The sequence below is a fragment of the Balaenoptera physalus genome (genome assembly GCF_965194825.1).
Source record: "Balaenoptera physalus genome assembly, chromosome: 1".
NCBI classification, from domain to species: Eukaryota; Metazoa; Chordata; class Mammalia; order Artiodactyla; family Balaenopteridae; genus Balaenoptera; species Balaenoptera physalus.
The window spans coordinates 9,099,692-9,171,780 of record NC_138882.1 but is presented as its reverse complement, the minus strand read 5'-3'; the positions used below and the strand labels follow the sequence as shown (position 1 = coordinate 9,171,780).

Sequence of the window (72,089 nt, the reverse complement as noted above, 5' to 3'; positions counted from 1 at the left end):
TGGATGTCTCATTTTTAGAACTTTCGGGTTCAGTCATCTTCTCAAGTTCCTCCTGTCTCCCAATTATTAACTAGTATTTGGCTCTAAAAGTACACATCCTTATCTCATTCTTTTTACTTCTTTCCTAACTAAAAAATTTTAATACTTACGTGGTATAAATGATTACTCCATTCTTTTAAAATCTATTATTTGGTTCATTTGCAGATTGATGGAGTATGCCTTCATGTAATTTTCATGGAGTCCGTGCATAGCATATTTTCATGGAGTCTTTACATATCAGTGAATATCATTCCAGTAACTTCACAGAAAAACGATAACTTCCTTGAGTATATTTTTTGCCATACTCTTCTCTGTCTGTTAAGCATCACTCAGCTGGTGTTTTAAAATATTTTTTAGATGCAGTATTAGGTACTTAAAGCCTAGTTTCCATTTCCTTATAAATAGCCCATTTTTTTTCTCTCCTTGGATCTTTGTAGAAATTTATTCTTTAAACAAACATGTAACAAAAAATATCATATGTTTTTCTTTCAACTCATGGTTTTATCTTAAATATTTATTATTATTATTATTCACTTTTTAAATTTCTTTCTGATAAAATGCCTATTGTCCCATCATTTTAATCTCATTGTTCATTTTACTCTTCATAACTAATTGTATTTTCTGTGGTGAGATTCTAATTCTTTAAATCTTCCAATAGGCAGATTGAATTTACTAATTTAAAATTTTAGTTTCTTTGCAATCACAGCTTATTTCAGTCAGCTTTCTTTTCATCTCAGTTTATATATAGTCTGTTATTTTCCATTTCATATTTTATTTTGTTTCTTACAGGCCAACTTTTTATTTTATATATTTCTGATAACAGGTGCAAATGATTTAAATTTTTCCTATAGTTTTTTGTATTAAATCTTAAAAAAATATTATTTTCCTATATATATATATAGGATTGCAGAAATTTTTCTTCCTGCTCCCTCTTTTGTTTTCCCTTTAGTCACTCATAAATTCCTCACTGTCTATTTGAGTGTTAACACAATATTTCTTCAGATTTTAAGCTGAACGTCAGGTTTATATGTAAACCCCTATTTTAGTTAGAATTAAGACTCATGTATTGAAACAGAGACCCCAAAATACAGTTGCTTAAGTAAGATAAAGATATAAGATAAAACTTAGTTCTCACGTAAGAGTCTGGAGGTTATTCAGACAGACAGGGGCTCAACCTGACAAGACCATCAGGAACCCAGGTTCCTTCCATCTTTTCTTCTCAAAGAATGTTTTCCTTATTTGTCAAGTCAAAGCTGGGCCAGCACTATATCATGTTGCAGTCTGAGAGAAGGGGAAAGAGAGAAAGTAAAGGCCAGGTAATTTTCTTTTAAGCTAGTTACTCAGAAGTTATAAGCATCGTTTCCACTCACACATCCTCATTGAGAACTTTATTACCTCACCACCACTAGCTGAAAAAGAAGTTGGTTAATGTAATCTTTAGCTAGGTAACTATATGTTCAGTTAAAACCCTATTACTATGGAAAAAGGAGAAATGTAATTGGATGGAAAATGGCCCCAACCTTTAATGATTCTGTTTACAATCCTTGTTTTTATATTTTTTTCTATAAGAAGAAAGTTTTTCTAGATAATACATATCAGCCGTCAACCCACTTTTCTTGGAAGCACTAGAGTAAATGTTTCCCTAAGCTCTACCGATCTCTTTCTCGACTTACTGTTGACTTCACATCTCTGAATATAATGCCTTGCTTTCTGTCCGCTTATACCAGGCCCTGTCTTATTGTAGCCCCTGAATGTTCATAAAAAGGAAGGGCTGATAGAATGAAATTGTCTTCAGCCCATTCAAAGAATCATTGAAAAATGTGCAGCAGGGACAATGGAAGCTGGAAAATGGGAGCAAAGGGGCATCTGCTTTTGTGTATTGAATGACAGCAAAATGACACTATACAAAATGGCTAGAGATATTGGTTGGAAGGAAAAAAATTTAGCCTCCTTTCTGCTAGAGATGAAAACACATTATTGGAATCACTGGGGAAAATGAGAACAGGATAAAAACTTCATAGCTTAGTGCTCAGACACTGGAGAATTGGGCTTCCCTGGTGGTGCAGTGGTTAAGAATCTGCCAATGCAGGGGACGTGGGTTCGAGCCCTGGTCCAGGAAGATCCCACATGCTGTGGAGCAACTAAACCCGTGCGCCACAACTACTGAGCCCACGCGCCTAGAGCCCATGCTCCACAACAAGAGAAGCCACCTCAGTGAGAAGCCCGGGCACCACAATGAAGAGTAGACCCTGCTCGCCGCAACTAGAGAAAGCCACGTGCAGCAACGAAGACCCAACGCAGCCAAAATAAATAAATAATAAATAAATAAATAAATAGAAACAAGTATTTTCTCACACCACACACATTCAGTCATTCAGTTATTTTCTCAGTGTTTAGAGGACATTTATTGCAATGAGGCCTTTCAGAGTTACACATTTTGTGTATGAAACTGTTTCAGCTATAGTTAGTAATTTTTTTTTCCCAGGAGGGGGTTTATAGAGTGGAGACTGTGTTTTCCTTATCAATATACATGAAAGAGGGCTACATATTTTGAAACAAACAAACAAAAAAAATCACAAAATTTTTTTGTGTTTTGTGTTTAGAGAAATAGCCTTCAGTTTTATGATATGATTACATTACTGTGCTAAATGCTTCGGGACATACAAAGATGTATAAATTGCAGCAATAAAGTAAAGGGACTAATTTTCGTTTTCTTCACAGTCATGCCAGTATTTGAATGGTGACAAAGAGATGTGTCACCATTATGTAGGCATATTATGCAGACAAAATTCAATCTGTGAAGTAATTTCCTATGGAGAATTTAGTACAGGTAATTCCAATAGTACTGTCATTTAAAAAATAACATTTTAGAATTTCTGAGGATCAGGTTTTTCATTAGAAGAGTATAACTATTTTCCAAAGATAACTTATCCTTCTTTTTTTGTTATTGGCAGTGGATTTAATATTGGTAAATTGCCAAAACCATTCTTTTCAAGTTTACTAAATATAATATGCACACACCTTTGCTAGTACTATTTATAGTTATACGTGAAGTGACAGCAATGTGAAGAAACTGACTTTACTTCATTAAATGCATAAGGGACAACCTCAGTGATTGGTGCTCCAGGCTAGGAAACAAAACATGTTAAATGTGTCAGTCCTTCTTAATCAGTTAATTAATTAATATAAAGTTAATAAAATTTAAGACAGTGCTCGTTTTAAGCTTAAAAATTATACAACAAAATTTATCTGGGTGAATAAATTGCCAAGGAATTTTTGAAGAAGAAAACAATGATTGGGAACTAATTTCATTAATATGAAATTTTATACGTATATAAATAAAACCATTTTGATACAGTTGTAGATATAAACAAATCTCATAGACCAAGATGAAGAGTACGGAAGTACAGCCAATCTTGTATGTCATTGCATGACAATTAGAATTGTAGAAAAGGATTTTAGATTCCTATTTCATTCTACATAAGAATAAATTGCTAAGAGCTCTACTTCTGAGCTTTTATTTAGTTAAATTTTTCTTTTAAAATGTTGGAATGTTTGTATAAGATGTAAAAGGCTTTCTTTATTCCAAATTATGGCATGTTATTCCATTTTTTTTTGGTATTTTTATAGTTTTAAAAAATGTTTATTTCTTCCTTGTGAATAGTATAATAAAATTTTTAAAATGAAATCATAAAATTGAAAGAAAGCATAATATGGGAAAATAGATGCAACATACATTTAAAGAAAATGAATTAATATTCATAGTGCTAAAATACATTTTATAAAAAAAGAGAGTCTAAAATATGTGTACCTGTAGTTTATAATAATATATTACTTTTATTTATTCAGTTTAAATGATTTCCTCATTAGATTCAAATTTCGGATTTCATTCTTTTTTTAACAAATAAATAAGAAGAAAATTAAATCAAATTCCTCTTGCCAGAAGAGAGAATCATATTCCTGTATTGAGTCTCTTTCTCTTACTGAAATGTGCAGCAGTAAATAGACTGTACATTTTTAAATGTACAATTTGATGCGTTTGAACATGTGCATACACCCATGAAACGATTACCACCCTCAAAATGGTGAATATATACATCACCTCAAAGTTTCCTTAAACTATTTTGTAATCCCTCCCTCTCATCCCATACTCTATCTACCACTAGTTAACCACAACCTTCTTTCTGTCACACTAGATTAATTACTTTCTCTAGAATTTTAAATAAGTGGGACTATATGTTATGACCTTTTTTTGGGTGTCTATCTTGTTTCACTCAAAGTATGTATTTTAAGATTCATCCATGTTGTTGTGTGTATGAACAGTTTATTCCTTTCTGTGGCTAATTAGTATTCCATTATACTGATATACTGAAATTTGTTTTTCCAATTATTGCTTGGTGGACACTGTGTTGTTTCCAGTTTGGAGGTATTACAGTTCTCTTAGGTAATTACCTGAGTGGAATGGAGAGATTGTACGGTAGGTGTGTGGTTTAACTTTTGAGCGAATTGCCAAACTCTTTTCCAAAACGGTTATACAATCTTACATTCCTTCCATCAGTGTATGAGAGTTCCAGTTCCTCCATAAGCTCACCAATACTTGAAATAGTCAATGTTCTTAATCTTAAACATCCTAATAGATGTAGAGTGGTAGCTCGTTGTGGTTTTAATGTGCATTTCTCTGATGTCTATTGATGTTGAAGATCTTTTCTATGTTGTTATGTGTCTTCCGTATATCTTCTTTCATGAAGTGTCTGTTCAAATCTTTTGTCCAGTTTCTTCTCCATTGGCTTGCTTGTTTTCTTATTTTTGAGTTTCAAGAGTTCTTTATATATTCTAGCCCTTTACCAAATATGTAACTTTCAAATATTTTATCACTGCCTTTGCTTTGCTTTTCATATTCTTAACAATAAATGTTGAAAAACAAACGTTTTCAATTTTGATGAAGTCTAATGTATAAATTTACTCCTTCATGGATTGTGTTTTGGTGTCATATCTAAGACATTTTTCCTAATCTAAGTAAACAAGTATTTCTTCCATTTTTTTTTTCTTCTAGAAGTATTAGAATTTTAGTTATATTTAGGTATAACACTTGTTTTCAAGTAATTTTTGTATTTGGTATGAAGCATGGCTCAGAATCCCTTTTTTTCCCCTTTGACTAGGGAAATCCAGTTGTTCTAGCACCATTTGTTGAAAAAACTATCCTTTATTCTCTGAATTATATTTGCAACGTTGTCAAAAATCAGTTATCCATTTGTGTTAGTCTCTTGATCTATTTGACTATCTGTATGAAAACACAACATTGTCTTTGCTCTTCTAAAAAAATTTTTTTATGCTTATTCTTGGCTATTTGGCTATTCTAGGTCTTTTGCATTTCTTTATGAATTTTAGTATCAGTTTGTCAGTTTCTACAAAAAAAGTCTCCTGAAATTTGGATTGGGATTACATTGAATCAAGAACTCAATAAAGGAAACATTGACATCTTATCAGTATTGAGCCTTCCAACCCGTGGAAAAAAGATGTATCTCTATCTTTAGGTAGGCCTTCTTTAATCCCTCTCAACAATGTTTTCTGGTTGTCAGTTGTGTGTGTCTCACACACCTTTTTTCAGATTCACTCCAATGGATTTCATGTTTTTGATGCCATGCAAATTATACTGTTCAAATATAAATTTCAATTGCTTGCTGTTAGTATATAAAATTGAAGTTGATTTTTAATATGTTGATCTTGTATCCTGTAATCCTGATAACTAAACAAACATTAGTTTTATTAACTTTTTGAATATTTCATTAGAGTTCTGCCTGTATGATCATTTCATCTGCAAGTAATGACAGCTTTACTTCTTTCCTGTGTGGATGGCTCTTATTTATTTTCCTTGCCTTTTGGCGCTGGCTATAGCACCTCCAGTTTCATGGTGAGCAGAAGTGGTGAGAGGAGTCTTGTTTCTGATCATAGGGGCAAAACATTCAGTCTTTCACCATTAAGTGTAATGTAAACTGAAGGTTTATGGAAGATGTCATTTATTTGCATTGAATGCATTCCCTGCTATTTCCTAGTTTGCTGAGACTTTTTATTGAGAATGAATATTTGATTATCAAATACCTTTTCTGAATCTGATGTATTTGTCAATTGATTTTTTTTATGTTAAACCAAACTTTCATTCTTGAAATAAACACTACTTGATCATGATATTAGCTTTTTTTCATATATTTTTATACTTTCTTTGCTACATTCTGTTAAGCATTGGGCTGTAGCTTTGGACTATTTTCTTATAGTGCCTTTGGGTGGGTTTGGCATCATGGTTATGATGTCCTCATAGAATGAGTTGGGGAATATTTACTCCTCTTCAGTTTTCTACAAGAGTCTTTATAGAATTTGTATTATTAATTCTTTATAAGTTTGAATGGATTCACCAGTAAATCTATATGGGTCTTGAGTTTTATTTGTGGAAAGTTTTTAACCACAGACATGTGTGCATTCACGTTACCTTTTTCTTCCTGAAAGTTCTTTGGTGTTTGTGTTTCTCAAGGAATTTGTCTGTTTAATGTAACTTGTTGAAGATTTTGGCAAAACTTGTTGATACTTTTCCCTTATAGTCTTTATAGTATCTGTGGAATTGCAATCTGTAGTGGTGTCACTTCTGTCATTCCTGGTATTGATAGTTGTTTCTTTTTTCCTGATCAGTCTGACTGGGTGAGTTTCAATTTTATTGCTTTTTCTCAAAGAACTAGCTTTTTTGATTCATTGATCTGGTTCATTGATTTTTCTTTTTTCTCTGTTGTCTGTTTCTATGTCCTTGTTTTCTGCTTTAATCTCATTTTATTTCTTTTGCTTACTTTGGAAATAAGTTCTATTTTTTCCCAAGCTTTTTAAGCTGAAAGCTAAGATTATTGATTTGAGATTTGTGTGCTTTACTTTTCATAAAATTTTTATTGGGGTATAACTGATTTGCAATGTTAGGTTAGTTTCAGGTGTAAAGCAAAGTGAATCTGTTATACAAACACACATATCCACTAGTTTTTAGATTCCTTTCCCATATAGGCCATTACAGAGTATTGAGTAGAGTTCCCTATGCTATACAGTAGGTGCTTATTAGTTATCTATGTTATATGTAGTAGTGTGTCAATCCCAATCTTCCAATTTATCCCTCCCTCTCTTTTAACCCCTGATAACCATAAGTTTATTTTCTGCATCTGTAACTCTGTTTTGGTTTGTAGATAAGTTCATTTGTAGCCCTTTTTTAGATTCCACATATAAGCGATATCATATGATATTTGTCTTTCTCTGTCTGACTTACTTCACTCAGTATGAGAATCTCTAGGTCCATCCATGTTGCTGCAAATGGCATTCTGTTTCCTTTTCTAATATAGGCATTTGAAGCTTTAAAATGTTCTCTAAATACTCCTGTATAGGCAACTAACAAATTTTGCTGTGTTCTGTTTTCATTTTCATTCAGTTGAAAATACTTTATAATTTCCCTTGTGATTTTTTTGATATAAGCAATATTTTGTAGTATGTGATTTAGTTTTCAAATATCTGGGGATCTTCCAGATGGCATTATATTATTTACTTCTAATTAAATTTCACTGTAGTGAGAGAACATTCTTTTTATGACTTGAATCTGTGCAAATTTTTGGAAACTTTTTTAGGGCCCCAAATATGGACTACCTTTGCAAATGTTCCCTGACACCTGAAAAGAATGTCTACTCTGCTGATGTTTGGTGTTATGTTCTCCATATGTCATTTAGATCCATGTGATTCAAGTCTTCCACATCCGTGTTTATAGTCTGTCTACTTGTTCTGTTGATTATTGAAATTTCTAACTGTAATGGTGGATTTATTTAATTCTCCTTGCAGCTCTATCACATTTTTCTTCATGTATTTTGAATTCTGTTATTAGTGGGAAAAATTAGGATTATTATTTCTTCTTGGTGACATAATTTATCATTCTGAAATGCTCCTTTTTAGCTCCTGTTAAACAGCTTTGTTCTGAAATCTACAATGTCTTTTATTAATACAGCAACTACAGCTTTTATTTTACTGTTGTTAGCATGGTATGCTTTTTTTCTGTCCTTTCACTTTTAACATATTTATTTTCATTTAATATGTGTTTCATATAGGTGGCATGTAGATGACAATCTCCACCTTTTCATTGGAATGTTTGTTCTATTTACATTTAATGTGATTGTTGGCATATCCAGGGAAAACTTCTTAGGGTTCATTCTCAGTTTAACAGAATGCATTTCATCACTGGATTATAAATCAAGATATGTGGGAGAAAATTGGTGTTACAGAAGCTCGGAAAAGGTTTCCAGCACATTCTTTAATGCTTCACTGGTCAAATAGTTAAGCTAGACTGTGTGACCAATTATATCAGTTATACTAGGTATAAGCCATCAATCCATTCATCTCTAAAAAATGTAGAAAAACAGCCCTGAATAACCTCCAGGGAGTTTCAAAATTTAAACAGTATATTAAGTCACCAGATAGTCCATCTCTTCCCTATGTTGGCCAAGGGATGGTATCAGACATACAAGTATGCCCAAGGACAAAAATATTGCTTCCAGGGAGTTTTCATTTCTAAGGAAAACATTTGGTCTTTCACCATAAAGTATGATGTTAATTATAGTTAATTATAGCTTGTTTGTAGATGTCCTTTTCCATCCCTTGGATTCTGATTTGCAACTTTTTTTTTTACATCTTCTGTATGTATCTCTCATTTACATGTTTATGGTTTCTGCTACCTACTTGAACATATGGAATATAGTTAAAATAGGTATTTTAATATCCATGTTCACCAGTCTTGTCATCTGTGTTGTTTTGAGGTCAGTTTTAGTTGATTGTTTTTCGTGTTTATTTTGGCTCATAGCTTTCTGTTTCTTTGAATTCCTGTTCATGTTTTATTGTATGCCAGACAATACGAATTTTACCACGGTGGGTGCTAAAATATTTTTAAGTTGTTTTGAGCTTTTCCTGGGATGCAGTTACTTGTAAATATTTTATTCTTTTGAAGGTTGTTTTAAGCTTTGTTAGACCAGATCAGATCAACCTTTTGTCTAGGGCTAATTTTGCCCCACTACTGAGGCAGGGCCCATCTGAGTTCTCTAACCAGTGCCCTGTTTCTTACAATGATTCTTCGCTATGGTTGGTGGGAACAATACGTATTCCTAGTACTCAGTGAGATCTGGTGATTGCTCTGCTTTTTCCTTTAGGGTTTCTTCCCTTGTGAGTCAGTTTTCTCACACATGTGTGCTAATCAGGACTCAGCTGAGGACTGGAGGGGGACCCACTGAAGATCATCAGAGTTGTCTCTTGGTGTAGTTTTGTCTTCTCCAACACTCTGCCCTGAAGGCTGTGACACTTTCCCCAGAACTGAGGGAGATTGATGGGCAACATCTGAGCTTCCCCTGTCTATGACTCTGGAAACTCACTTTAGGCATTGTCTGGGGCAATTGTAGTCACCTCATTTGCTCACTTCTCCCAAGAATCAGTGTAATGTGCTGCTGTTTAAGGTTTGAAGTCTATTTTTCATCCATTTTGTTTGGTGTTATTGTATTTTAAGGTGGGAGGGTAAAACCTGTGCCTTTTACTCCATCTTGGTCAGAAGTAGAAATCCATACTCCAGTCTTCTTATACTTACTGCTGGCATGTTCCATATATGTATATGTGTGTGTGTGTATATATATATATATATATATATATATATATATATATATATATATACATATATACATATATATGTGTATATATATATATAATATATACATTTCCCCATAATTTACTTTCATCCTATCTTTTTTATTTATATTTAATATCGTGTCTTCTGTAAATAGCATATGATTGGGTTACTTATCTATTTTGACAGTCTTTGCTTTCAACTGGAGTATTTATACCATTGATAATTTAATTATTGCTATGTTTCAATTGTCAACTATAATTTTACTCTTTTCTCTATTCTACTTGTTGCCTGCATTTCCCTGTCCCTCCTTCCCTTCTTATTTTGACTTATTTAAATATTCGAGGAGTTCCATATTTACTTATTTATGGCTTTTAGCTATACCACTTTACCCTTTTTGTTTTTTAGTGGTTTCTCAATCATTGTTTTTATATTGTTTACAAATCTAATAATCTTTATATAACAGTACAGCAGTCCCTTTATTTAGCAATCACTTTTTCTTGATCTTTGATTATTTTGATTAAAATTGAACTGATTTAATTTTTAGTCTTAGTTACTAACTCAGCTAGTAGGACTAGTTTTATCATCTAGGATGGAGGGTGGGGTCAAAGATCTGGGTTGGTATATGATTGTGTTTCGGGCACAGATTTTATGTGAGGACACGGAATGTGAAGATCATATGATTTCAGGAAGATTTTACATAGCTAGTGATATATATGATGATTCTTATTTTCTTAATAACTGCTGTGAACCCTAATCCATTTTCTTCACTCGAAATAAGTTTTGCAGTGTTTCCTGGTTACTATTTAAATTTGCAAGGCCTGATTGGATTCAGCTGATCTCTTTATGCTTTACTGAAATTTAATAGCATCATATTTTTGACATATTATTTTTTAATGACATTCCATTTCAATTTTACATTTCTTCTCTGTATTCTCATAGCTGCACAACCTTCAGCAATTATTTAATTTCTCTCAATCTCATTTTCTTCGTATGTAAGATGGTAATGGAACAGGTTCAGAAAAATGTTATGAGCATTAAATGAGGCAATACATGTCCAGTGCTTAGCTCAGTGGCAGATGGATCATAATTTTAGCTAAAATTGTTATTAGTAAAAAAAATGCTGTTATTGACCTTCATATTAATGCAAGGACTTTGAGTTTTCTTTCCTAATGAAAGAACTCCATTTGTGATGGTGTGTTCACACACTCTCAGTCAAGTCTTACTGGGATACACAATATATTTACAGTGGCTTTCCTTGCTAAATTGTACTATGTCTCAGATAGATTGCCCTAACATGATCTGAAAACACCCTAGTGCACATGGGTGTTTTAGTTCACTTCATTCACTGAACCTTCATCACATGTCTACATTTTTTCCCCCTCCTTACTGCTAGGTGTTGCTTCTCCACAGATAGAGTGAAAATGACCGAATGTTCTTGTTTGGTTTGACTTTTTGAGATAATTTATCCAGCATTGACATAGCATCATTAACTAAAGTAGTAAAAGGGTGTAATGTGAAGTACAGTGTTTATTTGGTAGCACTAAAGGAACAAAGAGTTTGAATTGGATTGAAGTGAAATGACAAGGACTGTTTATGTGTTGACTTTGTGGGATGCCCAAAATTATGAACAAATAATAGCTACCCTAAAATCAAATATTACTTCTGATAATTCTTCGTAATTTGAGGCGCATGCAATATTTGATTAAGTTTTTATTGAAAATAATAGTTAATTCCTCTTGCAAACACAGTCTTCTCATTCATTAGAAACTTTAGTAATTTTCAGTGACACTTCAAAATTGATCCATGGACTAATGTACGAGATTCCAAATATTTAACATGTTAAAGCTCACAGAATCACACACTTGGTGACTGGACAGGGCACGTGACACCAAAGCCAGACTTCATTTGTCATAAGAGTTAAGAGAGATAACCATTCTGAACTAGCTAGTAATGAAAATGCCACTACAAAAAAATGTGCATTAAAAAGCTTTCCGGCATAGACTGTTATTAATTCTGTGGGGATCATCAGGTTGGAATAACTGTAAAAGTTTTAACAACTATTCTTATTAGCACACTTTCTTAAAATAAATTATTATTTAATGAACAAACTAGAGCAGTTTGGAATATCAGTAGAACTTTATATTTAACTCATTCAGTTCTTGGCATTTTAGGCTTCATTGGAGCAGAGCAGTGAAAGGATTTTCTGCACTTACGATGTGTACTTTTCTGTTCCCATGTTGCATGAGCTTCAGCTTTAGATTTCCACATTTTTTGTTTGTTTTAAAGCTATTCTTTAATACTCATTTAATGTGTTGGACCTAATCATGCAGTCATGGTAATCTATACTTCAGTAAAGACAATGGAATTGGACTCACAGCTGAAATTTAATTTTGTTCCAATCATTATACAAACAAAGCAATAAAACTTCAAAGTCATTATAAAACCTGGCAAATACACCTATATAAAAATGCACATGTGTCATACTAAGATATTCTTTCTCTTTTAGAATTAAAACTAAACTTCAATAAAAAACTTAAGTGAACCTTTATCATTTATTATAAAAATAGAGATGAAAGGTAATAATACAAGAGCCCTTTTCCAGTTCTTTGACCACTGCTATTTGTATACCTTTTATTCTTAATATTTTTGAATACTTATCAATTTATAATGCTATTTAAACCTGAAGGGGCACTTTTATTATAAGTCCAATTAATTTTGGCTAAGCATATAGTATTTTTTCCCAAGGATGCCTAATCAATTTTCATTTAAAGATAGAATCAACTAATAATTAATTCTCTAGAATCTATCATTGTCGGGCAGATAATTTATGACTAGGGTTGCATTTCCACTGGAACAGAGTCATGCATTCACAAAGATTCATCAGTGCCAGTGATTGAAGGCAACAGTGGCTTAATTGTTTCGGAAAAATAATTTTCTACAAACTGATTTCTGCATATTACCATTCTGCAGTAGAAACAGCATCCCAATAATTTTATGTTAATCTTATGAAAACAGAAACCATTCTGACTCATGGTTTCTTCAGAAACTAGCTTTACGTGCTACACTGATAAACATTTTCAGGACAGGCCATGCAAATTCTCAGTCCAGATCCCATGTGTGAACTTTCATGAAGGTGTATATAATTTCCATATATTCACATTCACTGGTTCACGTTGTAAATCCCCTGCCAGTTCAGCTCCTTCCTCGTCTCAAACACGTATTCCATTAGAGCATTCTCAGGAGGGCTTATCAGCAGAGATGGGAAGAACAAGCCCCATCTGGAGATCCTGTATTTATTTTCCATGTTTCAGTGTAGCATATTTCTTTTTTGTGGGCTGTTGGTATTTCATGACATTCAAATGTGCATATGAGAGTGGCTTTATCTAAAAAAACAGGAAATGTGGGATATTAGGAAAAAATAAAATTATATGGTGACACAAAAATATCCTTCTTATACTGGGTATCCTTCTTACACTTATATTGACCTCACTTATATTACATTGTTGACGGCTACTTTCAAAGGTATACATCAACATTTTCTGCCTCTTTCATCATTTACCTTATCTAGTACAGAACTTCCTGCCTAATAACCTCTTAGCATGTTTCAGGCCCACTGTTTAGACTTGCTCATACTGCTTTTTCAAATGTGCAACTAAGTTATATCATTTGGACTCCTTTAAGCAGCAAATAATCTTGACTCAAACTGGCTTAAATGATAAGGAAAGTTATTGTTTCTCATCAGAAATAGTTCGAGTGTCATCTGTGTGTTCCCATCCTCTGTTGACTTGGTAACACCAATTCCAGGTCCAGATTTCCTATCTGGATACAGCAACATCCCTAGGAAAATGGGGCTGGGACTGTTTTCCTCTAACTATACCTTAGGAACAGTGGATACTTTCCCAGAAGTCTTACCCTACAGACTTTCTAACATGTCTAACAGACCAGAAATGCTCATAAGCCCATTATTAAACCAGTCACCAGCCAGGGAAATGAGAGTCCCATAATTGAGACTCATAATTAGAGAAATCAGTTTGTCAATTCCTGTCGCCACGTACAAGAATACTAAAACATCTTAAAACATTGAGGCAGCAATCACAATTTAATTCATATATTAATTAGGGAGAAACTTATTTTTAATAATGTTAGGTTTTTAGGTTTTTACCTAATGGAAGATGACCTGTTTCTCCATTTACTGTTGTCCTGTTTTGTCATTTAACATAATTAAGTAGTGATTCTGCAAGAGGGTCTTTTGGCATTCTTTTTTATTTACTTTGACATTTTATAATTTTGCTGATTTTTGTTAATTCCATATCTCTTTGGTTAGTGGAAGCAAAAAATGATTTATAGTTGAATTCTTATTGTTCTGATATTTTTAGTAGAGCCTTTTAGGTTTCTAATGATATAATCTCATCATTTATCAAAAATGATAATGTCACCTCCCACCTTTTGTATAGGATTTTGTAATTCAGTTTCAGTGCCTTCTCTCATTGCATTAGTTAGAAACTTCTCATCACTATTCAGTGTCAGAAGCAATAAGGATCAGCCCTGTCTTCTTTCTGGTTTTATTGAAACTGATTTTAGTAATCTTTATTAAAAGTAGACCTTTACTCTTGGTTCCTACCTCAGTACTTATTGGACTTGGAAACTTTCTACTCTACCATGCTTAAAGATAGCTCTGGTATGGCTGCAAAATTTATCAAGTTCTTTCTAATGGTTCTTCATAAACTTGATCCTTAAATATTTTAGTAAAAGGAATTTTGTTGACAGGTATTCTAATGATTGAATCATCTTTTTATTCATGGGATAAGTCCTAACTTGTCATGCTGCATTATTCTTTTAAAATGCTGCTGGGCTTTTTTGTTAATCATGTATTTATAATTTATCATTTGTTTTTATAAATACAATTGAGATTTTTTCCTTTATTAGTTTGTGATAAGAGGTTTGCATACTAGCATTGCAAAATAAGTTGGCAGGCAGTCTGCTGTATACGATGATCTGATATATTTTCATATCCAAGGAATTATCTACCACTTGAAAATTAAATTTCAATCACCTTGCATTCATTAAATAAATAATTTTTAATAAAAAGAGTGACCTCTTACTGAAACTTTCAAATATTTTTTTTTTAGTAAACACCTCAGCATTTCTAAATAATATAATTTTACTGCTCCTTTTTTGCTTAATGAGGTTAAATATCATCTACTGTCATTTCTATGGAAGATGAGGATTTAGCACACTTTCGCCATCACCCTCTATTTCCATTTCTTCTATAACCCCAGTATATCCTCTATCGTGTGTCTCCTTTCCTGGTTTATCCTTTTTTCAGAAATTGATAGTACTATGTAATGAAGGACCTCATGAGTTTTTACAAAAAGATGGATTTTATTCTATATGAAATAGGGAGCAGTTAGAGTTTTTTAGTAGAGGAATGGCGTAATCTGATTTCATTTTGAAAAGATCATTCTTTTTATTGTGTGGAGATATTTTAGGAAGCCAGAAATGGAAGAAAGGAGATCACATGGGGAGCTATTGCAGTGGACTAGGTGATAGAGGGAAGTGGTTTGAATAGGGGAGTAACACTGGACACGAAGAGAGTAGACAGATTTATAGTTTGATGTAGAAGTAGAGTCAATGAGACTTGTCACGGATTTGATGTAGGGGCTGAAGAAGAGTCCTCAATGATGACTCCCAGGTTTTTGCTCACAGCAAATGAACGTACTGCCATTTTCTCCGATGGGATAGACTTGGGAGGAATAGATGGAAGTGGGTTGTGGGTAATTCCGAATTCTGCTTTGGATCTGTTTATTTTGAAATGCCTGTTGTGAACTATATTTAAGATATTCTTATTTTATCCCATCTTTGTGAACATCCCTTCTAAGTTTTCCTTACTGAATCTTTTTCCTTTTCCTTGTGAGGTTTCATAGTATTTTGCCTGTTTCTCATTCTACATCAGGCACAGTAAGTTCTATCTGTTTCTTTGAATTCATCCCTTATCCACCTTCCTTTCCATCTGATGCTTCAGCTGTATGTAAATATCTGTACCATGTGTAAATATCTATAGGTTCTCAAACAACATCCTCTTGTACAGTTTTTGCACCAAAAACCTCTCTCCTTGAAACGTTGTTATTGATCTTGACTACTGAAGAACATCTTTGAAGCCCCCAGATTAAATATTTTAAATTAGAATATAATTTTCTCTAGAGTTTTTTTTTTGTTCTCCTTATAAAACTTTCTCCATTACTACACTTATTTTAATGTATTATTATACCATTATCCATGTGACCATCTACTAAAGATGATGAGCTTCTTGGGAACAGTGGTTGTGTCTTATGCACTCATTGGATGGCACCTGTGATAAGCCAGGCACACTTGTGGAGGAGCACAGTGATGTTAATGGCCCATGACTCCAAGGACCTAACAATTTGGTGTAAAGAAAATAACCAAAAGCTGTCAAATAGAGAAATAAAATACAATGGAAAACATAATAAGGAAAATCAACATCTTTATGAAGTCAGGTAAATTCTCTCTGAGTATTAGAGGAAGTCATCCAGATGTGATGCAAGTTGACCCACAAACTGGATGCAGGCAGGCAGAGGCACCGCATCCTTCCCCCATTCTTAGAATGTATATTCTGCCCAGGGTTCCCACAGCTGCGACCTTTTCAAGGACACAGACTCCAGAGAGCAATGTGTCCTTGAGACCATCTGGACAGTAGATGTGACTGAACCCTTCAGACCTCCTAATAAACTCTTAAGGTTCTGGAGGGTGGGTGCAGAGATTACTCATCATGCAGCTGCCCAAGACAAGCCTGGTAGGTTCCCTTGCTTATTAAAACTGCTGTCTACAAATCTGGAGTGGTCTGCCTCTTTCTTTGGTCTCTCCTTCTTCTTCTGTATGGGGACCAATTTCAGATTTCACACAGGAAGCTCCTGAGTTTGCAAACCAACACTGAGGGAAGCCTAATGAAGAAATGTCTTGAAGATTGAGTATAAGTTGATTAAACCAAGAATGTGATCTAAGGGTAGGCAGTGTCCTAGCCAAGGCGACAGCAGGTGCCAGGTTCCCAGGTGAGAGAGAAAGCATAGGTATTTAAGCAATTAAAAATCATTAATTGAATTTGAATTCAAAGAGAATATGTAGCGAGAAGTATATTTGGAACCAAGCTATAGATTATACTATGGATATTTTAAAATCTATTTTGACTATGTTAAATCTGAAGTTGCCAGCTTTTTGTTTGTAAATATACATATGTATCATGACCAAATTTTTCTCAAAAATGGTTTGATTTTTCTCAATTGCTTTCCCTTGTTTATGACCTTTTTTTACATTTTTTGAAAATGTGGTAAAAAATTGAAAGATTATCTAGTTTCTGTGCTATTTTAGACAAAAATTTAATGTCTTAAAGACATGAGGGGACATTTAATATTTTAAAGAAGTATATGAATGGGAAAAATAACACTTTTTTGTTAGATAAAAAGGAATAAGATACTAACAGTTTTATCTATTCACTTATATATTTCAAGCACCTGGCACTTAGAAGATATTCAATAACTATTTGTTGAATGAATGAATTAATCCAGGGTAAATACCTTTATATGTAACCATTAACTTCTTTGGATTAGTTTCTTTCTCCTAAATTTTCAACTGGACATATAACAATTGCGGATACCATTTAGAAAAAGGCAACATAAGCATTCAAATTTTTTATAATATTAAAAAAATTGTTTTTACTTGTGAATCTTTCTATCTTTGGACTGCTTACATTCTTTACATATTTGCACTGAAAATGACCATAATAAAATGGAGTCTGTTTTGTGTATTTTAACTTTATAGCATAGATATTTAGTAATTTTATATGTAAAATACATTTTATAAACATTTTATGATTGTTCTATTTACTATAATTGAATTAATTTTAAATAAAATATTAATAATTTCTCCAGTATTATTCACCTGTTTTTACCAAATTTTTGTTCAAATATAATTCCACAAAGATATTGTTATGCAATGAACTTTGAATTCTGTGAATTATAAACTTAATTCTTTTAGTAATGTAATGATTTTATATCTAAATTATACATATACTCATATTTTTCTTCAAAATTGAACCAATTTATAAAATAAACTATAAATTTAGAAAATAAGCTTCTTTTTAGCCTTAAGAAGATTTGTATCATTATTGAAAACAATGTTTTGCTAGCCTAGAATGTGAAAGTCATCACTTAACTTTTCTTCATATTATCGAAGATAAACATTTTCCCAATTATTTACTCACTCTTTTTATTTTCTCTTGTTTTCACTATTTATATGTTTCAAAGTTTATTATTGTGACCTGTCATTTTTCTTGTAAACTTGAATGAATTCTTTTTATAAAACACATGTGGACTCTGTATCACATGTGAAAAAATTTATTTCTAGAATATTTTTATTGTGATTTAAATTATAATCCACAGAGTTTAAAATTCTGTGTTTTATGTCAATATTTTATTTGTTGTTATTGCTTAAATAAAGATAAAATTGTTATTTTATTCTTTATTTGAACATTGAATTCTTTGAACAAAGTATTTGAACAAATTCTTTGGCTGTTTATAGTAAAGCCCGACAGAAATGGTTAACAGCAGGCTTACCTTCTGTTCTCTTTCCTTCCTAAAATGATGTCCCTGGTAAAGAAAAAAAGATGTCTTGGTCAAATGCCCTTGTAAACACAGACAGAATTCTTGTCAGATATGTTAATAGTATTTACTATTGGGAGAATCCTTATCTGTGAAATGCATTTAGCAAAATATACCTGGTTAATCTAGTATTTCTTATGATCAAGAAACCAGAAATGTATTAACTTGTGGAGCAATGCTCCCTAGAAAACGTCATGTAAGCTTTGTAACTCTAAGTGTAAAATGGAGGTATTTCAAGTCTGAAACAACTCCCTCTTGTGTAATTGATAGGACTGTATTTATTACGTAGAGATTTCAGTGTTGACTTGAGATGGGGGGCTAATCAGCAGTCCCAGACCACTCTGTTTTGCCTGAGCCTTGAAATTACTGGTATTATTAAAATTGCTTAGTAAGTGTGGATATCACCTAATCACTGATACATCTGAGTGTGATTTGATAATCCAATCTTTGTGTTATCTCATGAGGTGAACTGAAATTATTGATGTTAATTTTACTAAATATTCTTCCATTTTCTCATGTTTTCAAAAAGCTTTCACACATATATGTATATGTGTGTGAAGCACGTGTGTGAGTATAGTCTGTGGACAATATTACTTTCTTCCCCCATCAGTGTTTTTTATTTTTAAATTTATTTTATTGAAGTATAGTTGATTTACAATGTTGTTAATTTCTCCTGTACAGCAAAGTGATTCAGTTATACATATCTATATATTTATAGATATAGATATAGATATATATATAGATATATATATATATACTTTTTCATATTCTTTTCCATTTTGGTTTATCACAGGATATTGAATATAGTTCCCTGTGCTATACAGTAGGACCTTGTTGTTTATCCATCCTGTATATAGTAGTTTGCATCTGCTAATCCCAAACTCTCACTCCATTCCTCCCCCACCACCCCACCCCGTTGGAAACCACAAGTCTGTTCTCTATGTCTGTGAGTCTGTTTCTGTTTCATAGATAGGTTCATTTGTGCTATATTTTAGATTCCACATATAAGTGATATCATATGGTGTTTATCTTTCTCCTTCTGACTTTACTTAGTATGATAATCTCTAGGTCCATCCATGTTGCTGAAAATGGCATTATTTTGTTCTTTTTTATGGCTGAGTAGTATTCCATTGTATATATGTACCACATCTTCTTTATCCATTCATCTGTTGATGGACATTTAAGTTATTTCCATGTCTTGGCTATTGTGAATACTGCTGCTATGAACATAGGGGTGCATGTATCTTTTTGAATTAGTTTTGTCTGGATATATGCCCAGGAGTGGGATTGCTGGATCATATGGTAATTCTATTTTTAAATGAAACAACCAACAAGGGATTAATCTCCAAAATATACAAACAGCTCATGCAGCTTAATATCAAAAAAACAAACAACCCAATCAAAAAATGGGCAGAAAATCTAAATAGACATTTCTTCAAAGAAGACATACAGATGGCCAACAGGCACGTGAAAAGATGTTCAACATCACTAATTATTAGTTTTTTAAGGAACCTCCATACCGTTCTCCATAGTGGCTGCACCAATTTACATTTCCACCAACAGTGCAAGAGGGTTCCCTTTTCTCCACACCCTCTCCAGCATTTGTTATTTGTAGACTTCTTAATGATGGCCATTTTGACCAGTGTGAAATGGTACCTCATTGTAGTTTTGATTTGCATTTCACTAATAATTAGTGATGTTGAGCATCTTTTCATGTGCCTTTTGGCCATCTGTATGTCTTCTTTGGAGAAATATCTATTTAGGTTTTCTGCCCATTTTTCAATTGGATCATTTGCTTTTTTGTTGTTCAGTTGTATAAGCTGTTTGTATATTTTGGAAATCAAGCCCTTGGTGGTGGCATCATTTGGAAATATTTTCTCCCCATGCACAGGTTGTCTTTTCATTTTGTTTATGGTTTCCTTCACTGTTCAAAGGATTATAAGTTTGATTAGGTCCCATTTGATTATTCTTGCTTTTATTTCTATTGCCTTGGGAGACTGACCTAGGAAAACATTGGTACAATTTATGTCAGAGGATGTTTTGCCTATGATCTCTTCTGGGAGTTTTATGGTGTCATGTCTTATATTTAAGTCTTTAAGCCGTTTTGAGTTTATTTTTGTGTATTCTGTGAAGGAGAGTTATAACTTCATTGAGTTACATGGGGCTGTCTGGGTTTCCCAGCACCACTTGCTGAAGAGACTGTCTTTTCTCCGTTGTATATTCTTGCCTCCTTTGTCGAAGATTAATGACCGTAGGTGTGTGGGTTTACTTCTGGATTCTCAATTTTATTCCATTTATCTGTATGTCTATTCTTATGTCTGTACCACAATGCTTCTATTGCTGTAGCTTTGTACTAAGTGTTGAAATCAAGATGTGTGAGCCCTCCAACTTTGTTTTTCTTTTTCAAGATTATTTTCTCTATGTGGAGTCCCTTGCAATTTCATATGAATTCTAGAATCAGGTTTTATATTTCTGCAAGAAAGGCTGTCAAGATTTGGTAAGGATTGCATTGTATTTGCAGATTTCTTTGGGTATTATTTCCTTCTTAAAAATAATAAATGTTCCAATCCATGTACATGGGATATATTTCTTATCTAGATCTTCTTTAATTCCATTCAGCAGGACTTTAGTTTTTGCTATACAGGTCCTGTACCTCTTTGGTTAAATTTATTCCTAAATCATTTTTTTTTGTTGCCATTAAAAATCAAATTATTTTCTTAGTTTCCTTTCCAGAGTATTCATTGTTAGTGTAATGAAATACAATTGATTGCTGATTTTTGTGTGTTGATATTGTCCTCTGCAACAATGTTGAATTTGTTCATTAACTTTAATAGTTGTGTGTGTGTAAACTTTAGAATTTTCTATGTATAGAATCATGCTATCTGTGATTAGAGATGGTTTTACTTATTCCTTTCCCATTTGAATGCCTTTTATTTATTTTACTTACCTAATTGCCTGTCTACAACTTCCAGTAAAATGTTGAATAGCAGGGCCAAAAGTGGGCATTCTTGTCTTGTTTCTGATCTTAGGGTGAAAAAGTCAGTCTTTCACCACTGAGTATGATGGTAGTTGGGGATTTTCTTATAAATATCCTTCATCATGTTGAAGAAATTCTCTTCTACTCCTATTTTGCTGAATTTTTTTATCATGAAATGTTCAAATATGTCAAATGCTTTCTCTCCATAAATTGAGATAATCATGTGTTTTTCCCCTAGTTCTCTTAATGTGGTGTATTACGTTGATTTTTCTTATGTTAAAATATACTTACATTCCTGAGATAAATATCACTTGGTCATGATGTATACTCCTTTTTATATACTGTTGAATTCAGGTTGCTAGTATTTTGTTGACAATTTTTTGCATTTATATTCATAAGTCTTATTGGCTTGTAACTTTTTTTCCCCTTTAATGTCTTTTTCTGGCTTTGGTATCAGGGTAATGCTGATCTCGTGGAATGAATTAGGACATGTTCTCTCCTCTTCTATTTTTTGGAAAAGCTTGAGAAAGATTGGTGCTAATTCTGCTTTTAATGTTTGGTAGAATTCAGCAGCAAAGCCATCTGGTACTGTACCTTTCTTTTTTGGGAGGGTTTTTAATTAATGATTCAATCTCCTTATGTGTTACAGATCTGTTCAGATTTTATATTTCTTTTTGACTCAATTTTGGAAGTTTATGTCTTTCTAGGAATTTGTCCATTTAATCAAGATTAGCTATTTTGTTGGTATACAATTGTTTATAGTGTTATCCTATAATCACCTTTATTTCTATAAGTTTAATAGTAATGGATCTACTGTCACTTTTGATTTTAGTAATTTTCATTTTCTCTCATTCTTCTTAGTTAATCTAGCTGTAGGTTTGCCAATTTTTTAAAAACTTTTCTAAGAATCAACTTTTTGTTTTATAGGTTCCCTCTATTATTTTCTATTCTTAATTTTGTTTATGCATTAATCTTTATTATATTCTTCCTTCTGCTAGCTTTGAGCTCAGTTTTCTCTTCTTTTCCTAGTTTCTTAAGGTGAAAGGCTGTATTATTGACTTGAGAACTTCCTTCCTTTTCAATGGGCATTTACAGCTATACATTTCCCTTTGAGCACTGCTTTTGCCTCATCCCATAAGTTTTGTTATGCTGTGCTTTTAATTTATCTCAAAAGCATTTTCTCATTTTCCTTGTGATTTTTTTCTTTGAACCATTTGTTGTTGAAGAATTTGTTGTTTAATTTCCACATATATGCAATTTTTCCAGTTTCCCATTTGTTATTGATTTCTGTTATTAACTTCATTCCATTGTATTTGGAGAAGATAGATTGTATGATTTTTAGTTTGTTAAATTTTACTTAGATTTGTTTTGTGGCCTAATATTTGTGATCTGTCTTGGGGAAATGTTTCATATGCATTGAAGAGGGTGTCTATTTTGATGTTTTTGGGTGGAATGTTCTATATTTTTCTGTTATGTCTAGTTGGTTTACAATGTTGTTCAGTTCCTCTTTTTCCTTACTGAACTTCTGTATAGTTATTCTATCCATTATTGAAAGTGGGACATTGAATACTCCATTATTGTAGAACTATTTCTCTTCATTTTTGTCCATTTTTGTTTCATGTATTTTGGGCCTCTGTTTTGAGGCTCTGATTATATTTGTTATATCTTCTTGATGGAGTGATGCTTTCTTGAATATATGATGTCTTTCTTTGTCTCTTGTAACAATTTTTGACTTAAAGTCTATTGCATCTGATGTTATTATAACTACCCAAGCTCTCTTTTGGTTACTATTTGGATACATAGTATCTGATTTTACATCCTTTCACTTTCATCCTATTTGTATCTTTGGATCTAAATTGAGTATCTTGTAGACAGCATATAGTTGGGTCATTTTTATTAAATTCTAATCTGCCAACTCTGCCCTTTGATTGGAGAGCTTAAAAATTTACAAATGAAGTAATTACCGGTAAGGAAGTACTTACTTCTGCCATTTTGCCTTTTTTTCTATATGTCTTATACAATTTTTATTCTTTCTTTTCCTTCAATACTGCCTTCTTTTGTGTTTAACTTTTTTGTAGGGCATGATTTTAATTTCCTTCTCATTTCTTTTTCTGTATATTTTAAAAGATTTTTTTCTTAATGATTACCATGGGGATAAATCTATTAAAAAAAAGTTTGAATTAATACCTACTTAAGTTTGATGGTATACAAAATCTTTGCTCCTATACTACTTCATCTCTCCCTCTTTGTGTTATTGTCACAAATTATATCTTTCATATGCTGTGTACTCATTAACATAGATTTATAATTATTATGCATTCATTTGTCTTTTAAATATTATAGAGAACAAAAATGATTACAAACCAAATATACAATAATACAACTTTTTTACATTTACCTATGTAGTTTCCTTGACTGGTGTCCTTTATTTCTTCATATGGCTTGGGTTTACTGATCTGTTTGGCACTTCTTTGAGGCCAGGTCAAGTACCAGTATTTCCCTCTGCTTTCATTTTCTTCTGGGAATGTCTTTATTTCTCCTTCATTTCTGAAGGTTAGTTTTGCTGGATATGAAATTTTGGGTTGACATTTTTTCCCAGCACTTTAAATATGTTATTCCACTGCCTTCTGACTTCCACAGTTTCTGATGAGAAATTGGCTGTTAATCTTATTGTGGCTCCCTTGTAAATGGCAAGTCATTTTTTCTCTTGCTGCTTTCAAGTTCCTCTCTTTGTCTTTCAAAAGTTTGATTGTATCTTGCTGTGAATATTTTAACATTGACTTTATTTGGAGTTCGATAACCTTCTTGAATGTGTAGATTCATATCATTCATCAATTTTGGAAGGTTTTCAGGCATTATCATTTCAAATATTATTTCTCCTTCAATGCTTAGTCAGACTATTTGAATTTCTGCCTTACCCTTCACTTACTGTTTAAAGATAGCCAGAGGTGGAAGCTTATCCTCTTCTCAGTTCTTTTCTGAGAATTCATCTAGCTTTGGGCACGTGCAACAGACTTCTGGAATCCCCATACAGGAGTTCTTTAACAGCTTTATTTCAAAGGTATCTCCTCCTACCCCAACCTCTTACTTCCTAGGCTTTTTGGTCTGTCTGCTGCTTGCCCCATCTGTTTTATCTTACCCCAGATGGTAGCAGGTAGTGTATATCTTTAAATGCTTTCAATAATTGCCACAGAGTGGTCATTCCAGCCCTGACAGAATTCCAAAGGAGGGGAAACAAAAACAAATCCTTGAGAAGATTCCATAGGGGGCTACAAGACAGGACTTGATGTATAATAATAATTCTTTGAGAACAAGATCTGTACTCTTGTTCTTGCACCTCAATGATACCAGGAAGTTTCACAAGAAACATGGTCTTACATCCCTATGGTCACCTCTGATCTAGGTAATGAGGGGTGGGTGGTAGGCAGGTAAGCAAAATTCCACAACATTCTCTTACAAAAGTTGAGGAGCTTATTTATTCATTAAGCACTCCCTTGATTTTTTGTAAGATATTTATTAGATTCCAGTATTCTGAAAAAGTTGATTCTGACAGTTTTTGCCAGATCAATCACTGTTTCAATGGAGGAATGGAACTTAAGTGCTCCCTACACTTCCATTTTCCTTGGTAGCACCCTAATAAGTGTATTATTGTTTTTGGGAATGTTACTCATTTATTTGCAATTATCTAATAGACAATTTAAAAAAGCTTAGAATGCATAGAATTTGACTAGTTCCCTCAGATTTTCAATATATTTTCATACATTGTGACTGACTAAGATGACTAGAGAAAGCTGAAATAAAGCTAGCAGTACAAGAAGCCTAACATGTTTGCTCTAAAAAAATCTATCAAATACTCAGGAGTGATGGCATGAGGTCCCTCTGAAAATGAGGCTGGATGTGGGTATGCAAACAGTAATATCAGTTGAAGCTTTGTTTAGTAAGTTGCCAGAAACTGGGATTATCCTTCACATACACACACACACACACACACACACACACACACACACACACACACACACACAAAGACAAATGCTAGCAGAAGTCTAGAGGTTTATTTTCTGGAGAAGCTGATCTCAACTGAATTTGAACTACTGAACTATGAACTAGTTTGTACCATACACTAAAGAAAAATTAAGTAAATTCTCCATACTGTAGAGTGAGTCACTTATTCTTCTAGGCTTCCATAGTGGTAGTGGTTTCCAGGTAGGAAATTGATAGGCTTTTCTTCTGGGAAACCTAACTAGCTCCAAAGAAACAATATAAATGTACTATTGTTTAGTGTTCTCCTCACCGAAGTGACCCAGCAGGATTACTCTATAGTAAAGCCAACAAGTCAAAACATTCTGGTTCTGCACCATGGTGTTTCCTTATAGTTTTTAACTGCTGCCTTAAATATGGGAAGACATAAATGGGTACCTCGACATCTGAGAAGAGCTTTTAACATGAAAGACCTAAATTAAAACAAAAAGAAAATATGTGGAAGGTGTAGAGAAATAAAGTTATTTCCTCTCTATTTTTTGATAAAAAGTATAGCCATGGCTTTTATTTTTTAATGCTTTGTTATACTCAGTAGGTTAGGGTATTGTTTTATGTTGATGAAGATTTAGTTAGAAGTATGTTTTTTGTATCAGCTTGATTAGTTTTGGTTTTAAAAAATTCATATGTAACTTCTAATTACTTTCTAAAATTTTGGAAACTTTTATGTAATGATGGAATTGCTATAATTATTTTCCAAGTCTGACCTAATATAGTACTAAATATGTCTAGTGCTGGTCATTTTTGAATAGATACTAATGTGTGTGTGTGTGTGTGTGTGTGTGTGTGTGTGTGTGTGTGTGTGTGTGTGTGTGTTGAGGGTAAAGGGTTTGGACACTGTGTGGAGAGAGAATATTCCTTAGTGATCTTATTACTTTCCTAAACTCAGTCTTCTGCATTTTTCACTTTTTAAGCTATTATATTGGATTATTGACTAAATTTAAATTATTAAAATTAATTCAGTTTTTTGATTTATAAACACAATAATTATGCAGAATTTTTCATCACTTTATATATTCTGTCTTATCTACTGGTTGTTAAATTACATTTTTTTTTCTAATTTTGCTTATTTTAATATTTTCTTAATTATATTTTTAGAAGTTTATTTTATCCTTAATCATAAGAACCTATATAATATGTAAGAGAAGACATGCTGTGAATGAAAAAATAATTTTTTTAAAGTATTGCTCTATTTTCCATGATTGCTGAAAACTGAAAAGTATATCTAAAAATTTCCTTTGAGATATAACTAATTATTTTAAATATGGGTATGCACTAAGAGCCTTTTCTTTTCTTTGAAATGATTCCATAATATTTGATACACTGATATAGGTTATTTACTCAGTTTTTAATTTTCCCATCAGTAAATTCAGCAGCTATCTATAATCACAACATAATAGTTTAGAACATGAAAGGAAGTCTACCATAGTTAAATGAACCCATATGGGGTTTCATTTCATGGGGAATTTAGATAGGCTGAACACTATTACCCATTTTGGGCGACCTCCATCCTGGCAGCACTGATGCCTGTAATCCTTAGAAGTCCCTGTGATCAGGAATAAACTCAGTTGGTTAGGTGTTTAGTTTGCTCTCTTTAACACTTGCTTATTCAGTTCTGTGTGTCATAATACGAAGTTCAGAATAATTTAGGGTGAAAATATTTTTCATTCCCACAAAGCATTTGCTACAGAAATCCAGTGTACATATTGGAGGCACATGGTATCATTTTTCAGTTTCCAAAGCAATTCTTCAGGTGAAAATGTGACTTTATGGTTTAAGGAGTCATATTTACCACAAGCTAATGGGATAGTTTAGAATATATACACAACTGTATTCTAAAGAGTATGGGTACTTTAAAATATTTTTTAGTGGGGATAATTAAAATAATGTTGATGGTCCTTAGAGTACAAATACTGTGATTCAGTAGAACACTGAGTACAGAGGCACTTTCTTCCTACTAGCTCATGACAGATTTTAGACATGTAGTTATTTTATTTTGGAAGAAAAAAGATTTTCCAAATTGAAAATAAGTATTTTAATGTTGAAGAGTTAAGTAGGCTATTATCACAATGATGGCTAGAAAATATTAACAGATCACAATTGTGACATCGTGTCATGAATGGTCTATACTTGATTCATTTTTAACAGATACGGCTAAGGATATATTTAAAAGATGAGGAGCACCAATGCCCTCTCATTGACAGGGAAACAAACTACCTCCCAACAGGTAGACATAATCGTAAATGTTAATATCTCATTTTCTAGTGAGACAAGATGAATTATGGCAGAATTGAGAGTGACATTACACAACGAGGAAATGGTGAGTGAAATTTCCCATTTATTCAGGAAATTCTGAGTCATTGTATGCTCCTGAACTCTTTATGTATTCCCATTTTTTTTGGTTCAATTCTTGTTCTAGTTGGCTAGTCTTTGATTTATCCTGTCTTCTCTCAAGTCTTTGCAAAGGCAATGATAGCAGTTGTGGTGTAATACAGAAAATTTCTAATGTTTGTTCAAGCGATGGAAACCTTTTTTGTCCCCTAGATGAAGTATTACTCAGAATGCCATATAGACTATAACAAAAGGAGAGCCCAAGTCATTCTCTGCTTACCATTGCCCTTGCTTCCTTTGGCAGTGTTTCATGAACTCTAAAAAAGGAATCAGTTGTTCCTAGCAAAAAAAAACAAAAAAACAAAACAACTTTATTTTGGTTTGTTTTAAAGCCGAGGCTTCCTCTCTAAGAAACTGCAGCATTTAAATATATTTTTGGAAAGACATGTCTGATTTGACTTGCTACCGTTTTTTGATTCACATAGATTTTATGTTGAGGATCATGCATTTTGGTATAAGTTAAAGTGTGGTACAATAGCTAAACAGATTTAACACACTGAGAAGTGTATGGAATTTTTTTTACACAATACCAACTGCTTGGTTGTTTGGAAATGTCTGCCTGTGGGTGACTACGAACAGAGAATTTGAATACCATTAAAGACACACATTCCATCTTCACCAAGAGGGATTTTCCATTATGACAAACAGAAACATCTTGCTAGGTCAGAATGACTAACCATTACTTACATTCTACTTCTACTACATACTACTTCTCATGAGTTACAACTGTGTCATCGACGTATTCCTCTCTCATGCAATGTTTGGTGATAATGCAATTAAAACTTCCCTGTTCTTTATAAACACTGGGAGTTAGTTTTAATTTTCAGTTTTACTTTTTATGAATTAAAAAAGTGTATCTACCATCATTAGGGAGTATATTTTAATTATTAGATGGTGAAACATTGCTAAAAGGACATATTGTTAAAATAAAATTTCAGCAAGGAATCTAAATCAGATGTAATTAGTACAATTATATCAAATTCCTAACTGTAAGGTGACATTTTCAGTGAGAGTTGCTGTGATGGAATCTCAGGCCCAGGTATTAACTCATGTTTGTTTTTTATTTAGAAGTATGGAGAGGGTAGACAAAATTTAATAAAGCAATGACTCTAGAATTAAATCCTTTGATGAATGACATTTGAGGTTTATTGTATGTTCTCTGTTCCCCTTGATCCACATCCACCCCTCTCCTGCCATTTTTAAAAGTGATTAGATCATTCACAGAGCAAATAGAACAGATTTGTTTTCCCCTTTTCCTATGTTAAGTGATTTTATATCAAGACTAATGAGATGAATATTTTCCTACAATTTATTCTTAGTATTGCATATCCTGTACTTAAATTGGTTTCATTAATTATGCATCCAGCATTCAAGAGAAGATGAGATATCCAGGAAAATAAGATGATGTTTGCTTTAAAAACTCTTATTAACTTAATGTTGGGTCCAAATGAAACCTTTTGTAAGGCCTAGTAGTACTGTGTTGCCATAAGTTTCATTGATACTAATCAGATCCTCTTTGTGCTAATGACAAACTACAGTGTATTACCTTCTCTCATCTGCTAATTTTAATTGAAATTGAGATTCTGTGGTTGTGTACTCATTTCTTGTATTTGATTCGAATATGTGTGTGTGTTCAATATTTCTTCCTACAATATAAGGAATACTAATTCAGTCTTGTGTGTGTGTTTGGATATGGCATTGTTTATACACACTCCTTCAAATACCACTAGCTAAAGGCTTGAAAAATTTCTATATAATACTACTTCCATTATTGGTTGGTTATGAGTTGCGCTGATAGTTCATGAAAAAAGCCTTAATATTAGCTTATTATTTACCTGATGTAGGCAATACCCTTCTTTCTTGAGTTTGAATGACTTTTAGATTAGATACATGATATCATCAGAAATTTAGGTAAACTTATTACTTTTAAATATTTTAATACAGAACATTTGTTGTTTTCTTATAATTTACATTTCAAAACAAAGGGCAGAGCTACAAAAACTATAGAGAGGATTTTTATTTTTACTTATTTTTTATATGAAGGAGATATATGGGAGTTTCTTCCTTGTTTATGGAGTTATAAAGTGTTGATTCTTTAAAAATAATTTATTAAGAAATATTTGACAGATGTTATATCTTTAAGATTGGTAATACAAGGGTCTGTTTTGTCTTTTTGGTTTGTTTTTTGTTTTGCTGTTAGGTAAATTGAGAGCTTACCACGTATCACAAAGGCTTGATTTTGTCCAAATAAATGTATTAAATCTGCTGCTAGAAAGCCCAGTGAAAGTGAACACTTGATTGAGTCTGTAGGGAACAGCTCCCCACTGAGCCTTTACAGAAGAGCAACTGTTTAAAGAAGAATGGAAAGTAGAACAGACACGAAGTTAAAAGACAAATGTGCAGACTCCTGCTTTTAATGGTATTCCAGGGTTTAGCAAGCCATTAACTTTAGTGCTGTAGAACTGCTGAAAGGAAGATTTAAAAATAAAAGTTGTGGCTATCCAGGGACTAAGATGCTGAAGGATCCAGAGAGATCATTTGCTGTTGGAGAGGATCTCCAAGCATGGAAGGTCAAAGTCAATTGAAAAGATATATGGAAATGGTAATTGATTCCCCCTGAAAAGCTGGTGGCCAGTACAGAAAGGGAAAATAAATAAATTGGTAAATCATTGGTGTTTTAAATATTAGGAAAGCCATTTGTAAATCTTTACAGCCTATCTCAAATTTTCTATATATTTAATAAGGACAATTGCCTTTGTGCAAATAAATTATCAGTAGTTATTGGAAATGAAAATTGTCAGCATTATTGAAGATTTGCTTATGAAGTACTGGGGGAAATTCTCCATGAAATACCATATTTCATCCTGCCAAAGTATCAGTCTCTGGTGCAGTTCTGCATCTTCTAGAATAAGTAACCTTGGTATATAATCCCCCAATACCTTCTATTACCCATTTTGTCACTCATTCTCCATCTCTTGTGTGAATTTTAAAATATCACAAAGAGCCAGAAATCTTGTTCTTTTGAAAATGATACATTGGTTTTAATCCTGAGGTTTTGATCAAATTTTCGACTGATGTGGTGTATTGTTAGTATTTTTAATTTTCAAAAATGCAAAAATAGGTCTGGTTTTCCTTTCAATTTAAATCTGCTGTTCTGAAAGTAGAGAGGGAAATCCTATCTAGGTTTGATTAATTAGTAATAAAGATGGTTTCCAATAAATCTTTGCTTGTGATTCTTCTTCATATAAAAGGAAACTGACTTGGAGCCAAGTTACCAGCAAGAAATAAATGCCCTTTACTGTTACACTTATTCAGAGATAGGTCTTGGATTGAAACCACCTATGTAAAAGGAACCATGCATGGTTCATGATGGAAGAGAGTGCTGTAGATGAAAATGGAAACTTGCATCTTACCGCAGGACAGAAATGAAAAAAAAAAACCCAAAACTGACAATGCCTGCCAGGTGGCAGATATTTCTATATACACTAACACACTCAATCCAAAGTCAAATGCTCTAAATCACCAAGGAAATAATACCATGTATAAAGTACGATGCATAATAACCACAGAGTATGGTTCTGGAGTCAGACGACTTGAGTGTGAATCCCTGCTCTGTCTCATACTAGTTACATGATGTTTGCAAAATACTTATTTTTATGTTCCTATTTCCTTATTTGTAAAATAACAACACTGATAAGGTTTTAAGGGTTATAAGAGTTAATATTTATATGGCTTTTGGAACAATGCTGAACACACACAACTGCTAGATGAAGGTTTGCTATTGCTATTTATAGAAGATAAAGATTTAATATCATGAAGCACTGCCTCCTATCTCGCTATAATCTTTAAAGGTGTTATTTAAGCCTAGCTTGAAAAGAAAATGTATGTATCTTAGTAGCAACATTAGTATCAATATTATTAGATAATACTTAATATTATTACAATTAATTAATACTTAGGATATTTGCTATAATAGAATGTATAACATTGTTTTCAGTATTACAGAATAATGTATTTGTGATTAATTGATTACATATTATAGAAAGATTGACAATATATACCTAAACAAATGACTACAGTTTTAATTGGATTCTTCCTGATTTTCAGTTTGCTTCATGGCACATGGACTTTAAAGACATTCTGATGCCTGTAAAAGGGAATCGAGCAGTTTCGTCATATTGTTTCCCAGATATTTTGCCTTTATAGATAAGGCCTGGGAACGTACATTATTAAAAATTCCCAAAGACTGAATATCAGTAGGTTGGGACATAAAGTATTTTTTTAAATAAACCTGCATGAGAATAGTTTGTAGATAAATTTCAGAAGGTCTTGAGGCAATAATGCTGCTTCCTATAGACATTAACATAGAAATAGAAACTAATTTGTATAAAAGATACAAATTATGAATCCATATTTAAACGTCCAGTGGAAGATTTCCATCCTATAATTAGTTTCAGTTCTATAAGAAATTATGATATACTCTATGATTATGTGCCTTTGAACACCAATGAATATTTAATTTGTTTTGTTGCACTACTCTCATATATCATATGAAAATATTTGTTCTCACATGTGTCAGATTATATTCTTTCATTTGAAAGTAATCTTTTTTTGAGCCCTATGTATTATTTCTAAAATGGGTCAAGAATAACAACTTCAAATAACTTGAAATATCTTCTGCTTTTGATGCTGAATAACTGTTGACATATGATTTTATAAATAGACTTTATTTTAAATATGGAAATTCATGGCTTTGTAGTAGTTGAAAATGGGATCTTAATATTTTATAAGCAACTTCTTTTTCCATTTATAATAGAATAGTAGGCAACAAACTATTATTAAATTTCTTCAGTATATCTGATATTTAGCACATTTAAACATTTATAACTTCCTCCTTTAATTATTCTGTAGTATTTTCTGCATATAGATTAAGTTCTTAACTACATAAAAAGAGATAATTATTTTAATAACAATAATGTATGAGTTGATATTTTTCTTGACTATACCACAGAATTAAAAAAAGGAAGTGATTTAAAATCTTTAATGAAAAATTATACCTGGATTTAATATTCTTTTGCTTATGCACTAGTAATTACATTCATTAAAGTTTTAATTTCAAGCAATATTGCCTAGATAAAATTAAGTAAGCATCTCCTGTTAGTGTCTGTTTATATACTGAACATTATTGCCTTTTACCCTTCATTTCTTGTAATCTACATTCAATTATAATTCCTTTTTCTCATTTAATGCTAACCCATGTTGTAATAATGTTGCATGTACTGAAAAATTATATAGAGAGCTGCTAGAAGTTGTGAAATATTTATTGTACATATAAAATAAGCTTTATATATTCATCTTAACTGAATTTCAATTTGATAAGAACTATGTCTTCTTTAAAACATTTATATTAATAAATCTTGGAATAAATAGCCTGCTGTTTTAGATAAAGGTTTATATATCATTTGCCAAATTCAGTCAACATTTGTAAAATTATTATACAGATAATTCTTGATGGATAATCCTTGATATTCCATTCAATAATTGCTAAAATAGTTTCTTTGTTTATGGAGTTGAGGCTGGGTGATGATCCCAAGCAAACATGATTCATCTTCAAAAATGAATTTGGCTCAATTTTTTAAACCTATATAAAGGAAGAAACTGAATTTTTAAATTTCTTCCGGAATCTTCCCGATGCTGCCTCTGACAGTTCTATCCTTATTGTATATTGTACACTCTTCATTCTGATATACGTGAAGAAAGGAAAGAAAAGATGGGAGAAAAAGAGATTTGCAGGGGAAAAGAACATATAATAATTATAATAATGAAAGGTGGGTATCTCCTGTAGGGATTATCACACAATGAAAAATGTTCTTCAGTCTATGGAAAAGGGGATATAAATGCCTCCAAAATATAAGTGGAATAGATTCTTGATGGATTGGGATAGACTTGCAGTTACCTACACTTTTTTTTTTTAAAGAATTCTATTTTTCAAATAAAACCTAATGAATAAAATGGATGATACAAGTAAAAAATAAATAAATAAAATCAGCTTAATATGGAGGAAACACAATTATAAAAACTAAAAGAAGAGAGTAGAGATTTACCTTCCCTGAACTTGCTCAAGCCGGTCAGTTCATACTGATAGAATTTTTCCATCCAATTCTGATTTTACTTTTCTTAACTAGATGTAACTTAATGCCATCTTTAAAGGAGATATCTGTGTTTTACTACTTTTTTCAATGTGGTTATTATCAGTCATTACAACAGTCTTAACTGTGTGGCAGTCTAAATGAAATGTGAGACAGAGTAATTAATCATATTTACCATATTTCTTTAGCTATCATATTATTATTACTATTATTATTTTACTTTTATACTGCACAATCTATAGAATATTGGTAGTTTAAGTCAACCCTGCAGAGTTTAATTTTATCTGATGTAAGAAATTAGAACTTTGAGGATGAGCAGTATGTTTGTTTTCACTTTTACATGATTTTGAATATCAATCAAAATGGAAAAACCATTTGTGATATATTTGTAGATAATCCATTCCCAAATTAATGAGGTAAATGTATTAGTCACAGATAATGTAATTATGACCCAGAAATTAATGTAAATCATCTTCCAGGCAGGATGAGTGAATGACTCTTTGTAAGTTAGAGAAATGAAGGAGAAAAAAAAAATGTTAGGTCTTTAGAGAAGGGTTTGCCATGCAAATAAAATGTTTTAATTATTTTTTCAGTAGGTCCATTATGTCTGAGCAGATAATTTCATAATATCCAAAGATATAGCCACATACATATTTTAGATTTTGCAGAAATGCTTGTAGGATTTCTTAGGCCTATATTTTAGGTCCACAACTCAGGCAATGTGGCAGGTAAGGGAACTACAGAATTCAGTGGGAAAAAATAAATAAACAAAAATTGTCTTACTACTTCAGCTTCAATGAAAGAGGTAAAGACTTTACAGAAGTTTGAGGTTTGAGTAGCCAAAAAAAAAAAAAAAGCCTATAAATTCCATTTGCCTAGTTAATATTTGTTTTATTTTTACAATTAAATTATTTTTAGAATCATATTTCACTAGAAATGGGAATAAATTAAAATGTCCACAAAGAAGATTATAGACAAATATTGTTAGAAATTATAAATATAGTTGGCATAAGTTTATAAAAACTTAGACTAAGAAAAAAAAGGGTAAAAAAAGGAGTGATGTTATAAAGTCATCGGTTGTATTATGAAATAAAAAAGATAGGCTCATATGTACAACTAAAAGACAACAGAGCTAAGGCAGTTCCACGAGAGGACAATTCTAACAGATTTCATTTTAAGTATATAGTATTTGGCATGATAGGGCATTGAGGTAGATATATATATACGTATATATATATATATATATACACACACACATATATAGTAAATTGTTAGATAATTGGGCTCAGGGGAGACATGAGATTTATATCTATATATTCATCTGTCTGTATCCTTGTATCTTCACATGTATCCTCACATACACACAAATAACATAAATGACATATCCACGTATCCATGTATATATGAGAATATATGTGCATGCATATATGAACATCCAAGAATGTGCATGTAGACTTAAGTCTATGGATATGTGTATGGTTGCATGTTTAGTAGGTCACATGAATAGAAATAAAAATGAAGCTACAAGATTTGTTGTAATCTGAAAAAGAAATGTAGACTAAGACACAGAGTGCTGAAGACTGCCTTGAAACATATTCATATTTGAGGAGTGTGATGGACAAATGGAATAAGAGAAGAGGTGATTGATGATGCAGAAGGAAAGTTAGCGTAGTGTAGCAGTCTGTTCTCACGGAAGCCGAAGGATGAGAAATTTTCAAAAAGCCTAAACGTGTTCAAATAGCAGCTCAATGCGGCCTTCATCACTGGGGTTAGAGTAGTAGACTATTGAGAGTCAAATGACAGAGCGTGAAGGGACAGGGACGGTGAGAAACGGAGGTAGCTGGTATGGATTACTCAGTTTAAAAGTTTGCCGGTGAAATAGCAAGTAAAAAATTGTCTTTAAATTTTGTCCTCAATTTTTTGTGTTTATAATATCTTATGATTTATGGTTCAGCAGAAATATTATAAACTTTTGAGAGTATTCACTAATCTGAGACTTCAAAAAAAAATTCTTGAACGATATGCACAGAAGTTAGGAGCTATAGTCTAGCTTGACTTTGTCATGCATTTTGTTGCCAGTGTGGCTGTAGATAGTTCACAACCATCTCAAGGCTCAGGATACTCATGTGCTAAATGTTAAATAGGTCCTACTTTATTGCAGAATATTTATAAAAGTTAATTCCATAGATGAAGTTGAACATTAAAATGAACTGCATTGATAACAAAGAAATAAATATGTCAAGTAGAGTCTGCAATTTCAGGAATTAGTGCAAAAGTAAGGAAAAGACATGGATAAAGGGGGGGTATCCTTAAGTTTAGGGAAGGTATGCCTTAATTATAGGCAAGCAAGAAAGAAACTGTGATGTGGAAAAATTACTACTTCGAGGTCTGAATGGAATTTAACTGCTTTAGGTCATAGAGAAAGCAAGAAGAGGTGATATCTGCAGCATACTTTAAGAATTAAAACAACTTTCATTTTATTAATTTATGTTATTTGCTTTGGAAAAATATATCTGGAAAATATAGGCAGTGTCTAGAGAAAAACAGTGAATTAGATTCTGTGGGAGTAAGACAGTTTCAAGTTATTTAATCTTGGATTTCCAGTGTTACATAAATGCAAAATAAAACAGGTGGTGCAAAACTTTATCTAGGTCATGCTCCTCTGTTGTTTTAAATCATTTCTATTGAATTAGGCTGGCTGATACATATAGTGCATGCCTGTTTACATTGTTTTAAAACATGCTTAGAGTTGGGTGGAATTCCTGAAATTTAAGAGAACAATGAAGTCAGGGATAATGATGCTTCTTTCGAAACAAGAATAAACGTGAAATACCCGTTTGTTAATGGATATTTATATACTTAATGCAGAGATATATTTATTAGAAGGTTCTAATAATTGTGCACTTTCATATTAGTGAAAGGGAGGCATAAGACATTCTCATAATGATTCAGCATGGAGCTAATGGAGAATATCCCTTTAATCATGAGCTTATGCATCTCCTCCTACTCATCCAGTGCAAGAAGTGCTGATAAGCAGTAAAATGGACAGGTTTAAATTTCAGACTTGTCTGCATTTTGGAAATATTAATTGTTAGGAATTAAAGATAGAAAACAAGGAAGAAAAATTTTAAAAGTGACTTGTTAATTGGTGAACTGAGTGTACACTTTGCTAATCATGACCGCATTGCCTTTTTTAAAAAAGGAATTATTATTAAATTGTTCATTTAAACTCAGTCAATATTTGTTAACTAAGCATATATCTATTTCTGTATCTCTGTACCTACCTATAAGTCTTTATCTTCATCTATATCAACCAACATTTATTGTTTGTTGTACCCAATTTTAAAATGGCATTTTTCACAGAACTAGTACAAATTATTTTAAAATTTGTATGGAAATACAAAGGACCCCAAATAGTGAAAACAATCTTGAGAAAGAAGAATAGAGCTGGAGGAATCATGCTTCCTGACTTCAGACTATACTGCAAAGCTACAGTAATCAAAACAGTATGGTATTGGCACAAAAACAGACACATAGATCGATGGAACAGGATAAAGAGCCCAGAAATAAACCCACACACCTATGGTCAATTAATCTATGACAAAGGAGGCAAGAATATAGTCTCTTCAATAAGTGGTGCTGGGAAAACTGAACAGCTACATGTAAAACAATGAAATTAGAACATTCTCTAACAACATATACAAAAATAAACTCAAAATGGATCAAAAATCTAAATGTAAGACCAGAAACCATAAAACTCCTAGAGTAAAACATAGGCAGAACACGCTTCAACATAAATCGTAGCAATTTTTTTGGATCCGTCTCTTAAAGTAAAGGAAAGAAAAGCAAAAATAAACAAACGGGACCTAATTAAACTTAAAAGCTTTTGCACATCAAAGGAAACCACTGGACAAAATGAAAAGATAAACTACTGAATGGGAGAAGATATTTGCAAATTATATGACTGGTAAGGGATTAATATCCAACATATATAAACAGTTCATACAAGTCGACATCAAGAAAACAAACAGTGTGATTAAAAAATGGACAGAAGAACTGAAGAGACATTTTTCCAAAGAGGAAATGTGGATGGCCAACAGGCACATGAAAGGATGCTCAACATTGCTAATCATCAGGGAAATGCAAATTAAAACCAAGATAAGATATCACCTCACACCTGTCAGAGTGGCTATTATCAAAAAGATCACAAATAACAAATGTTGGTGAGGATATGGAGAAAAGGGGACACTCCTACATTGTCAGTGGGAATGTAAATTGGTGCAGCTACTGTGGAAAACAATTTGGAGGTTTCTCAAAACACTAAAAATAGAACTACTGTAAGACCCAGCAATTCCACTCTTGGATATATATCCCGAAAAACCCAAATCACTAACTAGAAAAGATACAGGCACCCCAATGTTCATAGCAGCATTATTTACAATTGTCAAGGTATGGAAGCAACCTTAAGTGTCCATCAACAGATGAATGGCTGAAGAAGATGTGGTATATATATGCAATGGAATAATACCCAGCCATAAAAAAGAATGAAATTATGCCATTTGCAGCAACATGGATGGACTTGGAGGGCATTATGCTAAGTAAAATAGGTCAGACAGAGAAAGACAAATATTGTATGATGTCACTTACATGTGGAATCTAAAAAATACCACAAATTAGTGAATATAACAAAAAAGAAATAGACTCCCAGATATAGAGAATGAACTAGTGGTTACCAGTGGGAGAAGGTGGGGGAGGGGCAATATAGGGATGGGGGAGTGGGAGGTACAAACTATTGGGTTTAACTTAGGCTCAGAGTTGTATTGTATATCCTGGGGAATATAGCCAATATTTTGTAATAACTGCAGTATAACCAAAATTTTTTAAAATGTGGTTTTTTTTTTTTTCTCAATGGATTCTATTTTTCCCTATGTAGACCTTTTTTCAGCTGATGTTATGTTGAGATATTTCAACTGAGGGAGATACTTAACTTTTATATATAACAGACTGGAAGGAGCAACTCAATTTAGCACATTGATTTTTACTTAGATGGGCTCCTTTTCACATGTCTTTTAATTTAAGGCCAATTTTGTAAAGGATTTATGTTGAATTTTGTTAGCTCACCATGTGTCATGTAATAAAGGTACATATTAATAAATTTACCTTGATGCTTTTTATTCTGCTTATGACATAATTTCTTTTTATTATAAAACCTATTGGTTCTCATCCTAAAATTAGAAGTCTTACTAGAACCCAGAAGGATAATATTCTGTTTATCTTATTTATCATATTTTCAACTAGTCATAGAAAGTCAATTGTATTTATTATTGTATCAATTGTATTAGTGTATCATTCAATGTTACTGGGTTTAAGTTTTTGACTCTGTTACTCCTACATATTGATTATGAATATATCAAATGAAGTCCTACTAGTCTTAGTATTAAATTTTTATTAAAATGTGTCAGTTTTAAGAATAGGTTTTATGACAAATTAAAAGGAAGTCTATTTTAAACTATATCCCCTTATCTCCATTTATTACACAAAATTAATTCACAAAAAAATTGTTGAGTTCTGTAAGGCAAAATGATAAATCATGAAATGCACCACACCTCTTAAAATTTCTCACAGTTACAAAATTGCCAAATCGGTGGAATAGCTATTCACTCTGATTTGTAATACACTTAACAAACATTATGTGCCCATAGATGAAATAATATTTTTTGCAGATGTTTGGGGTTCTGGAAGAGGGGAATAAATTTAAAGAGGGTGAGAGAGGTAATTGTGACATATTCTTAACTGATTCATGTAAGTTGGGTATGGGAATGGCATTTGGGTAATCCCTTAGCATATTTTAGCATGTAAATTTTTATGAATTACCACTCAGAGTCATTGCTTGTTCCTTAGGTTAAGCAACTTCTTAGATGGGACCAGTAGGTAGTTGGTTCATCTTCTGTCCATTATTTTTTTATTTGAAAGGCTGATGCTTTCATGAAAAAAATCTATTTCATATTGTTCTAGAAAGTGAGTTTGTCCAAGGTGTTAATTCTGGATGGTGCTGATTTAAAATATTATCTCCTTTTGTGGCAAAAGAGACAGTAGTTTTAATAGTTGTACAAGGTGCATGAAGGGGTGTGATTTTTTTTTTAATTAAACAAAATTTTTTTTTAACATCTTTGTTGGAGTATAATTGTTTTACAATGATGTGTTAATTTCTGCTTTATAACAAAGTGAATCAGCTATACATATCTCCCTGTGCTATGCGGCTGCTTCCTAGCTATCTATTTTACATTTGGTAGTATATATAAGTCCATGCCACTCTCTTACTTCGTCCCAGCTTACCCTTCCCCCTCCCCATGTCCTCAAGTCCATTCTCTATGTCTGTGTCTTTATTCCTGTCCTGCCCCTAGGTTCTTCAGAACCTTTTTTTTTTTTTTTTGGATTCCATATATATCGATAAAAAAGATGTGGCACATATATACAATGGAATATTACTCAGCCTTAAAAAGAAACGAAATTGAGTTATTTGTAGTGAGGTGGATAGACCTAGAGTCTGTCATACAGAGTGAAGTAAGTCAGAAAGAGGAAAACAAATACCGTATGCTAACACATATACATAGGGATGTGATTTTTGATATAGAAAATATACTGTCTATATCCAATGTCAATAAGTAACATAGTTTTGTTGCACATTACAAGTAATTTTTTCCATGAACCCCTTATTTTCTTCTATTTAACACTCTATATTTCTCTTTCTTCATAGCCATGTTTCTTCAGTCTGTTTGCTGTTTCCAGTTTATGTCTCACTCAAATTTCTACCAATTGCATTCTGCCTTCTAGCACAATCATTCCACTAAAACCCCTCTCTCTGAAGTACCAACAATTTCCTTATTGCCAAATCCAATGGAAAACCTTTCATTGTCCAATTTTGAGGTGTTAATTTATATTGAGTTTTTTTTTTGGCTCCCTGTGTTTAAAAAAATTTCCTTCCATACCTTTAAGATGGCAGCGTATCCTGAGATAATACCCTCAGGGAAGAGTCTGTGACATCGTAGAAAAGAAAAATACAGACTTTGCCTCCAAAGTCTTATTTTAGAAATGTGAACGACATAAGAAAATGGATCCATGGCTTAGATAGCATGCTTTGGAGAAGTTCCTGTGAAAGATTTTGCCTCAGTTTTGCAGAAGGGAAAAGAGAGACAGGTTTGTGGGTCCCAAGAGCCCCTAAAAAAGAAAGAACATGTATCATTTTTTCAGCAATACTTTGGGAGAATCAAGAGCACCGTGAGCAAGAATAATTATTCGGACTGTCTGGATTATTTACCCATCAGTAGCCTTGCAGAATATTCCCACATTCTAAACATGGCCCAAATATAACAGAGAACTCACCATGGGTCATGTGAAAAGGTAAGGCAGGTGTCTCACAGGTACAGTGTATGAACAAAAGATCCCTCACAGGTGGTGGCAACCTTAACACTAAATCTTGGAAACTAAGACATAATTTTCAGAATTGAAGAAAATGACTGAGATTGAGAGTTATGCCAATCTAATCCAATTATGAGTTCCCCACCAAAAGGAAAGTTTGTAGAAAATCTTTCTTGCACTTCTTAGGTGTTATGGACTGAATGTTTGTGCCTACCCCTGTCCCCTGCAAATGTATGTATTGAAGCCCTAACCCCGCAAATGACGTTGTTTGATATTTTTCTTGCAGTAGATTATTATATCTTCATATTCAACTGAGTCCTTGCAATAGACTCATGTATTCAAGCTAAAAAATGAACTTAATTCTGTCATGTGGTCTTAGCTTTAACTTGTACCTCTTTAAAAACATTTTTACTACGTAGACTTAAGAAAATAATATATGCTTATTTTAGAAAATGTGGAAAATAAATAAAAATAAAGGTTTTGATGACTTTTTACTAAAATTTTGAGTATTTCATTCCAGATTTTTAAAAACTACACCCATTGCTATTAACATAAGTGTAAAATGAATAATAGCTAGCATTTGATAAACATTTACTATGTGGCACACTCCTTTAAGAGCTCTACTTGTGTGGATTCAGTGGATACTCACGATGGTATGAAGGAGATTCTCTTACTATATCTATTTGTCTAGGATAGAGTCCTAGGAATAGAAATCTTTGGAGTAAAAAATTGATACATTTCATAACTCAGTTTGTGCTGTCAGATTGTACTGTAGAATATTGGATTGATTTATGCCTCCTCCAGGATTATGTGAAAGTGTCTTTTTACTCAACTTGTGCCAACAATGGTTTTTATTATTATTTTTTAATCACTGAAAATATATGTGTCTGGTAGGTTAGGAGCTTCATATCATTTTGGGGTGGATGGTATGCTGTTCTGCACATCTATATCACATGACGGGGATCTGAAAATAAAGATGCTTTGTTCATAATTCTTTTAGTGTGTTCTCTAGCGGTAGGCACTATTATAGTCCTTTATTTCCTTGTTCTCTAATTAAACAGAAATAAGTCATGGCAACCTCGGCTCTTTCTTGCTGTTAAAATACTTTTCTAGTTTTTATAAAAGGTCTACATAATTTTGATATTTGTGCAATCTATTATTCCTGGAAATGGAGAAAGGAGTTAAGCTATGACATTGGTGACAAAATATCAGGAGTTGCCATATTTAGATGAAAAGTTTTCGATACTACTTGAATGGTGCAAACCATCACAAGTCAAGGATATCTTCAGCTTCTCCTATTATAAACAGGAGTCATCCTTCATTCTTCCCTCTCCCTCCCCACCCTATCCTCATTCAGTCCATCATCAACTCCTATCAGCGTGGTCATCACAACATATCCCAAATCTGTCTACTTCTCTCCATTTCCTCTGCTGTCACTCTCAGTCGAGTCAAAGTCACCTCTTGCTTAGACTACTTGTCTACCCTCAAAGTCTAATTTTCTATTTTTAGAAATTTTTTACAGCAACCATGATTATTGTAGGTCATTTTACCTTCTCAAATGATTCGTGGCCCCTCCCTGTAAAGGATTATGTATACTTGCTTAGAGGATTATGTATACTTGCTTAGACTTGCTTAGACTATACCGCTTACCCTCAAAGTCTAATTTTCTATTTTTAGAAATTTTTTACAGCAACCATGATTACTGTAGGTCATTTTACCTTCTCAAATTATTCGTGGCCCCTCCCTGTAAAGGATTATGTATACTTCCTTGCCCCACTCTTTAGACTCTGCCATATGAGTTGCTTTGCCTATTAGAATGCGAGTGAAAGTGATGTCTGTCACCTCTGAGACAGAACTTTTAAGGACATCATGTGGTGGTACCATTGCTAATTTTCTTTTCCCGCTAGAACAATGAGGCCCTAGACAGGGCTTGTTTCTTCCGTCTGGATCTCAGAGTAAAGTAGATAAGTGGTGTGGACCCACAGCAGACTGTAACATAAATTCTGTGGTTTTATGCAGCAGCTCACCTAAGTTTCAAAATATAAAACAAATACTGTTGCTTTCCCGTTTCAACCCTGGAAAGGTTTCTTATCACATTTAGGGCCGACTGAAAACTCCTCGCCATGGCCTTTAAGGCTCTCTATTATATAGACCCGGCCTACTCCCAGAGTTCATCTTACACAGTTCCTTTTACAGTTCCTTGTTCAGGCACAATGACATTCATCACAATTCCAGAACCAACAATCTTATTCCTGCCTTATGGCCTCTGGAAGAGGTGTTCTCATCTCACAATGGTGCTCTTCCCTCATGTGTGTCACTCTCTGTTAGTTCATCCCATTTTGTTTCCTTCACAGCATTCTTTATTATCTGGATGTCTTTGGCTAATTGATTATTTTCTCTCTCCTCCCTCTAGAATCTAGAAGCAGGGGCTTAATGCATCCTGTATCCCTCCTGCCTAGAATGAGACTTGCCCTGCAGGAGGTACTAAACAAACATACTTTAAATGGGAAAATGAATCTGATTCCCTTTGCCAAGTGAAGTTTGGTCCTAATAAAAATGCTATTTCCCACCTCTCAGCTTTTCCCATAGCATTTTCTTTTCACTGAATGTATTTCAACATGTCTTAAATTAGAAAATATTACCCACTAAAAAAACCAAACCAAACGAAAAAACTCTTGAGTGTTTCTATAACACGGTGGCCATGACTTTATTTCAGCGCATTCTCTTATGCACTAAAATTGTTCTTATGGTTCCCCCACTGGGTATATATTTGTTCAGGGACAATGAGAGCACAGTGCGATGGTGAACTGCTCAGGAACTGAAGCCAGAGGCTCAGGTTCAACTCTTGGCTCTGCTGTGTATCAGGCCATGTGCCCTTGGGAACTGCCCTGAATCCCTTTGAGCCTCAGTTCCCCCATCTGTGAAATTTAATTTGGGCAGTGACAGCCTGTACCTTACAGACCACTATGAAGATTAAAAGAGTTAATATGTGCAAAATGTTTTCAACAGGGCTTTCATGGAGTAAATGTTACATAAGTCTGGGTAAATAAAAAAATTATGTCGTATTCATTTTATTTCCTCAGTCCCCGGAACTTCACTGCTGAATAAATGCTTTTTGAAATAAATTGAACCAAGTTTCCATTTTTATGTCTTAGGCAGAAACTTTGACTTCCCTAGTGATAAATTTATTGTGTTTCCATTCAAATGTCAGTGATCCACAGCGTACTACAAGGAGTGTTGAACTAGGAAGAGATAGTGAGAATTTGATTTTTATATACTGTTTTTGGAGGTAGACCTGATACGACATGCTAAGAAACAGAGTATGAGGTGTGAGAGAAAGAGAAATATCAGAGGTGACAGAGTCTTCTATCCCAGGTATTTGGGGTATGATGCTTTCTACTGAAAAGGTGAAATCTTGGGGCTAGAAGGTTTGAGGGATGAAGAAAAAATACAATTCTGTTTTGGCAATATCAGCTCTGAGTTATGTATTTGACTTCCATGTGCAGTTATTGAAGGCTTTTGTGTACTGTTGCATATAAACTCTTGGGCTCAACAGAAAGGTTAGGACACTAAAATCCATGAGACACGAGATCATCTTGGAAGAAAGAGTAAATACAGATGAGCTCTGGGTGAATTTCTGAGCTCTCACGCATTTATATACTTAAAGGCCAAGTGGAGAAGGTGGAAGGGTCGTTGCTTCTTAAAAAAGAATCGCCAGAGATGTTTGGGGAGTGAGTGTTAAAAAGTTATATATGAATTTGCTATCACTTTCAAGGAGTTAATAGTCTAAAATGGAGCTTGCCTCCACATCACAAATATTTTGAGAATATATAAGATCTAAGCTTTGCAAATAGTGCTAAATTGTCAACTAAATTCTTTCATGTTCCTCCCTCATTAGTATTCAACCATAGAGTTTTCCAAGTAGAGAAAGTTCTTGAAATTATTCACATGCATTTTAATTGAGGAAGTATTTTCAGATGTTTCAAAAGTTCCACATTTTGTGAGAGTATACAACATTAGTTTTCTGTGAGCAATTAAATCAGAGCAATAACAATTATCTTTCTGTACAATTAAAAAATCTCTATTTCGAGAAAAAAGCCCTGGGTGCTGCATGCTCCTTGCTTGTTTTCCAGGCCATTACTTTCCATTTTTATAGCTTTTAGTGCTCTTATTTTTAGCTAAAATTGTGTCATGTCTATCAAGTGTAATTTCCATATCTTTAACTTCCCACTTCTGTAATCAGTCTCCTGTGAATTTTTCAATTTCAATTGAGGTCACTGTGGTCTGGATCACATCCAATTTACTACAAATGTCTCTGGCATCCTTTCCATGTAAGTCTGACATGTCGTATACACCTGTTCTTTGCCATCTTAGGAAAAAAGCAGATCTTAAGTGTTGAAATGTCTGTAATTTTTCTTTTGGATTTGCAAAATTTGGATGACAAATTTAAAATTATGAATGATCCAGTTTACTCTTTTCTTATTTTTGCATGTTTTACTTCTCCATACTAATGATGTCATAAATACATAATAGAACATGTGTCAGGGTCTGTAGACAAAGAAAAATTAGTTGCTTAAAAAAATAATTATATTCCCTTTTATATATTGTTGTGACATGAATCAATTCTTACAATTAAGGACTGTAGGTATCAGCCCTCATCCAATTCTGAATACCCTTACAAACCTCGTATAAAATCTCAAAATTAATAGAAGCAGAAGCATTAGAAGCATTTTGTTATTTTTCTCAAAGAGACAAAGTGTAAGATGTTTAATATTTTTGAATGCTTTTTTCGAAATTGTAGTTACAGAGGCAATTAAACCTGCCTAAATTAAGCAATCCTGTCTCTTGGAAGGTTATTATGTCAAATAGAAAATCTCTTAAGTCAATTTATGAAGGATTAGATACCTGGAGGGAATATTTTATACTGTTAAATTAGCTTTCTCACAGGAGCTAGAGGAAAGTCAGATGAATGTCTTTTTATTTATAAATTGAAATCTCTAAACTGGATTTCATTTCTCTTATTAACCAACAGCAATTCTGATGTGCAAAGATTTTATAGACAATTAAGAAGCAGTGCTAAGAGAAATAAGTATGAAACTTAACATCTCACAAACTTTAAGATACTGAGTTTATGCTAAACATATACAATTTAGTGGGAAACTAAATGACTACCAGACGCCTCTAAAATAGGGATCTGGTGTCCACAGATTGTAAATTGTCAGATGTTATTTTGGGATTGTATTCTCCAAGATTATTTTTAAAATGAGAATACAGTTGGCAATGTAGCATTTTTAAGAGACAACTTATTATTTAGGGATTTTAACCTATAGGTAGATTTTGAAATCTGTCTAGGCCACAATGAAGATAAAGGAAACAACTGTAACATGAAAGGAAGTATCTCAATTTGGCTCACTATTGTCTCTCCAGTACTAACACAGAATCCAGCACATTGAAAACATACAAAATATATTTGTTGAATGAAGAGAAAAGCACACACACACACTCACTCTCACACTCATACATGTACTCACTTCATATAATCATTCTTTCTCTACAGAGTTGTCCCAAAGACCCCAAGCTGGCTTCCACAATACTTTGATCAGCAGAGCTAATCATGCTCCTATAGAGACCCTGTCCCTGTCCTTCCTCACTTACCAGAAAGTCCAGCCATAACACTACGGAATGCCAGAGAGACCAGTCCCAAGTAGAATTGGAATCCATTATCTATTGAAACAACAGTCAGGCTTAGGATGATGCCAGTTAACCTAATCACAAGAAGTCCAAGTTTCCCAGGTCATTTCTGATCACCAGGACTCTTACCCTCATATTCAAGCTGTCCTGATTGTACATCCTTTTCTAGACTCTCAACACTTCCAATGTGCTCTCTAGAAACTCAAATTTCCTTGTAACCTTAAGTTCTTCTTTGAAAAATCCCTTCACTTCCCATGAATTACCTAGCCTACAGTTTGTAGAGACTCCCCTTGCTTATCATCACCCCCCAGGCCATTGTGACCACCTACTTCCTAGCAAGTTCCTGCTACCCTGATACTCGCACCACCATGTCTATCTCCAACTACCATTTCACTAAAGTCATCCATAGTTCTTTGACTCTATATCTGTATTCCCTTCTCTACTTTATTTCTTGCATCCATTTAAATCAGGACTTCAGACATTGCCAAATCCAAAGTTCTATATTCAGTCCACAACCTACTCCACCCTCAAAACTATCTCATTCAGTCAATCACTCTCTCATTCTTGAAATTTTTTCTTCACTTTGTCATGGAGACCACACACTCCTGTTTTTCTCCAACTTCACTTTCTTTCCTGAGTTTTAATGTCTTTATCATTTTACACTCTAAATATTATGATGTCTCATGACTTAGACCATGGACTTCATGTCTGTTCTCTAAGTCATGTCATGGAGTCCCATACTTTTAAATTCAATTTAAAGATTAATGACTCCTAAATTTGTATCTCAAGTCACATCTTTTTCCCTGAGGTCCACATTCATATATCCAATATCAAACTTGATATCTCCATTGGTTGTCTAACAAGTGTCTTGAACTCAATAGATGCAACTATAGTTTTTTGAATCCTGAACCCCGCTACTCCCCATCTTAAGGAAGGACATCACCATTCACCCACTTGCCCAGGGAAAGGACCTTAGAGACTTTCTTGTATTCCCTTTTTAAAAAATTTTTTAAATTTTATATTGGAGTATAGTTGATTTACAGTGTTCTGTTAGTTTCAGGTGTACAGCAAAGTGATTCAGTTATACATGTACATGTATCTATTCTTTTTCAAATTCTTTTCCCGTTTAAGTTATTACATAATGTTGAGTAGAATTCCCTGTGCTGTAAAGTAGGTTCTTGTTGATTATCTATTTTATATATAGTAGTGTGTATATGTTCATCCCAAACTCCTAATTTAAGCCTCCCCCCCACCACCTTTCCTTTTTGGTAACCATAAGTTTGTTTTCTAAGTCTGAGTCTATTTCTGTTTTGTAAATAAGTTCATTTGTATCTTTTTTTTTTTTTAGTCTCCCTGTGTAAGTGATATCATATAATATTTGTCCTTCTCTGTCTGACTTACTTCACTTAGTATTTATGGTAATCTCTAGGTCCATCCATGCTGCTGCAAATGACATTATTTCATTCTTTTTTTATGGCTGAGTAATATTCCATTGTATATATGTACCACATCTTCTTTATCCATTCCTCTGTCGATAGACATTTAGGTTGCTTCCATGTCTCGGCTATTGTAAATAGTGCTGCATTGAACATTACAGTGCATGTATCTTTTCTAATTATGGTTTTTTCTGGATATATGCCCAGAAGTGGGATTGCTGGATCATATGGTAGCTCTATTTTTAGTTTTTTAAGGAACCTCCATACTGTTATCCATAGTGGCTGTACCTATTTACATTCCTACCAACAGTATAAGAGGGTTCCCTTTTCTCCACACCCTCTGCAGCATTTATTGTTTGTAGACTTTTTATTGATGGCCATTCTGCCTCGTGTGAGGTGATACCTCATTGTAGATTTGATTTGCATTTCTCCAATAATTAGCAATGTTGAACATCTTTTCACATGCCTGTTGGCCATCTGTCTTCTTTGGAGAAATGCCAAATTTAGATCCTCTGCCCTTTCTAGATTAGGTTGCTTGTTTTTTTGATATTGAGCTGCATGCGCTGTTTGTATATTTTGGAGATTAATCCCTTGTCAGTTGCATCATTTGCAAATATTTTCTCCCATTCTCTGGGTTGTCTTTTTGTTTATGGTTTCCTTTGCTTTGCAAAAGCTTTTAAGTTTAATTAGGTCCCATTTGTTTATTTTTGTTTTTATTTCCATTACTCTAGGAGATGAGTCCAAAAAGATTGCTACAATTTATGTCAAAGAGTGTTCTGCCTATGATTTCCTCTAATAGTTTTATAGTATCCATTCTTACATTCGGATCTTCAATCCATTTTAGGTTTATTTTTGTGTATGGTGATAGAGAATGTTCTAATTTCTTTCTTTTACATGTATCCTTTCTTTTTCTCATTCCTTACATCTAATCGACCAGAAACTCTTACTCTTTCTTCAAAATATTTCCCAAATCTATTTTCCGCCATTTCCATAGCTCTCATACTGTTTCACATCATTATTATTAATTATTTACACTATTACATAGGCCACTTTACTAGACTCACTGTTCCCATTCTCTCACCCATTTATTTACCATTGAGTAGTCAGAGTAACAATTTAAAAACGTAAGTGGTTGGCCACTTGCCCCAATTTTTTATAATAGAAAACTAAATAGAGTTCTAAATCCTTGTGATGATTAGAAGGTCATATGTAATCTAACCCTGGCTATTTCTTCTATCATGACCTTCAACTTCGTTCCTAGCTTACATTGTTTACCTCTTTGTGGTGTGTCCAGCAAGTCAACCACACTCTTATATCAGGGGCTCTGGAGGCTGCAAATCTTATCCCCAGGTATCTCCACCACTCATTCCCTCAGCTGATTCTCACGTCTGTACCCTTCTTCTCTGAACACTCTAACTAAAATAGTAACACCTATCACCAGGCATAGCTCACTCACTTTTATTTTATTTTTACAATCAATCTCCATGGACCTCATTTGATTTGTTCAGTGTGATAAGCTTAAACCAAGAGCAGTGCCTCACATTAAAGGATTTCAATACTTGTTATAATAATAAGTAAATAAAAATTACATATTTTTCATATAACAGGTAGAAGGATTTTCTCATAGGAATCACATAGTGAATTATTTTTACAGTAAGTGATTTTTTCTTCTGAAGCTTAGTATTTGGCAGGTATTTGTAGGGAGGACTTGAAATAAATCATCTGTAACTTATCTGTTTGGTATCAATATCTAGAAATAATTAGATGAATAAAATACACATTTTAATTTTGAATTGACTGCGCTTGTTAGAAATTAAAACTTAACATTTAAAAATAACTCCGTGTGACTACTCTATACTATATTATTGTTTTATCAAATCATTTTGTAACATGTATACAACCAACATCTCTTGTACTCTGCTGAAACCAAAATGGGTGTAACACTGTTCTGACATGCTTTTGTACTTAGGAGGCTGCACCAAAAGCTATGGACACTAGACATTGTCTTATTTTTTTGTTTTATTTCCAATAAAAACAATACAAAACTGAGACTACTTGTGTAAATTAGAATGCCGGTTACAGACCAGAAGGGGAATGGAATGCTGAAAAGAAATATCTGTCTCACATAGATAACTAGAAAGAAACAGCCACACCGTCACACACAATAGACTTTACAATTGGACCATGAATCCAACAGCCATATGGCAAGTGGCATGTTTTTCACATTGAAAGAGTTTATCTCTGACCATATAATGGTCTTGATATGTGACGCAAGAATAACCACATGCCTTTGTGACCCAGCAAGCAAGCTATTTTAAAGTGTTTAATCTTTGGCTCATGTAGCTTTCTAAGATGCAAATGCAATGAGCTTCCTCACGTTTCCTATTTACATTTTATGACATAATGATGTCTTGTGAAATATCTATGTTTGATTCAGTGCAGTTATTGGAATATCAAGGAATTACTTCTCCCTCTAATGAAGAAAATGATATTTACACCCCTATAAATGAGTATAATAAGAATAATGTGACTATTATTTGAGAATAAAATCAAGTTACCTTTTTGGAGCTAATGGATATTTTAGATTAAAATCATAAAATATAGAACATGTGTCTTGGAAACTTTAGAAAAACATACTTATGTTAGATATTCCAGTAGGGTTGGTTTTCTCCTATCAATACAAGAAAACATCAGTCACTACAAGCTATGTGCTGTCTAGTAGGTGATACTTTTAAACTGCAGGGACTGTTTCTTACTCATCACCTGGCACAGTGGCTAGCTCACAGGAGATACTCGTTACTTGCTGAATAAGCAAGGATCATAAAAGAAGCACACACTATGTGCCCTAAGGAGCTGAGGCAGCCTATCAGAGACAATAAATAGCTCTGAAGAACGGGTACCTCAGTCAGGCAGAAAAGAGTGAAGGCATTTTATATTTTCAATGATGACTACTTGTACAAAGGGCTGATAGATGAAAAAGAAATGGCAGGTATAGGAAATGTTGAGTAATTGGATTTCTCCTTTGGTCCCTTTTCTCTGTCTTCTTCGACCACATCTCTCTCAGTCCATCTGGGGCAAGTTCTCTGCTTTAAGGGCTCATTGCAATTACATTGGCCTCACCTGAATAATCCAAGATACTCTCCCTATTCTAAAGTCCATCTCCTTAATTTCATCTACAAAATCCCTTCACAGATTAGTGTTTGAATAATCAGGGGGGTGGGGGTTTTGGAGAGAAATCTGTCTGCCACACTGAGTTTATATTTTAAAAGTTACGTCCACATTTTTGGTGTGGTAGCTTTTTTTTTTTTTTATTGGCTGCGTTGGGTCTTCGTTGCTGTGCGCGGGCTTTCTCTAGTTGCAGCGAGCGGGGGCTACTCTTCGTTGTGGTGCGCATGCTTCTCGTTGCGGTGGCTTCTCTTGTTGTGGAGCGCGGGCTCTAGGCATGCAGGCTTCAGTAGTTGTGGCTCGTGGGTTCTAGAGCGCAGGCTCAGTAGTTGTGGCGCACGGGCTTAGTTGCTCTGCAGTACGTGGGATCTTCACTCCGTGGCATGTGGGATCTTCCCGGACCAGGGATCAAACCCATGTCCCCTGCCTCGGCAGACGGATTCTTAACCACTGAGCCACCAGGGAAGTCCCATTAGCTTTTAAAGCTAATACAATGAGGAAATGTATTGCAGGACCTGCTAAATTTGAAAATTCAGAGGCAGACATAGTCATCCTATGACTTGCTTTCCGGTGATTTGACATCTTGAATGGCTAGCCAATGCTAAGTCTACAGAATTCCATTGAAGTTATAGTATTTTTGGTGAATTTATGTAGTATGTTCATGAGAAAATAATTTTATTTTCTCCTCCTCCTTGGCCGTTTCTTTCTTCTTTGCCCACCCTCGTCCTGCCCCCTTTCCACTGTTGCTCATCCTCTACAGCCTCCGTCTCCTCATCCTCCTTTCATTCACTCCTCATTCTCTTATTTTTTTCTCCCCCTCCAATCAGTTATTATTTTAGACTATTTTTCTTGGTATTCCTTACACACATATTTTATGTAATTCCCACAAGTATTTTTTTGGTGAGATAGGCATACTTGATATTATTGCTGGCTTCTTAGTCTAAAGAAGTGGAGATAGCGTTTTTACTTATTTTCTAAGCTGACTTTTGTTGTAAATGGAAGAGTAAAGTCTATAATATGGACATCTGCCCTATTACAATATTCTATCCACTATCTGATACTATTCTAATAAGGTTTGGTCTTTGAAGAGTAAAAATAAAAACATGTCAATTATTTATGTTATTAAATCTGTAGACAATAAACTTTACTGATATATATATATACATATCTATGTATGTGTGTGTATGTGTGTATATATATATACATATATAAAAATATAAAACAAAGTGCTGAAAAAGCTTAAAATCTAATTTGCGCAATAAGATATGAGACACAAAATGTGAAGACTATATATTTAAGGGCTAAACGTAATGCTATTAACTTTAAAATACCATAAGAGTTCAGAGAAAGTAAAGATGTGCTGTAGAAGAAAGTGAGTGATCAAATTCATTAAGGTGAGATAGAGCTTGGAGTGTTTGTGGAAAAGAGAAGGGAATTGTAAATACAGCAGATGTTGGGGAAATGGAGAGAAACAGGTTAGAAAGATAAGATGAGATCAGAATATAAATTTCCAATAAGGTTAGAGAGGGATTTGTAAAGTCTCAAATCTCATATCAGCAATTAATTTTGCTTTCTGTCACATTGAATGGTTGAGTTTAAACACATACCATCAACATCTCATGTCTAGTATAGGCATTGTTGTGTCATAAAATAGTATATAACAGTAGCATAAAGGAAAGATTAAAAAAGGGGCTGGTCACATTGTAAACTGAATAAACTTTGAATATCCTCTGACTATATATCCTGAATTGTTCATATTTTAGCTTGTGCCTTAGTCACTTTTCTTTATCAAGTAAGAGCTTAATATTACCCAAAAAAATATGATGCAGAATTTTATCTTACCTGTTTAGATGTCCACGTAAGAGAGAAATCATACTTAAAAAAAATAAAACAACCTGCATTCTGGTGTGGAGGATCCACCTTCAGAGAGAACTAAATTGTCTGTAATATAATAGGTAACAGAAGAGTATGTATCTAAAAATATTCTAACCCTAAATATATCTTCTTACACAATACACTGTGTTTCATCCAATTTGTCTACATAGTATGCTTTTTTTTTTTACCTTTTACTTTCATTTGATTTTACTCTTACTTTTTGCCATATCACCCATAAAGTTTTTTCTTTTTTTTTGAGGTATAATCCACATTTTAAAAATTTGTGGTTTTATGAGATTTCTCAAACATATATAATCATGTAACCCACTGTCCAATTAAGAACTATTAAGTCCAATAGAACATATTCACCAATGTACTTGTTTTATCATTTTTACATTTCTTTTTTTTTTATTTTTTTTTTTTAGCTGTGTTGGGTCTTCGTTTCGTGCGAGGGCTTTCTCTAGTTGCGGCAAGCGGGGGCCACTCTTCATCGTGGTGCGGGGGCCACTTTTCATCGCGGTGCGCGGGCCTCTCACTGTCGTGGCCTCTCCGGTTGCGGAGCACAGGCTCCAGACGCGCAGGCTCAGTAGTTGTGGCTCACGGGCGCAGCTGCTCCGCGGCATGTGGGATCTTCCCAGACCAGGGCTTGAACCCATGTGCCCTGCATTGGCAGGCAGACTCTCAACCACTGCGCCACCAGGGAAGCCCTTAACTTTGTATATTTTGAGCCCTTTTCTTTATATTAATTGATTTATTTATGGCTGTGTTGGGTCTTCGTTTCTGTGCGAGGGCCCTCCCCAGCTGCGGCAAGCGGGGGCCACTCTTCATCGCGGTGCGCGGGCCCCTCACTATCGCGGCCTCTCTTGTTGCGGAGCACAGGCTCCAGACGCGCATGCTCAGTAGTTGTGGCTCACGGGCCCAGTTGCTCCGCGGCCTGTGGGATCTTCCCAGACCAGGGCTCGAACCCGTGTGCCCTGCATTAGCAGGCAGGTTCTCAACCACCATACCACCAGGGAAGCCCTATCATTACATTTCTAATTAGTGGCACTTAGCCTGTTTTCTATCACAATAGGTTAGTTTTGCCTTTTCTAGAAAGTCATCTAAATGATAGCTTACAACGTATGCTCCTTTGCATCTGACTTATTTTGCTCAGTGCAGTATTTTTGAGATTCATTAATGTTCTTTTGTACACCATCCCTTTCTCTTTCCCTTGTATTGATAAGTAGTATTCCATTTTATGAATATACCAAAATTTTATTCATTCTCCTGCTGATAGAGGATATGCTGTTACCAGTTTTTATCTATTAGGGATAAAGCTGTTCTGAACATGCTAATACAAGTCCTTGTGTGGATATATGTTTTCATTTCTTTTGGGCAAATACTTAAAAGTGATTGCTGGGTCCTAGGGTACATATATGTTTAACTTTAAAATAAACTGATCTTACAAAAGGATTGTAACACTTTATTCTCCCACCAGCAGTGTTCAGATATCTGGTTGCCTCATCTCTTCACCAATATTTTGATTTTGTCAGTCTTTCAAAGCTTAACCTTTAGAGTGACTGCAGTGATATTTCATGGTAGTTTTAATTGGCAATTCCTAATGATAACTAATGTTGAGCATATTGTACCTAACCATTTGCCTATCCTTCTATGTGAAGTGTCCATTCCAGTATTTTGCTCCATTTTTAATCAGGTTGTCTTTTTAATTATTGAATTGTAGGAGTTATTTATATATTTTGAATATAATTCCTTTGTCAGACATACAGATATTTCAAGCAATTTATTCAAGTTTCAGATTTTCATTTTTATTTTTTTCAAGAATTAATGGGAATTTTAATTAAAGTTTTTTCCAGTTTAATTGACATATAATTGACATCCAGCTCTCTATAAGTTTAAGGTGTATCCTACACCTTAAAAGTCAGTGATTTCTCTATCCTACCCCAAGCTTGTTTGTGAAACTTTATAATTTTAGCTTTTATGTTTAGATTTATGATAAATCCAGATTAATTTTTGAGTACTGTGTAAGACAGGGTAAATGTTCATTTTTTTCTCCATTCAGTTGATCGATTAAAACCTATCGAACTACGTATACTTTGCCTATTAAATTGCTTTGATGCTTTTATCATAAATCAGTTGACAGAATTGTGTGTGAGTCTATTTATGGATCATATTCTGGTCCATTGATCTATTTGTCTATCTTTATACCATCACCACAATGTCTTGTATACTGTAGTTTTATAGTAATTCTTGAAATCAAGCATGTGATCTTTAGTATCACCATATAATTTTATTCTTTATTGTTTTAATGTACTGAATTATACACACATACACGTAATTCTTTTTTGAAAGTTGAAGCAAACTTGCCTTCTAGAATAAACCCCACTTTTTGATCATTCATGATGTATTATCTTTATATATGGCTGGATTTGATTTGCTAATAATTTATGAAGAATGCTCACATCTATAATCATGAAGGGAATTTGTATATTTGTGTGTGTGTGTGTGTTTGCCCGTGCATGATGTCTTTGTCAGGTTTTGGCACCAGAGTTATGTTGGCCTTATAAAATTTATTAAAAATCTTTCTTCCTTCTCAATTTCCTGAAAGAATTTCATTAAGATTAGTACTATTCCTTCATTAAATGTTTGATAGAATTAATCAGTGAAACCATCTGTGTCTGATGTTTTCTCTGTGTAAAAGCTGTGGTTATGAATACAGTTTATTTTACAGTTTATTTTACAAATATATGTCTATTTAGGTGTTCTTTTTCTTATTTTTATTAAATTGTGTTTTCAAGGAATTAGTCCAGTTTTGGCTTGCTCAATATATTGATATGAAGTTTTTCATAACTTTTCTTTAATATTATTTTAATATTAGTGATATTGTCCTTGAGGTATGTTCTCTCATTCCTGGATGCTTTCATTGTGTTATATTTCCATTTTTCCTCATCAGACTTTCTATGTGTTTATCAATTAAAAAATTGACTTCTGTCTTTGTTGATTTTTTCTACCTTTTTTTCATTGATTTCTGATCTTCATTATTCCCTTCCTTCTACTTATTTTAGGCTTAAGTTGCTCTGTTTTTCTTACATTCTTAATTGGATGCTTAGATAATTGAAATTATGTTTTTCTTCTCAATATTATCATTCTAAACAAAAAGTTTATTTAAATGCAACATTAGCTGCATCTTTTACATTTACATTGCAATTTCATTGTTATTTAGTTCAAAATATTTTCTAATTTCCCTTATTTCTTCTTTGATTCATAGCTGACTTAGAAATGCTTGTGTGTTTTTAAAAATTGGAGGGTTTCAAAATATCTCTTTGTTTATGATTTATAATTGTACTGTGAATTGAGACTTACATTATATGTTTGAATACCTGGGAATTAATGTAATTTCTTATGGTCCACCATATAGTCTTTCTAGCTGAATATTTTCTGTGCATATAAAAATATTCAGTGTTATGAAGTTTTGGGGTATGGAGTCCTGTATATGCCAATTCGATTAAGTTGGTTGATAGTGATGTTCAAATTTTCCATATTATTAATTATTTTTTACTATAGATTGTCTCAATCACTTAGGAAAAAGTATTTAATTTTTCAAATACAGTCATGAATTTGTCTGTTTTACCCTTTTTTTCTGTCAGTTTTTAGTTCATCAATCTTGGAGCTCTGTTATTAGGTTCCTGTAAAATTAAGATTTTTATGTCATCTTCCTGAAGTGATTCTTTGTTCACTATAAAATCTCTGTCTATATATATGTCTGTTAAATATCTTTATCCAGACATCTTTGATAACAATTAATAAATCCACATTGCTTTCTTATGCTTACTGTTTGCATGCTATATATATTTTGTGCTTTTCCTTTAATGTTTGTATATGTATAACACATCTATTTTAAATAGTTTGTAGTTGTATTTTGCTTTTCCATTCAATCTGACCATCTCTGTCTAATTGTAATGTTTAGTTCCTTTACATTTAATGAAATTATAGAAAATTTGGGGCTTACATCTACCATCTTGCCATTTGTTTCCTATATTTCTCATTATTTTTATGTTCTTATTTTACTCTTTTGCTTTCTTCTTTTGTATTAATCAAATTTATATTTTTATTTTAGTATTCAATTTCATTTGCCATGGACTTTGTAAGTCATAACTTTTTGTTTTATTATTCTACTGGTTGTTGTAGGAATTGCAATTTAAATCCTTAACTTATTATAGACTACCACAAATTAATAAAACAAACAAAACAAATGCCTACCACTGTTACTACAGTAATAACTTGAAAATGTGATCAGAATAAGGTATGTAATTGACTTATAAAATCACAATAGGGCTTTTTCCTTTTGATAATATCATATTAATTCTCAAGATGAGAGAAATATGAAATCTGTTTAAAAATTTTAAAAGTAGTTATTTGAAAACATTAGAGAATAGATAATAGTTTATTCCAGAAAGAAGCACAGTTCATTAGTGTGAGCACTACAGTTTATGCTGCCTTTTCCATGCTGGGAATTTGCCAATTTTTCCATGATACACAGAGACTGCATAGATAATAATGACCTAAACTTTGTGGCACGCTTACTGGATTGGAGAATATAAAATAGAATTTAGGGCTATCAGGGAACCCAGGATTGGAAGAACCTATTATAAAGGAAGGAGTTTATGAATTAGAAATAATTAAAATAAAAATAATCAAATTCTCTATTACGAGAGCAAAAAAGGCAAACCGCAATTTGAGACTAGATATCTGGAAAAGGTTTTATGTTAGGAATATAAAATTTACTCTGACAAACCAATAAGAAAGATGAAGACAACCCAGTAGAAACATGGGCACTGGACTTGAAATCATCACTTTGCAAAAGATAATGCCAAGTGTTCAGTAGTGACTAGGAGGGGTCTTGTAGGATGCTACAAATATTCAATGTCTTGTGTTACACTTGTGTATTCAGTCTGTAAAAAGTTATTGACCAGTACAGTCATGATTTGTGTCATTTTCTGAAGCTTTTTTGCACTTCAAAAAAGTGCTGTGAAAACATAAGTATTTTCCAGTTGCTTTGTCAATGGAATGATGTGCCGCACATCGCAGCCCTCATTTTTTTTTTTTTTTTTTTGACTGCAAACTTAGGTAAGAATCAATTGAACTGAATTTTCTGTATCATAATTTTATTTTCTCTTTTAATTATAATCATGAACTCATGGCTTTTTCAGGCCTAATTACGTTCTTTTTTAAAAAAAAATTTATTGAAATATAGTTGGTTTCCAGTGTTGTGTTAATTTCAGGTGTACAGCAGAGTGATTCTGTTATATATATATGTATACATATTCTTTTTTAGATTCTTTTTCCTTATAGGTTATACAAGATATTGAGTATAGTTCCCTGAGCTATACAGTAGGTCCTTGTTGGTTATTTATTTTATATATAGTAGTGTATATATTTTAATCCCAAACTCCTAATTTATCCCTCCCTGCAGTTTTCCCTTTGGTAACCATGTTTGTTTTCTATGTCTGTGAGTCTATTTCTGTTTTGTAAATAAGTTCATTTGTATCATTTTTCTAGATTCCACATATAAGAGATATATGATATTTGTCTTTTTCTGTCTGACTTACTTCTCTTAGTACGATAATCTCTAGGTCCATCCATATAGCTGCAAATGACATTATTTTATTCTTTTTTATGGCTGAATAATATTCCATTGTGTATACGTAGCACATCTTCCTTATCCATTCATCTGTCAATGGACATTCAGGTTGCTTTCATGTCTTGGGTATTGTAAATAGTGCTGCAATGAACTTTGGGGTGCATGTATCTGTTCGAATTGTAGTTTTCTCCAGATATATGCCCAGAAGTGGGATTGCTGGATCATATGGTAACTCTATTATGTAATTACTCACTTTTTGTTGTTCAGATTTTGAGTATTAGCCATTAGCAGACTTCTCTCATATCTGACAAATCTATCCTTGAATTTATCATGAATTAATTCAGACCTAGACATTATTTAAAATGTTTTTCCCCTTCTGATGCCGACTAAAACAAAAATTTCCCCATGTTTATCTTGCATTTTCCTGCTACAAACATTAAACTAGTTACTGACCGCCCACTTAGAGATGAATAGTGAGAGAGGGCATTTATTAATCTTTGTGTGTGGATACCTGGAATAGTGCAGGTGTACATGTGGAATGCTGTCACTTTTGTAATGTAGCATAACATATTACATATGATTTTCAAAATGCTCTGAGTTCAGGTTGATTTTCCAACCTTTTCTGAGCTCACTGTCTTTCCTTGCTCTAAGACTATTATTTCAGTTTTCCCTCTCTAGTTCAGCAACATATCATCTGCAGTCATACAAATAATTGAACAAATATGTTCAGTTTCAATTTTAGCCAAAATTCAAATTAATTAATTTATTTCCTCCTTTAAGAAGTATTTATGAAGAATCCTCTGATTATTGCCAAAATACACAGATCTAGATGAACTTCCTCGTTGCCATTAGCAAGCAAATGTTAAAAAAAAATTCATTCTGCCTCTGTGAGAACACCACATAATTTACAGACATAAAATTTCCTTTGTTAGAGCTGTATTCCCATATAATTAGCGGATAACAGCAATAGAAAGGGAAAGAAAAAGATAAGATTTTGAAATTCTGTGAAAATATTGCCATTTAATTCTTTATTTTCTTGGAGGAACAATAATTATTTTAAAATGTTTGAAAAAAATAGACCTATAGCTATGTATTTTACTACTAATAATATAATATATTGAAGAAACAAGCATAGATCTATCCTTAAAATAGGCAACAGTTCCCTACTGTTTTATGGATGATTTCTGTGAAAATTTCAAGTAGCAGATAATTTCTCCATTTATTTTCTTTTAACACCTTAGAAGGTTATCCTCCACATAAGTAAAATCAATAACAGTTCTCTTAACTATTTATCTACATTGTCTTAAAACCATTAAAATTCAGTTAATTGTGGCTCACCGTTAAAATCATGTGCAGCATAGTAAATCAATGCAGTAACATTTAAATATTCAGCTGTTTTCCCAAAGGAACTTTTAAAAAGTGCTTCCTGTGATTTAAGTATGGAGGTTTCATTGATTAAATGTAGTTCCAGTGTTTTAATTGAAGAGAATCTGTTTCAAGTAGAAACTTATTTCTGTGGCCAGGTTTCTGAATGTAGTTTTTAAAAACCAAATTTATTTGCAAACTATAGAATTCTAAATCTCAGTTCCGTTTCATAAGAGAGGTTGTTGCATAGACTGCTAGTTGCCTATTCAATATCTTTTCTCCCTTTTCTTACTTAAAACAAAACAGATTTCATTCTGAGTAAGAGTGATCCCCATTAAGAGCCTAAATTTTGCAGCCTTTCTTGCAGCTAGCAATGATCAATGAGAAGTAAGTAGAAGTTGTGATTTAGAGCATCCTTAAATGAGCTGGCTAACCTCAGTATTATGCTGTTTTTCTTTTATTCCCTTGTATCATTTCTTTGCCTGGGATATTGGTGTGATGCTTAGAGCTTACAAAGCCACCTCTGATCATGAGGTACATGTGAAAATCAATACTAAAGATCATGGAGCAGAAAAGTAAAGGGAGTCTGGATCCCTGAAGACCATGTAGCTGATATGACAACTCCGAATTGCTTATCCCTGGCCTTTCTGGACATAAATAAAATAAAACAAATAAACCTCTACTTTTCTTAAACCACGTATTGGGGTTTCTGTTAGACAACACCTGAACCTCATCCTAACTGAAACAAAGGTCTATTAAAAGACAAACAACGTGGAGGGGAGGGACAAATCAAGAGATTGGGCGAACATAGACACACTACTATATATAAGATACATAACCAACAAGGACTTACTGTATAGCACAGGGAACTCTACTTAATATTCTGTGATTACCTATATGAGAAAAGAATCTAAAAAAGAATGAATATATGTATATGTATAATATATATGATTCACTTCACTGTACACCTGAAACTAACACAACATTGTAAATCAACTATACTCCAGTAAAATTAAAATATTAAAAAAAGACAAACAAATAAATAAATAACGTTTGGCTCCTGCACACATTAAAACAAGGCTGGCGAGAATTAAATCAATATGTTGTTAATGTTTTTTCTTTGCTGTGAGATCTACTTGCTTTTGCCTAATTCCTACACACACAAACACATTTCCTTTTTCTTTACAGGAAGAGCTAGATAAGTGACGATTTGTTATGAGCCTTTCTCTGCTTCAGTTTTACCCCTTTGCACATCTATAATCTTGGCAGTTATTCAGTATTTGTCTAGAAATTTGTCAACTACCAGTCTAGCTGGTGTTGAAGGCGCACTTTCTTGATACACATTACTATGTGTGATGTCTCCACCCCATAATAATCAGGCTTTATTTCCCTTAAACCCACATTTCTCAGCTGCTAGTTCCTTATTTCAAAACTCCCTGGAAAGCCTCTAATGCTAGAATTCACAAAAGTAGTCTGAACGTTTTAACTCTGGTCATTTAAGATTGTAATTTATTGTCAATTCAGGGAAATAAACAAGTTGGGCTCACGAGAGAAGTGGATTTAGGCCATTAAAGCAATTCCTTCTTTATTTCCCAACAATGCTGTTATGATCTTTTCACAAGGATGGCACAGCCTCTGGTGACATCTGGTTTCCCTGTGATTTCCCACCATCCCTCTAGAAACAGTTTAGCCGCTGTCTCAGTTACATTTTGATATCTTGAGCATAGTCACTAAGATATAGCGTAATATAATGGAGTCTAGTGTAATTGGAATGTGTGTATGCATGTTTCTTATTAAGATTATACCTAAGTATTTTAAACATTTTGTTTTATTTTATGAATGGAATTTCCCATCACACGTTTGCAATTAATTATTGTTTGTTTGCATAAGAAAATATTTCAGTATATTCAGATTTATTTTCTAATTAAATGAGCTCTCTTCTATTAATTGATTAATTGATTTTTTTCCTGTTTCTCTTTTTTTAAATTTTTATTTTATATTGGAGTATAGGTGGTTAACAGTGTTGTGTTAGTTTCAGGTGTGCAGCAAAGTGAGTCAGTTATATATGTATCTATTGTTTTCAAATTCTTTTCCCATTTAGGTTGTTACATAATGCTATGGAACGTAGTTCCCTGTGCTATACACTAGGTCCTTGTTGGTTATCATTTTAAATATGGCAATGTGTACATGTCAATCACAAACTCCCTAACTATCCCTCCCCCCCACCACACGCACCCTTCCCCCTTGGTAACTGTAAGTTCATTCTCTAAGTCTGTGAGTCTGTTTCTGTTTCCCTTGATTTTCTTGTGAGACAAGCCTATTAGGTGCAAATAATTTAGATTTCTTCTTTTATTTCTAAGAATTCTCTTATTGCATTAGCCAATATTTCCAACAGCACATGACAATCAACATTCTTATTTTGTTCATAAATTTAATGTATTAAATTTTACTTAGTTTTATTTATAAATTAAATATAAATTTCATTTAATATTCTGTATTATTTTAAACAATATGGAAATAAAATCATGTAGCAATACATTTATAAAAGTAGAATTCAGAGGGCAGAGTGGATACATAAAAATTGAATAACTAAATCTGAGGAAATTAAGTTATCTCAGTTTCATATGATGTAAAAACTTCTACAATTTATCTGCTTAAAAAAATCCACCATATTCTCCAAAATCAATCTCTCTTTACCAAAGTCTCACCTGATAGTCACAAGAAATATATTCCCCTTATCTTATCCAACTGTTGATTCTGACTTTTATTTCTACATTAGCAGTTATCTCATACTTTTTGTTTTAGTTATTTTGAAATATTTATGTGCCATCCCTGGATTGTAAAGTGTTCAGAACTATAAATAATGCCCAATAATTTTGTATTCATCACAGTATCTAGCTTTAGTGCCTTGTACATAGTAGGTATTCAATATGTGTTTACGATGGAGAATATTGTTTGTTGTTTATTTTACAAAATTCAAACAAGAGTCATATTATCACTGTCAGCAGCATCTTTCTACCGCAATATGTTGGAAAGTTAATTTTCTATGACTCTAAATGGTCTGAAAAGTTCTACAAACACAGAATCATGAAAAATGTAAAAGAGGTAGAAACTATTTTGGGGGACTATTTTTTTATCAAATGATATTTTTAATGTGAGTTGAAAATGTGAGTAGGTTATGTATTTTTGAGTATTGCTCAATATATTTAAAATAAAGTGCTCTTATCTAGAATTTTTTCTGAGCCATTTTTAAACTATCAGGGCAAATTTTTTAGGTAAAACTGTCCACTGTATTATAATTATGATCTGAACAATAAATACAAGAGGTATCTTGTAGGAAGAAGATATATTTCTTTGTCCAGAAGACACTTACATTTCTAGAAGAGAAGGATTAAGGAATCAGGGCCTTTCTTGCTCAAGGTTGCCTTTGTTTTGTCTCCTGACTTGGAGATTTTAGGCCGACCTCCTGGGAATGCATCTGAGAGTGAATGGGTATCAGAAGCAGCAGCCACTTTGACTAAAGCAATGAAAAACATGAAGCGTATCGCTCTTCCTTGTACAAAAGACTCAGGGTAGAAAGGAGTATAAAACTTGTCTCAATTTTTTGGAATTAGAAAAAAATCTATAAACTGCCTTTAAATGGCCTTATGACCTTAGAGTTTTTCTTGACAAACGACTTTATTTTGACTCATTTTATACACGAGAAATCTGAATTCCAATTAAAGTGGCTTATCTGAGTTCAATATCGATAAGGGGAAAGCAGAGCCATGATTGATGTAAACCTCAGTTCCCCTGACTGCCAGTACAGAGAACTTTGTGTTCAATGAAGTCCATGGAATACTACTTCCACTATTTATCGTAATTACCATTTGCTGAAAAAAATCACTGTAAGTAGTTACATAGATTATTTCATTGGCTTTCCAAAACATGTGTTGACTTGTATACTGATACACTATATACAGATGAAAAAAAAGTTTTCCAAGAAATTTTAGGTAAAATTTTCCAAGGTCACATAGCTGTCAAGTAGGAAGGTTGAGTTACAGTTGTAAGAAAAGTAACTAGCTTATTTATTAAAAGTTTAGAATTTAATTGTATATGAATTTGGAAATTTAAATAATACATATTTAATTTGCAAATTTCTATTACCTGTATAAATAATGAAAGAAGTCCTAAAAATTCATTATTTTGTGACAGTACTGCCTTGCACACGTATCTTTTATCAGTCATGTGAAGTCTGCAGGAATGGAAATTTGTTCTGAGTTAATTCTGTGGGAATACCATTTCTAAATTTATACATGCTGTAGCTGAGTGATTATATATAAGCAAGCAAGCTACAGAACAACACTCTCTCCCTCATCAAAAGAACCCGACAAACTTCTAGCATATGGAAGGATTTCTGCACTACAAGTTATTCTGAGAGGGAAACACATGATTTATAAATACTGTCAAATAAAATATGCATTTCCAAATGCTAGTAATATGGCAAAGTATGTCATATAGCATAGATAAATGCCCTTCCACACCTTCTTATAATCACTTCCTGATGTAATCAATATACTTTGCAGTCGGACCAATTCAAGTTCATATCTGATTGCACCGTTCATAATCTGTGTGGTCTGGGGTGAGTTCATTGACCTCTCCTGGTCCTCCTCCTTTTTCTTATCTACAAAATGTAAATAATAATAACTTCTGTATAGGGTTGTTGTAAGATTCAAGTTAGATAATATCCATAAGGCAGTTAGCCCAGTGCCTAATATCCAGCATTCAAAAAGTGTTACCTCTCATCTTTCTTCTGTAATAGCTTCTGTAAAGCTATTACAAATATTTCTCATCAATGTATACGGGAAAACCCAGGCTGAAGAAGGGAAAGTCACTGTTTCTAGTTTTCTCAGTAGGCAACTTCATGCATCTATTTATGAGCAGGATTATCAACACAAAAGATATAATCAGCAATCATATCTCACCTATTAGATTGGTGCAAATCCAAAGGTATTTGACAATACCACTGTTGGTGGGTTGTGAGGAAAGAGCCAGTATCATAGAGTGTTGGTGGATGTAAAGTGTCAAACCTCCATGGAGGGCAATTTGACACTTTCTAAAAAAACTTAGAAATACATACAGTCTTAGACTCAGTTATTTATGTATATATAAATGGCAAATTGGCTTACATGATTATGGAGGCTGAGAAGTCCCATCATCATCTGCCATCTGTAAGCTGCAGAACCAGAAAGCCAGTGATGTGATTCAGTTTGCATTCAAAACCCTGAGAATCAGGGGAGTCAGTGGTGTCAGTTCTAGACTGAGGGCCAGAAAAAATGAGATGAGATATCTCTGCTCATGCAGTGAGGCAGGAGAAAAGGGACCAATTCCTTCTACCTCTGCCTTTTGTTCTATTCAGTCCCTCCACACTGGGAAGGACAATCTATTTTACTGAGTCCAGTGATTCAAATGCTGATCTCATCCAGTAACACCCTCACAAATGCATCCTGAAATAATGTTTAATCTGGGCACCCTGTGGCCAGTCAAGTTGATGGTTAACCATAACAGTGTATGTCTATGTATATATGTGTATATATGTATATGTATATACATAGAAAGCTACCTACATATCTATATAGATATTATATATCTATATATTTCTCTATCTATCTATGACTCCAAATGGTGACAGTGAAATAGATAATAGTGTGAGTGGGTGTTTAAACAAGGGGAAAAGATAACATTTAAATTTTCTTGTTAATACAGAAAATAATTTTGGGGAGATACACAAGAAATGAATGGGAGTGGGATACACAAAAAATGAGTGGGACCTAAGGGTGGGAGAAACTTTTCAGTTTGCCATTATAATTTTTAATGTGCTTGATTGTAAGTACATAGAATTTGAAGATTAAGGAAAGGTAGAGAATCAGTAGAAGGCTTCTCCAGCAACATACCGGAAACCATACTCCCGTAGAGTTTTTATTTGAAGTGGTCACTTGGATAGGAAATATCTTTTTAAAATCATGTGGATATAACTTAAAGTCTTTTAGCCTTCCTTTTTAAAAATATAGTTTGAACTTCATAGTGTGTTGCATATCATTTAAATACCTTAATTGTTTGAAAATAGGTATCTTTCTGGCACATTTAATGTTGTGCACATAACTAAATGCATGTAGTCAACTCATGAAGATAAGGTATACATCAAATGAGGTAATGTGCTTCTGTTTATAAAACAAAATATGGCTATAACTTGATAAGTCCCTGTTGTGGCTTTGTTAAATTAGCATTTGTTAAGTAGAGGCTAGGGGTGTCAGATGGTGAGCCTGGGTTCAATAAAATACCACAAAGGAATTAGAATAGAGGTTATTATTCAGAGGTCCTGGAGGAAGTACATGTCAAGCGTGGGGTTGGGGGGCACATGGGGAGATCAAGGCAGGGTACAGGCAGAGAGAGACAGGACCTGGGGAGCGTGGCTTCATTAGGGTCCAAGGGTGGAGTACTTTGAGGTTCCTAGGCTAGAGCTGGATTGGTCAGTTCAAACCAAAAAGAGTGGGGTTCTGGTAAGCTTTGTGGGGGTCTTATCTAAGAAGCACACAAGGGGAAGGACCTGGGAGGCAGGGAGACTCTTTACCACAAAGGCCTTTGGGGCAGTCATATCAGGAAATTAATTCCAAAGCCCAAATCCTATCCTTAACCACTTCACGATGAATAAAATCAGAAAGTGTGTGTTGATGTAAAAGAGTCAAAAAATATTTGAAAAAGAAGACAAATCTCCAAGAGTCTGTTCATATTTTATCTTTCCTTTTTTTGTTGGACTATTGCTGTAACTACTGTTGCTTAAAATAAAGTGACCGTTAGCTGAGACTGGGGTGTTTGACTATGACGTAAATTCTGCTCTCTGATACTTGTGGGATCAACAATGCAAGGAGGAAATTCAGTATTTAACAAGGGCCACTCTGAGGCTAACATCACACTAAATATTTTTCATATGTTATCTCATTTAACTTTCACAATTATATTAGATAGTATCTACTCCCATTGCAATGAAAAGAAAATTGAGGCAGAAAGGGGTTAAGAAAACCTCCTTAGGACCTGTAGACTGTAGGTGATGGAGTAGGAATTCAGGTCTATTTTCTCTTAAAGCCTTGTTTCCCCCCGCTCTTCATGATATCCTCTATACATTTGCAGTAATATTTTTCTTAATTTTCTACTCAACTATAAATATATATAAAGGATTTTTTTAGATATTTTTATTTAAAATATTTATTTATATTTCATCAAATAAGTAATTTTGGAGACCTAAATAGAACATGTTCTCAACTTTTAAGCACTAAAATTCCAAACATATTTTGTCAAGTTGTTAGAAACTTGGACCAACATTTGTCCGAGGAAAAACATTACAACTCATAGTTAAGACGTGTTGTTAGTCCACAAGAGCTGATAAGGTAGCTGGCCAAATATGGTCATAGGACCATACAACTTAACAACCATTTAGAACAAATATTTTTTCATATTTCAGTTGCAATATCTGGGGACATGTCTTTTTACCTCAACCCAAAGTTTGGGAACCCATATCCATCCCATCCCCATAATTTTGTGCAGGGAACAAACTCCCTTCCAAGATAAGCATTAGTGAGAGCAGAGACTGAACATGTACATATCGGGGGAAGAAACTGAGGACAAAGTGTTTCATACTGATACTCATATTTTTAGGTCTGATGGGTGTTTCTAAAGTATTCCTGTGAAAAACTATGATCATAAAAATGTTAATATATCTCAGAGGTAAAAGTTAAAAATTTCAAATAAAAATAGTTATTCCAGAAGCAGTGGCTCCACCCTTCCTTCAGAAAGGGGCAGGACTACTTATAGGGGAAGTGTTCATAAAAAGGGGCCTGTTTGGGTAATTTAATCTATTTTAAAACCTTCTGTCCATTTTATTTTTACCCAGAGGTTGGGTCAAGTAAAGCAATTTTATTATAGGTAACTGAATTTTCCTATTTTCTATGAAAGGAACATATTGAGGCAATCAAATAGATATATAAAGTAGATGAGAAACAACTCAAAATGAAAAAAAGAGTACACTGAAGCCTAGGGAAAGCAGCATTCTTGGTTGCCAAATAGTTTTAAGTGTTATGGAATAAAGGCCATCAAAAGCATTTCCTTTATAATGAACAGCTGCTAGCTGAAATCAAACTTTGTCTGTACGCAGAAAGCTTTTGCTGTGGTCCTTGTGGGTAGAATAATAGTCAAAATGATTCTGATAATTGAAATTAAGTAGGCCGTACAGTTCCCAACTGCCACAACAAAAACATTTTGGAAAATTGGATCTCTCACACAAGCTAAAATATGTAGCAATTTGTTTTTATGGAAATTATATTTATAAGCTTGGTGTTAAACTGAAAGCAAGGTCCTAGCCTAGACCTCTCTTCAGATTTACCATATCCAAGTAAATTAACCTATTGAAAATTCTTCATTTGTTTAAATTGGTTCATTTAAGAAGTTGTAAAAGCCTTTATTAAAGAACCTTCTCTAAGGTTCTTTACATCTCTATATAGTCTGGATAGACTATATAATTCATTACCCTGTGGCCACGTTTCCAAATATAGTTAATAAGGAACAGACCCTACTATCACAATTTAATATGTATAACTGGGGGAGAGGGACATGTTTGCATGTATTTGAAAGAGCTGTTGAAGTATTATAATTCATCAGAGAAACTAGAATTGTGAACCGGCTTGTTTTGTACCCCACAAGACCAACTTCTAAGGACAGAATCAAGCAGGCTCTGTACCCTGTGTTTTCCTTTGGGATTTGCTGTTGTCATTGAGAGGGGATCAGAGGACAAGGTGGGAGATGGATAGGGCACCTGTTCCCCTAGTTTCTCCCTGCTGGGCTAGAGTTTGCCAGTGGCTAGCCCTGTTCCTCTACCAGAGGGTTCTCTCGAGTGGCCACTCTCCTATAGCTACAGCTATCTCTGGGTCTGGTATATGTACAGAGGACAGTGTGAAGACACAGTGAGAAGACAGCCATGGATAGGCTGAGGAGAAATGCCTGGAACAGATCTTTCCCTCACAGCCCTCAGAAGGAACTAACCCTACTAATACCTTGATCTCAGACTTCTGGCTTCCAGGACTGTGAGAAAATAAATTTATCTGTATCTGTAGATTCCACATCAGCTGATTCAACCAACTATGGGTCAAAAATATTTGGAAAAAAAATTCCAGAAATTTCCAAAAGGCAAAACTTGAATTTGCCATGCACCAGGAACTATTTACATAGCATTTACATTGTATCAGTTATTATAAGTACAGAAGATTTAAAGTATACAGGAGGCTATGCATAGGTTATATGCAAATACTATGCCATTTTGTATAAGATACTTGAGCATCTCTAGATTTTGGTACCCAGTGGGGGTCCTGGAACCAATCCCCCAAGGATCTGAGGGTTAACTGTGTGTTGTTTAAGCCACCCAGTCTGTGGCACTTTGTTCTGGAAGGCTTTGTAAACCAATACATATTCTCCTTCTCATTGCCCCTTCAGACCTAGGAATGGTTAACAGCTTTCCGTTATTGGATGTTGCAAATGAACTTGAGATAGGCTAATATACTATGGAAGGGTGTTGAACAAGAACCACACCATGCAGTATATTCATGTTCAAATGTTCAGGGAGAATGTAATAACCTAAGATTGCTTGAAGATTTAGGAGAAAGTCTCACAATACCTGAGTGTATTCATAATAAGAAAAAGTTTAACTATTAAACCTTGTTACTTTTCTAGAGAAAGCTTTCTGACATGTATAACCTATAGTCCTCTCTTTTTTATTTTTTCAAACGTTAACAAATCACATATTATTCAAAAGAAGAAGTCATACATTTCTTATAATATTTCTTAAAGTAATTTCTGTATTCTATTATTCTGCTGCAGTGAACAGATCTAGGATATGACCTAGTTAAACACTCAATTTGGGTGAGTAAATGACATTTGCAAAAACTGATTGAAAGTTGTGAATAGTAGTAAAAATGACCACATAGAAATTGTAATGTCAAACTTTCTACCTTATGTCTAGATTTTGGAAAATTAAATACATTTTCTGAATGATTTACTTATTTGAAATTTTTTTTTTTTTTGAAAATGTGACGTATATGTTTTTTTTTAATTAATTAATTTATTTATGGCTGTGTTGGGTCTTCGTTTCTGTGCGAGGGCTTTCTCTAGTTGCAGCAAGTGGGGGCCACTCTTCATCGCGGTGCGCGGGCCTCTCACTATCGCGGCCTCTCTTGTTGCGGAGCACAGACTCTAGAGGCGCAGGCTCAGTAGTTGTGGCTCACGGGCCTAGTTGCTCCGTGGCATGTAGGATCTTCCCAGACCAGGGCTCGAACCCATGTCCCCTGCATTGGCAGGCAGATTCTCAACCACTGCGCCACCAGGGAAGCCCTGAAATTTTTTATTATAGGTGAAATAAAAACATACAATCTGTATGTTAGGTTTGCTTCCTGATATTGTCCACAGAAGTAGAACCTCTGTGAATATCTGTTGTAAATAGGATATTGAAGACTAAAGTAAATGTAGTTAAATTTAAAGCAAACACTGTTAAAATATTTTAGGTATCAAAACATTGCCCTAACATTTACTTTAGGTATTGTGGGGACTTGATTACCTAAAGGGTTCTCCTATTAGACAACACAACAACAACCTCTTGGGGAAATAAAAAATAATATTCTTTATAATATATTGATAGGCTTAAAAAATAAGTTAAAAAAAAAAAACTAAGGTATTTGTTACCTACCACTATAAAAGCAAAATGTGAAAACAGCAGAGCAATGAGCACTAAGCATTTGCAAAAGCATTTGTATTTCTATTAGATGACTGAGCCTTTGGACAGAGCACCACGAGGGGGAGTTGCCTATGAGACTCTTGCACTAGTCCAGAGAGCCTCCAAGTGCTCTAAAAATTTTGTAGGAAGGCAGAACACTTAGCTTTTGCAAGAAACAATCACAAATTTCTCTGCATAAAAGAATCTCCCATTTAGACACTTAGCATTCACACAAATTAAAATTATTATATAACCATATATAAACTATTAATTTTTTTTTAAAAGGGAGAGAAATAAGAGAAAAAGAGCCAGAATCAAAAGTTTATCATATTTATTTGGTGAGATTTGAAAATAAAACAAATCAAACTCTTAGAAATACAAAATAGAGAAGCATCAAACAAGTAAATAAAATGGTGAAAAGCAGATTAGATTTAGCTAAAAAAAAAAAAAAAAAAACTTTCACCAGAATAGAATCAGAAGGAATTACTCAGAGCAGAGCTAAAAGATATAAGGAGATGTAAAATGTGGGAAACAGATAAAGAGGCACATTAAAAATTCAACAACTTCTATATATTTCTTATCAAAATTGAATCAAGAAGAAATAGACAATCTGAATTATTCCTATCAAAGAAATTAAATTTGTAACAACGACAATAAAAATATTCCCAGGGAGAACTCTCTAGAACAAGGTGATTTCATTGGTGCATTCTTAACAAACAATTAAGAAAGAAATATCACCAGCCTTGCAAAAAGTCTTTAGAAAATAGAG

The 72,089-nt window shown here is 33.5% G+C and overlaps 1 long non-coding RNA gene across 2 annotated transcripts; it reads right to left on the bottom strand.

Annotated features, from left to right (window-relative positions):
• Positions 1-12,085: 12,085 nt before the first annotated feature.
• LOC309644620 lies at positions 12,086-57,035 on the bottom strand. 2 transcript variants are annotated; one of them, XR_014254523.1, is made up of 3 exons: positions 53,493-57,035; positions 25,358-28,069; positions 12,086-25,327 (listed from the first exon to the last, which is right to left on the bottom strand). It is a non-coding gene; the product is annotated as an uncharacterized lncRNA (long non-coding RNA). The 2 variants fall into 2 exon arrangements; XR_014254524.1 differs by having other exon boundaries at positions 12,086-18,375; positions 28,011-28,069.
• Between the last annotated feature and the right edge of the window lie 15,054 nt (positions 57,036-72,089).